This window comes from Mytilus trossulus, chromosome 3 (assembly GCF_036588685.1).
Source record: "Mytilus trossulus isolate FHL-02 chromosome 3, PNRI_Mtr1.1.1.hap1, whole genome shotgun sequence".
Taxonomy (NCBI): Eukaryota; Metazoa; Mollusca; class Bivalvia; order Mytilida; family Mytilidae; genus Mytilus; species Mytilus trossulus.
Window position 1 is genome coordinate 5,081,187 of NC_086375.1, and position 72,089 is coordinate 5,153,275.

A 72,089-nucleotide genomic window follows, 5' to 3' on the forward strand; every position below is an offset into this window, starting at 1 on the left:
ACAACGAAACAACAGAAACACCGAAGTGCAACAAAAAACAAACTACTATGCAATATACATAGAAACGAACTATTAGATTACAACTGCCATATTTCTGACTTGGTATAGGACATTTTAAGAACAAAATGGTAGGTTGAACCAGGTTTTGTGGCTAGCAAAATCTCACACTTTATGGCAATGGTAAATATACCGCTAAGATGACAACATTACATGACCAGAATACAGCACAAATAAATATAAGAACTCTCAGGACGAACAAAATAAATTAATAAATAATATGATAGTGCATTTTGACATGTTAACCAAAAAATAAAAACGTGTCACACGAATGTATTAACGCCTCAAAAGGTGACGTCACAGGTGTGATTAGGTTGGTACTTATGTTATTTGATACGTCTTATAGCAATGCGAATTCACACTCAGTTAAACAGTTATATTCTGGAAAAGTTTACGCTCGGTACTTTAAAGACCAGAAGACGTAAATGGTAAACCACAATCTAAGACGTGATAAAAAAATGTCTTTAGTTAGTTAAAACGCAGACACATCGTATGTAACACACTCATGTATATGAAGTCCGTATAGTGTGCACCTGCACGAGTATAACGTATCAATTGAGATATGTAAACACCATACGATAAGGCAGAGGGTATGTTACTGCTGAGAAATGGGAAATTGATAATTGGGACGATTTCAACGTTTGTTATAGATTTTAGTGTTAAGTGTTAACCGCACATCTATTCACATTCAGCAAAACCGTCATATTCGGGAAAAGGTCACGTTTGGTACTTCTCAATAACTTTGTTCGAGCAGGTTCTTCGTTGGAGCAACCCCGTATATGAAGTCCGTATAGTGTAAACATACACGAGTTTAACCTGGGAAATTGATAATTCGGTCGTTGAAATCGTTCCGTTTGTCATAGATTTTAGTGTTAAGCGGTAACCGCACATCTATGCACATATAAGATATATATATATATTGTGTGAATTACTGTATAATTTTTACGGAATCACTGAATCTATAAATGCTTCTTGTATCTGCAATATAACAAGAGAACAACAGTAAAAGTTTTGAAATAGTGGATATGTTTTGTTATTAAGGCTTCATGTTAAATCACAAAAATGCTTAAAAAATTTTGCTTAGAACTAAATGAAAATATCAATGTAGTTACTTCTTTCTTTGATCAGACACTTTTATCTAATTGTGCATACTTTCTTGTAGCCTTTTTTTGTTGATAATTATCTACTTTGGTAAACATACGAACGGTACTTTTCTCCTATCGATTAAATCGGTCCATTTCTTCGACAGAATAATTTGTGAAATAAAAGCATGCAATCAAATCGATTTATTGCTATTTCGCAAGTATACTAGTATTGAACGGTCTAATTATTTCTTAACTGTAATTTAATGAAGGACAATAAAAGAGGGCCGAAAGATACCAGAGGGACAGTCAAACTCATAGATCGAAATAAACTGACAACACCATGGCTAAAAATTAAAAAGACAAACAGAGAAAACTAAAGACTAAGCAACACAAACCCATACAAAAACTGGGATGATCTCAGGTGCTCCAGAATGATATTAAAAACAAAACATATCACTTTGTTAATCAAATTAATTTTTTTCCCTTATTTTTACATGCAATAATATTCTATATTTATTATATACATAAAATTGAATGTATGTTTCATAAGAATCCGTAATTTTTATTTGCGGACAATAAACGGAACACACATATATGTCATATTTTATCTCCGTAAAAAGAAAATAACAAAAAATACCGAACTTCAAGGAAACGGAAGGTCCGTAATAAAATGGCAAAATCAAAATTACCAAAAAATAAAGAAATCAGTTCTGATTCAAGGTTATCATAATGAAATTAATTTTATCCTTTATTAATGCTTGAATGTCTGTATCGGTGTTTCAAAGGAGTTCTGCTCTAAACCTGAACGGCAAAGGACCGATTTCTTCGGAGTTCGGTATTTTTTTCTTTTACAAGGTTATAAAAAAGATGATCGGGAACATATTTTAGTAGTTTTTAATTCTAAGCTTCCGTACCTCATGCAAAACGTTCTTCGTTCAACGCTCTATACACAAATAAAAATTAAAAATAGAATCATTTACACAAAATATAAGATTCAACTCAAATAATTCAAACCCTCTCTATAAGCCAGCTCTCTTAATGTACTAGTAGTTCTTGTTAATAACATGCAAATAAAAAAGTATTTGTATTGAACAACACTTGAATAAACGTAGTCTTTTCATGTACTGGCTGTGACAAAGTGTACCAAAGAATTGTTATTGTATTAGACCTAGTCAAACAATGTCTCTATGGTTAGTTTACACAAACACTGGGTTCTACTGTTGATTCAAGTGTTCAACTATACAATTTTTAAAACTGTTCAAAATTTTGAAAGATAGATTGTTTGATGTACCATATGATTTTTTAATGACATATGTAATTTTAGATGTATAAATTATAAACTGCCTATAAAACAAGGTCGTCTTTTGGTTATCAAACGTGATTGCATGCTTTCTTAAATTACTAAATTAAACAAAAACTTATCTTTATTATCAAACAACACAACTGTTAAACGTCCAACAAATTAGAAAATTAGATTTAATTGGGGAACATATTTTTCATTCCTATAAGATATTTACAAAGTTTAAAACATATATTGTTGAACTACTATATTATCTTTGCAGGACATATTGTAACTTAAGACATATAGATCATAAACTGCCAATAAAACAAAGTCGTCTTTGGGGTATTGAATGTGATTTATGGGTTTTTATAAGTACTTAATTAAACAACACAATTTTTAAAGGTCATACAAATAAGACCCTAAGAATTAATTGAACCTATTTGATATTTCTATAAGATACGTATTTACAAATTTGAAAATAATATATTGTTAGCTTAAACATATTTAGTTATTGTGGATGGGGTAACAATTTATTGCAACTTATATTAACTAACCCTTTTATACTTTGCAGGTGCGAGTACTGCCTTTTATCGGCATTAGCCTGCTCTTTTTTGAAATCTACAAATGTGTCATTTACGTGCAAGAGATATGGTTCTCTCTTAGCACGGGTCAGCCATTTATACTTTTCCAAAGGACTATCATCGTTTTTCAAGATTATAACCCACAATATATTGTTGATCTACCATATGATCTTCAAAAGACATTGTGGATGGCAATTAAGGAATTAGTTTTTCAATGTTCCATCTTTAATAGGTTTAACAAAAAACGTCGTTGTCGTCACTTTCGAAACAAACAAAGTTAAGTTTTTTGTTTATTTATCGCTACAATTAAGGGACATCATCATACATGTTGACTGTCCCTTTGGTATCTTTCGTCCCTCTTTTATTCAATGTAAAAATATTCACTACGCTTTTTAAAACAATCAAGATTTAAAACATTGTTTCTCGTTTCTCGTTTTGTTTATATAGATTAGACCGTTGGTTTTCCCGTTTGAATGGTTTTACACTAGTAATTTTGGGGCCCTTTATAGCTTGTTGATCGGTGTGAGCCAAGGCTCCGTGTTGAAGGCCGTTCTTTAACCTATAATGGTTAACTTTTTAAATTGTTATTTGGATGGAGAGTTGTCTCATTGGCACTCAACCCACATCTTCCTATATCTATGGTAAGATTTTTAAAACATCCTATTGATTATACCGAATAGGAAACCATACTGTAAACTACATGTATTTTTATTCTTTTTGTTGTGTTACATGTACATGTATCAAAATTTCGTGCTCTCTTCGTGTTAGTTCGATTCAGTGTATAAATAGTTATCAAAGGTACCATATCATTATTATAATTAAGTACGCCAGACGTGCGTTTCGTCTTCATAAGACTCATCAGTGACGCTCAGTATAAAACAAAATGTTTTTTATAAAGCGAAACAAATACAAAGTTGAAGAGCATCGAACACCCAAAATTCCCAAAAGTTGTGCCAAATACGGCAAATGTGATCTATTCCTTGGATAAGAAAATACTTAATTTTTTTCCCATAAAACTCAAAGTTTTGTAACATGAAATGTGTAAAAATGCTGACTACTGGGCTGGTGATACCCTCAGGGACAAAACGTCAACCAGCAGGGGCATTGACCCAGCGGTGTAAACAGTATATTGCTTAGACTTGAACTGTTATGACTTAATGTTTCTATAGTAAATTTAAGACATATGTTCATTTTCCCTTAAGAAAAGCAAGCAAGGCAGGCTGTATGTTTCTTCTTGAAACAATTGAAATAAAGATGTTCAATTTTTCTTTTACAAATATATATTTTGGGTGTACATCAACAACGGTTAAGATCGATTTACATTTAAAATTCATGTTTACACTTTTTCAATTGTTGAGAAGCTTTTGCAAGGTGTTATCCTGCTTCATAGTCAAAATATGCGGTTTTTTTTCAGGAGGCTGATAACTAACATTGGTTTCATTCTAAAAAAAATATCTTTTCATAACTGTTATCTAGTACGCGAGATTTGCAGTCTGTTTTATTTTTGAAGTTTGCACATGTTTACCTCGCATACATTTTATGACAAGAAAATAAAGCTGGAAAATTTGAAATATACGTCTTAAAAAGACAGCAGATATCTAGAACATAAAGAACAAAAAGATAGATGATGTTCCGCAAAAGTTTGATAAACAAAATTGAGTTACATGAGGCAAACCTCTGAAGCCCATGGGTTTCAAGCTGTTCCACCTTCTTCACATGTGCATCACTCGATCAGTTTTATTAGTGGAAACTGTATGTCTTTTTGTCAAATCTTCATTGTGTCTTTTTGTTCTGTCACACATTATTGTCAATTTAATTGAATCTTATGCAAATTTCATGCAAATGAGAGGTTTAGCTAGCTATAACACCACGTTTTGTCCACTTTTTTCTGCAAAACAATGCCTGATCCAAGTCATTTATATGATAGTTGTTATTCATTCGATTGGTATGATTAAGCTTTGGTATTTTGCCATTTGATTACGGAAAAGTAAAATAAAAAAAAACTGAACTCCGAGAAAAATTCAAAACAGAAAGTCCGCAATCAAATGTCAAAATCAAAAGCTGAAACACATCAAACGAATTGAAAATAACTTTCAAATTCCTGACTTGGTACAGACATTTTCTTATATAGAAAATAGACTTTCCGTTTATAATTTGTTCGTTTTTTTTTAAATTTTAGATCAGTGCATGACATTCTCTTTTTTTCTGTCATTTAATATTGTTGGAATTTTATAGATATCATTTTGTCTTCTTGACAAAAAAAAACATGTTTCGAGTATTATAAATGTTTATTTTTGTGTAAATCTCATACGGTATTTGAAGATAATTATTTCAAATAATTGATCATAAATATACTATTTCTGAAAAAAATATCACGAAATTCATTACATGAGGTCACAAAGAATATCGGTTTTTAGATATTTTAAAAATAACTGTGCAATATCAATTTTGACATCTATGTCCTTGTACATCCTGTAATTGTACTATTGTAAAACATTTTTATATTCTCGTCATTTATTTTTGCTAAAAGAGGGACAAAAGATGTCAGAGGTAGAATCAGACAAACAGATAAAAAAAAAGTGACAACGCCATGGCTAAAATTAAAGACAAACAGACAAATAACAGCAAAGAAGACACAACATAGAAAACCAAAGACTAAGCAACACGAACCCCACCTAAAACTGGGGATGATCGCAGGCGCTTCAGATGGGTAAGCAGATCCTGCGCCACATGTGGCATCCGTCGTATTGCTTATGTTATTACTAATCCTTTGAATAATCTAATTCGGTAGGTCACATTCGTGAAAAGGGAAGGGTATTGTAGTTACGACATATAAAGGAACATATCCGATATCATCTGTGAAACGGTTATTCCATAACTCGTGATGGCGTTCGTAAATAAAGGCAACACTAGTATACCGCTGTTCAAAACTCATAAATCCATGGACAAAAACAATAATCGGGGTAACAAACTAAAATCGAGGGAAACGCATTAAATATAAGAGGAGTACAACGACATAACACTAAAATGTAACACACATAAACAAATTCCCACGAGAATAACACATACATGAATTTGGGATAGACAAGTACCGTGACACGCCTTATCGCAATGTGAATTTACACTCAAAAATAAGAGAAAACAAACGACACAACGTTATAATGTAATACACACAGAAACGAACTACTAAGTATAATATAACAATGGCCATATTCCTGACTTGGTACAGGGCATTTTTATGGCCATGTGAAATATAACATCAAAATGACAACACAGGACTACAATATAAATAAATTGGAGAACACAATTGACAAAGAATCACACGAACAACAGCCAACAAAAGGCAAGCAGTTCAAAATTTTAATACGCCAGAAGTGCATTGTGTCCACCCAAGACCTACGTGTGACGCCCAGATACAAAAGTTTGAAAGCCGAAACAAGTACAAATTTGTACAGCATCGAGGACCAAAAGATAAAAAAAAGTTGTGCCAAAAACGGCAAGGGTTTTCTGTTAGTTACCAGATTATCCCTATTATTTAGAATAATGTATACTTTTGCAAACAGTAAATTTTATAAAATGACTATTCAAAAGATGTACATGATAAAACTGAAGTATTAACTAATTACAGGAAACAACTGAAATACATTTACATAACCAGACATTTGAAACACAAAAGTAGACACATCTGAATAAGTTTAAACCTCAACGCCAAGTGACGTCCTATTTGAAACTGTGAAACATGACGAAAAAATGATGTCATTTGAATTTGTAAAATTTACGGAGGGATGATTTCAACTTCACCATTTGGAACTCTTGGTTTTATCAATCCCACGTGAGTAGCAATCCTCTATCAAGGAAATCATGATAGGAAAAACAAGCACGGGAATATCGTATCAGTTGGGAGATAGATACTCCGTATGCAGGCGCTGCTGGCATGTTGCTACATATAAATGTAAAGTTCACATTTGGGAAGCTGAAATCATCTCTTTTGTAAAGTTTTGTTTTCAACCGACCCTCATTGTATATATTTTTTAGATGTTAGTCAAGATATAAGGCAGACTTAACTGTTTCTGTAGTATTGTTTATCTCTAGTTCGATGGGATAGATTCATTCAACATAGTCACCAGATTTTGTATCATTTAGTGAGAGAACATCATTTATATAGCGAAACGTAAAGTTAAAAGGACATTGCTAACTTTTTATTTTTCTTCCTAAGAAGTTCCTGTATGAAGTCATTCTCATAATAATAAAGAAACAAGTCGGAAAGAAGAGGGGCACAATTGGTTCCCATTGGAATTCCGACAATCTGTTGAAAAACACTTTCTCCAAACGTAACACATATGTTGTCAATCAAGAAATTAAGCATCTTGATAAAGTCAGTTTCAGAGAATTTATTGTTTGAATCAGAGTGATTCTTGACAAAGTAGGATTTATCCCTCCCCAAGACAAGATACTTGTATAGTGTAAGTGTAGAAAAGTCAAAAGGCGAACATTGTAATTTTTACTCATTTAGACGAGTGGATATCAGATTGTCAGGATCAAGGAATATTGGAGCCAAAATTTGAAGACTTCATCACAACTCTCGATAAAAACTCTATTCAACTGCTTAACAAATTCGATATGAGATATAAAACTTTCTCTAATTCTATGGAAATATATCCCTTTCTGAACCCATTGTATAAAAAAATTTAATCAACGTGTGGTTGCTGGTGATCTCAAAAGATCATTGGATGATTTTAAGGGTCATGACCTTTTTAGCTAACTGAATGAATCAAAATATGATAACAGATGTTAATGAAATTGACAACTTCGTGCAATGTGAAAGGCACACGAAGGGGATTTTCGGTTAACAAAAAAGAAAATGTTTTTTTAATCATTAGAGAAACAGATTCTTACATAGTTACTCGAGAATTATCGGATTTATCCAATCTCGATAGTTAAATTATCAATTTTAAAGTCCTCGCCGAGGCGGCTCGGACTTTAAAATTGATAATTTAACTATCTCGATTGGATAAATCCGATAATCCACTGGTATCAATGTAAGAATCTATATTTAAACAATAGAAAAAATGGGAATGATGAGATTGTTAAACAAATAATATGCATGGCGGAACAAATAACTCGTCCGCCATCTTTTTCAAGGGCAGTTACTCAACGTCAATGTGAACCGGAAGTGGAAAGTCAATCAATTTTATGTTGTAATTTTATGTAAAGATTTTGAAAAGTCAAAAGTGTATGATGGAAACAAACGATATAAAAAGCATCAGTAAACAGTAAAATCACAAAAATTCTGAACTCCGAGAAAATTCAAAATGGAAAGTCCCTTATCAAATGGCAAAATTAAAAGATCAAACTATCAAACTGACTTGCAATTGGTACAGGCATTCTCTTTAGTAAAAAAATGGTGGATTGGTAAATTTATTTCAGTGCATTTCAGGGTATCTGTTGCATTAAAGTATACTAAATGATACCCAATTTGTCACCGGATAAAAAGTTTCTCACCCCGTTGATAATTTACACAAATAAAGATGTATATTTAGATGCGGCACCAAACACCTTCACTAATACTGGCTCTTTAAAGTTAACTTTGATCCTTTGAAAAATTATATAAAGTTTAAAAAAAAATTGCACAACATACTTTATCTGAAAAATTTCATTCGATACATAGAAGTTTGACAAACACTTATTTCTATCTCAGGAATAGATTATACATAAATTTTATTTTGCAAAACTTTTAGAATTTTTTGATTCTCAATGCTCTTCAACTTCGTACTTTCTTTTGCCTTATTAACTTTTTTTTTATTCGAGCGTCACTGATGATTCTTTTGAAGACCAAACGCGCGTTTGGCGCAGAAACAAAATGTCAATTCTGGCGCTTATGATGATTTTGATGTTGTTATTCGTTCTTTTTTTCCTTATTTTTTAAACTTTCCTTCATATTTTTTTTTATCGAATAGAATTAAATGTTGTTCTAATCACGTTACTTTCAGTATGTTCATACATTATGTAATTTGTTGAACATGTAATAACTAAACAAAAACGATAAAATGTGTAAAATAATAAAATTATAATATGGACGAAAAATCGAAAATAAACTGAAAACGCTTTGTCTAAAAAAAAAAAAAAAGACAAACTGACAAACAAAATTACACAAAACACAACATGGAAAACTAAAGAAAGACTATGCAACACGAACCCAACTTAAAACTGGGGGTGGTCACAGGTGCTCCGGATGGGTAAGCAGACATGTGGCATTTTTTTGCCTTAAGATTCTACGAAACAAAACGTTTAAGTGTTAGTCGTCACTTTAGTTGTGTGTTGTTTTTATTTAAAATGCATTTCCTTGGTATAAATATGAACTCAATTTAAATACCAGAACTCGATTTGCATTCTTTGCAACGTCATTTTGATTCAATTATCTGCAATTACTTTAGTGTTGCTGGGTCGGTAAGGTCACTCTTTTTCCGAACTCTGCCGTTAGAACAAACATCATCTTAATATCGTCATACAAATGGCTGACAACTTCACAAGTCCTCACATAGGTGGCTAAATGAGAATAAGAAGAAATAATGTTTATGTGACAAAAATACTCAACTACGAAGAAAATTCAAAACGGAAAGTCCCTAATCGATTGTCAAATTAAAAAATAAAATACATCAAATGAATAGATAACAACTGTCATATTCCTCACTTGGTTCAGGCATTTTCTTATGTAGAAAATGGTGGATTGAACTTGGCTTCACAGCTAGATTAATCTCTCACTTGTATGATAGCCGCATCAAATTCCATTGTATTGACAACGTATCGTAAACAAAGCAAACAGACGTATTAGGTAAAAATGTCAAAAACAGAGGTGCAGTAGTCAAACGCAATTTTCCGCCTGTCCCAGGTCAAGAGCCTCTGGCCTTTGTTAGTCTTATAGGATTTTCAGTTTAGTTTCTTGTGTATAATTCGGAGTTTATTTCGACGTCCATTTTCACTGAACTAGTAGACATAGTTGCCACGGTTAAGGAGCTAAAGGACGCCTCCGGGTGCGAGAGTTTCTCGCTATATTGAAGACCCATTGGTGGCCTTGGCTGTTGTCTGCACTATGGTCGGGGTTGTTGTCGGTTTGAAACAAACAAATATGTCACAATGAAGCACACAATGGCACATATTAGCAAAAATTAAAGAAAAGAATACATATATTTACCATAGTACAATAACACAATGATGGGAAGTATAAGTACAGAGCCACGTCATATATGTATAAAAAACAAAATACTAAAAGGCATATTGACAAAGCACTTAAAAAAATTTAAGACAAGCAAAAACATGTTTATAATAGAACAATAACGGGATGTATGAGCACAGACCCACGCTATATGTAATACCAAAAGGTATATAGACAAAGCATATTAGCAAAAATAAAAGACAAGAATACGAGAATATCATAAACAATAACAAAATGACAGTATATACAAGTACAACATGTATCTCGAGCACAATAAAAACAAAAAGATATTTAACAAAAATGAATAAAAAGGCATATATCAAATTTAAAAACCTCATTCATTGCTTTCTTATTTTTAAATATTTATGTATGTTTAATCCACCCATAAACGATTGAAAGATTTAAAACAAAAAGATATTTAACAAAAATGAATAAAAAGGCATATATCAAATTTAAAAACCTCATTCATTGCTTTCTTAAAATACTGGGACGTATGGACAGATCAACATCTGCTCTGCGTGTTTGACGTAAACGTTACATAGGTAGAGATATAAAATAACTTTGTCGTTCAAAGTATAAAAGAATTAAGAATTTAGTTCTTTTATGCATACCTTCTGCAGAATGTAATTTATAATTCTACGTTTCCTTCTTACCGCTTGTCTGTATGATTATTATATTTTTCTTCCAACAAGAGAAACTTCATTATTGTATAAAAGAAACACAAAAGGTCACACGGACAAAGCAAAATATGAAAGACTAGAATACAACAATTCTAATAGAACAATAACATTATAGCGAGATGTTTTTAAAGTACAGATCCTCGTCATATGTATCAAAGAAACAAAAAATGTCACACAGACAAAGCAAACATGCAAGATAATACAAAAACACAATGCCGGATTGCATAAGAACAGAGCCACGTCAAATGGATATCACACAAAAAAAAACAGCTCCGTTTATCTGTTTCAAGCAAGAGTCCAATGTTAATAGGACACACTTGAAATGCGATGCTTTCAATTATTGAAGTGGATGTTTAAGACAGCCTTATTTGTATCACCATGTTTGTATTCTTTGTAATGCCAGCCATCCAATCATAGCCTGTACTTATAGTAAGACACATGAATTGTAGTACCTAATATAAATATCAACTGTAAAAAGCACGATTTAGCTCTGTAAGTATATGGTAAAATTACCAAGACAAATTATTTGCTTCAGAATTGTTTTTTGGTTTACGGATGGCTTCAAACATCACTTTACCCCTCAAATTAATTAAGTTAGTGAAATATTTAGCAGAATAAAATTCATGCCAAAACAAAATGTATTTATCTTTAAAATAAAGACAAACTGTAACTGTTGTTTATCACAATCAGCGAAATTGCCAAACACAAATTTTGATTTTTAACGAACAAATGTTTCTATAAATCCAGCGTCTAACTGACTTCTATAATTATTGGCAGCAAATGGTAAGTCATCAATTGAGAATATTCTTTTTTCAAACTTGAAATCTCGCATACTAGTATATACATATATATGTTAAATAAACTCATCATAGATACCAGGACTAAATTTTGTATATACGTCAGACTAGCGTTTCGTCTACAAAAGACTCGTCAGTGACGCTCTAATCTACAAAAATTGAAAAGGCCAAATAAAGTACGAAGTTGAAGAGCTTTCAGGACCAAAATTCCTAAAGTTTTGCCAAATCCAGCTAAAGTAATCTATGCCTGAGGTAGAAAAGCCTTGGTATTTCAAAAATTCTAAATTTTGTAAACATACAATTTATAAATATAACCATATCAATGATAATTCATGTCAGCACTAAAAGTACTGACTACTTGGCTTGAGAAACCGTCGGGGAAATAAATCCCCACCAGCAGTGGCATCGAACCAGTGATAGTAAATAAACTCATGATAGATACCAGGACTAAATTTTGAATATATGCCAGACACGTGTTTCGTCTACAAAAGACTCATCAGTGACGCTCGAATCTAAAAAAGTTGAAAAAGCCAAATAAAGTACGAAGTTGAAGAGCATTGAGGACCAACATTCCTAAAAGTTATAATAATAATATATAGAACAAAAAAAAACCGAAAAGCATGGTTTAACTTTATTTAGAGCAGACGCAAAATTATTAGAGAGAGAAGTATTTTGAAAAAACCCACTCTCCCTCCTCTATATATATTTAAACCATGGTTTTCATTTTTGGTACTTCTCTTTTGTTCTTTATATTATCGGGGTTAACTTATCTCAAAATTAAGAAGGAGGTAAACGTCAAATATTGACGTCGTACCTATACATTTTAGCCACTATATAAACTATAACAAAAAATGCAAGGTAACGGACGAGATACAAACATTTCACTAAAATAACCGAATTTATAAATAAAATATAAAGTCCATTATTTAGATTACTGGTTACTTTTTTACCATTCAATTCGAGTACAGGGTATTGCTTGTTTGTTAGATTTGTTTTTACATTCAATACTACTTGATATAAAAAAAAAATAACAATTAATAGGTCACCGTTCGGCATTCAACAATGAGCAAAGCCCATACCACATAGTCAGCTACGAAAGGCCCGAAATGACAAATGTAAAACAATTCAAACGAGAAAACTAACGGCCTAATTTATGTACAAAAATTAACGAAAAACAAATATACAACACATCAACAAACGACAACCATTGAATTATAAGCTCCTAACTTGGTACAGGCACATATCTAGGTACAGGCACATATGTAGAGAATCTGGCTGGACTAAACATGTTAGCGGGTTCCCAACCCCCTCTTACCTGGAACAGTGGTGTAACAGTAAAGCATAAGAACGAACTATAAAAATCCGTTGAGAAAGCCTGAACTCATCAGATGGATACAAATAGAAATACATGTGTATTATATAATAGTTACATTAAATGTTTGTTTCATTACAATCTGTTATTCTGATTGTTGGATAATAATCGGATAACACTATTTTATCATATTTTATTTTTTGTATACAAATAAATAGCAAAAATCCGAACGTCAAGGAAAATTCAAAACGGAAATTCCTTTATCAAATGGCAAAATTAAAAGCTTAAACACATCAAGCATTTATTAAAAAAAATCAGTACCGCCATTATCATGATAATTGTTTTGACTAGTATTGTGAAAACAATTTTATGAAGATTGTTTATTCGTTATAAAAATACGTCACTGTTTGTGATGTCCTGTGTTGTCTGTAGATAGTTAATGGATTGTTTATTGTGTGTTTCTATTTGTGATTGGTGTTTTTGCATTAGTTTGTGCTGTATTTTTGTTACATAGTGTTGTGATTTTAGCGATATATTTTTTAATTTTGTCATATCAACTGGAGATATGGCTATCCATAAAACCAGGTTCAGCCCACCATGTTTATGTTTTTTGTCTTGTGTCTTATTGTTCGTAGTTGTGATTCTATTTTTTATTTTCGTACTATATAAAGTAAAGAAAATTAATAACCCAGTTCATTTGTATGGTTTAGTTAACACATGATTTATTTATTAGTTTTACATAGTTTGATTTGAAAAAAAATCCGACATAGTTAGATAGTGCAATTATTTGCACAATTGATAACACAATTCTATATCAATATGTTTTAAAATTTCTATAAAAAACATCAAATAACATTATTAAAACCTAATCTTTATTTATATATATTCTGATTTAATTAACCTGTGACGTTACTCTTTGTGGCGTTGATACATTCATGAGACAGACACACAGTTCGTAATTCTATAATGCTGTTTACCGTCCTCAATTCATTTTAGTTATGCGTTGTTATTCATTGATTAACATGTCTAAATGTACTATTATACTATTATACTATATTTGTTTATGTATTTCTTTCTCGCAATTATTTGTACTGTATTCTCCTCATGAAATGTTGTAATTTTATCAGTATATTGAAACTTAAAAAGCGAGGTTTGACTAGAACAAAACCAAGTTCAACCCACCATTTTTCACCCTAAAGACACAAACATTGATATCCACTAAAATGAGTAAATCCACATCTTACATTTGCTAATTTAAGGCAAGAGAAACTTTGGGCTTCAAAAGACATTATGATTGATTTTTTACAACAGAATATTTGCCTTTTAAAACTTTAAATGGTATACAAATAATACATAGATATATAGTGAAATTATTTCCTAAAACACTTTAAATAATATATTCTGGCTTGCCATACTTGATGAAACGCGGACGTGATAGAAAGCACTCTTCATCAACGCGTCAATGGACATGTTATTTCGTCATTCAGCATGTGAAGAAGGTTGTACTAAATCAACAACATAACTGACAGGATTTTTAAAGAAATAATTATGATCTGGATATGTGGAAAACCGTGGTAAAATCATGAAAATCACGGCCATGAATCGGATGCATTCTTTACCGGAGACAATTCAGATCATTGACATTATTTCTGGATCTTTCTGAGTTTATAGAACAACCAATTGTTGCAAGATATTTCAAGTGAAATGCAAATTTTAATTATTACAAAATGTACCCATAACCATTTCATGGTAAACAGGGACAAACAAATTGGCTATGCCGCATATTCTCAGGGCATTACCTGACTTTTCACTGAAATTATTTTTCCATTTAAGAACATTTCATTGTGAACTGGAAACAAAACTAAAAGTGAATATGATTCCATGAAAAATATGAACATGTCATAAGATATTTATTAAATAATTATTGGTACCCAAAAACTGTTTAAAAGAAGAATGTTATAATTTAATGCAAACAGGGAAGTTATAGAGGCCCTGATTTACAATGCATTGTGGGAAACACTTGCTAACTACCCAAACTTAATCATATGATTAAAAATTAATCGCATGATTAGTAAATACAATGATTAAAATAAGTTGAACAACGAAATTTAATCATTGCATTTACTAATCATCCGATTAACTTTTAACGACTGATTAAAATTAATCATTTGATTAGTTTAATCACAAGTTGAACAACAGACCCCAGATTGATAGAAGGTTATTGTCATAAAGTGTATTGAAATGAACTGTGGTATAGCAAATATCGAATTCGTTAACAAAATGTTATCACACACTTATTATGAACATTGAAAGTGCTCTCAAAATAATTGCACTATCTAACTATGTCGGATGTTTCTTCAATTCAAACTATGCAAAATAATTTTTGTTCAATTTTATTGTTCATCCAAATAGTACTAGTAATTTTACTAAATGGTTTGAAGTAACCGAGAATTTTAAATATATTAAATAATTTTATAAATAATAAACCGCATTTTTTTTCTACACCAAAACTATTGTCAGACTTTGAAAATAGAACAGTTAAATATTGTAAGCCATGATCTCTTGATTATAATAAAACCAAATAGGTACTACAGTCAAGTTTAAAACAGTTACCGCAATAATGTGATAAATGGCAGCTCACAGTAAAACTGTACAAAAAATAAACAAAAACTACGAATTTAAGTACGAATAATAATAGGGAAACAACCTAATCATATAAGAATAAGCAGATGTGTAACGATTACCAATGAAACAACTCTCCACTAGAGACAAAATGAGGAAGACATTATCATCTATAGCTCCCTAAATGGCATTCAAACGTGAGAAAAGCCCATACTGCACAGCAAGCTGTAATTGGTCCCCAGATAAAGATGTTAAACAATTTAAACGAGAAATAGTTATTTTCTTGAAAACTGATGATATAAAAAAGAAGATGTGGTATGATTGCCAATGAGACAACTATCCACAAAAGACCAAATTGACACAAACATTAACAATTATAGGTCACCGTACGGCCTTCAACAATGAGCAAAGCCCATACGAGTTATTTTATATATCAAATAATAGTGTAATGCATTGCCAAACTACTGATTTAACTCATTAGAAATGCCAATAATTACCTTTTATAATGAACTATCGTATGTGAATATATGATCATCTTTTTTGAAAAAAACCCTGCCGTTTCTTTCTGTTTATCCCTCCCTTTGTGTCGTGAGAGACTTACTCCATATCCACTTACCATTTTTATTAAATAATTATCAAGAAAATCCCTTGAAGTACCATTGAGCATCATTTTGGTTTTATATGAATTGATCCCTCAGGCAAATAATGAATTGTTGCCATTTCTTTACGTGAGTAGGGAGGGGTATAGGGGTATAGTTGTGTATGATTTGCTTGCAATATCTATAGTAAAAGGTCCGTTCAGGTTTTGAGACGAGCAGCTTTGAAACATAGATTGAGACATTCCAGCAATAATTAAGGGTATATATTATTTCAAAATAATTACATTTCATAACAACTTATTGCTTCTTTTTATAATTTTACAAGGTTATAAAACAATGATCGGGCACATATTTTTAGTAGGTCTTGCTTTCGTTGAACGCTTTTAAACACCAATAAAATTTCAAAAAAAAAGCTTTAACTAAAATTAAATTTAACCGAAATACTTCAGACCTTCCAATTAAGCGAGCTCATTTACTGTAGCTATCGCATATATCATCGATATAAAAATAGAAACGCATTAATTGTATTGACAATAAACTCATCATATATACCATGATCGAAATTTTGTATATGCGACAGACGCGTGTATCGTCTACACAAGACTAACTAATGGCGCTCAATTCCTCCAAAACAAAAACAAAAGGTTAAATAAAGTACGAAGTTACAAATTTGAGGACCAACAATTCTTAATGCAAGTTTCGGCAAATACAGCTAAGGTGATCAATTCTTGAGGCAGAAAAGCCTTAGTATTTAAAAAAAATCAGACAGTTACTTTATAAATACGACCATATCAATGATAATTCATGTCAACACAAAAGTGCTGACTACCACTTGAATAATTGTGTTAGTTTAAAGTACTGACTGTGAAAAGGTGTACCAAAGAATGATATTGTATGGGAACTAGCTAATTAATTTCTCTGTGGTCAGGTTAAACACACAAAGGTTACTTCTGCTGATTCAATTAAGTGTTTAAACTATAGAATTTTCAAAACTGTTCAGAATTTTTTAAAGATATATTGTTGATTTACCATATGATTTTTTAATGACATATTATTATTTTAGATATATAAACATGATAAATTGATAATAGAACAAGGTCGGGTGTCAAACGTGCTTGTATGTTTTTTTTAAAGTAATAAATTAAACAGAAACTTATCTTTGTAATCAAACAACACAACATTTAAACGTCCAATAAATAAGTTCATAAGAATTAATTGGTGAACATGTTTTTCGTTTCTATATGATATTTACAGTTTGAAAAAAAAATAATGTTGATCTAACATATGATCTTCGAAGGGCATATTGTAATTTAATATGTATTCATAAATGCCAATAGAAACATGTTGTTTTTGGGTTTTGAACGAGTTTTTTTTCTTTCAAAAGCACTAAAATTAAAAACCAACTTATCATAAGTATATATTATAGACAGAAATTGTCTACCACATAGTCCCCCTGCTCCGAATATACGAACTTTACTCCTTAGATATAGTGTACAGTGCAAACAACGACCTCAGGAAGGATGTTGTCATTGTAATGTCTGGTAAAGGTCAATATTTTCCATTTGTTTGTACTTTTCTCTTATTGACAAAGATCTAGCGTGCTGCTTAATAACTGTGTGATCATGTATAATCTAAGCAAACTCTCCATTATAGTAGACCATTTGACATTGTACTTGTTTCAGCCTAGAACCAAAGATAAATTTTGTACTTTCAAAATTTGATAACTTCTAAACATATTCACACTTTTTAACGCAGATATATAGAGGAGAACCATCGTAATGTATCAAATACTTTGTCGAAAATTAAATTTAGCCAAATATTGTTAGATCAACAGGTTCTACAATTCTTTTTTGTTATTTCCTCATTGGGTTCTAACCCATACTTCTGTTACATCGGCGGTGGATACAGTGCAGGCGTGGTTAACTAAAGGCTTTGAAGAGCCTGTGTAGCTGACATAGGTCTATGTGGATCTTCAGCAATGGACACTCTCCAAGTGTAGATTAGGATAAGATACAAACAAAAATCGTTTTTTTTTCTAGATCATGTATTACTGATCCAAAATTCAAAAAGGGATAAACATCGCTCATACAAAGAGTTCAATGACTACTTCGGCAAAATTTGTCTTCCTGATAATGCTTGTTATAAAACGTTTTTATCTATCTTTTTATTTAAAAACAATGTTAAGTTAAATAGTTGGCGCCTGATAAAACGATTATGCACACTGCATTGATATGCACCTTTCATGGGCATGCTGTTCAATCGTTCTCGTTTTTTTTTTCGTTTCTCGATTTTTTCTTTATATATGATGTTTTCCTGTTGGATTTTTTTTTACAAAAGCTTGTAGTTTAGTGGAGCCTTGACACCGTATTAAGCCCTGGTCACAACGAACCTACGACACATCTATACAGCGCCACAACATGAAATTTGGTCTAATCGCAGGTCATCTGTGGTCGTCGTACGACGATCGCAAGATAGTCGCACGATATGTTGAGCAAAGTGGCGCTGTCGTGTGTCGTGGGACGATTTTTTTTTATCGTGTCACTGTCTTGTGGCTGTCGTGAAAGTGGCTTTCAATCGTCGTGCGACTGTCGTGTGATAAACGCATTGTCGGGGGTATTAATGTAATGCATTTAATCAAACAATCGTAGCACGGCTGTCGTACGACAATCTCTCGACTGTCGCAAGACACTCGTGATATAGTCGCACGATTGTCTCACGAATAACAAATTTCGTACGATGATCGCAGAGCATTGATTGTCTGTCGTACGGCAGGGGTACGTTCATCGTCCACCATATTTTTGTTGTATTTAGAAGAATATAATTCGGTGGGAATGAATATTTGGAAAAAGATACCGTCTACCGTTTAAACAGGATGGCTATTTCATCAGGACGATGATGATTGGTCCTATTGTATAGGCACCTTGGCGGACTACAACACGAGCAAAATATGGTCCTGTTAGCCTTGATTCGAGCCCGTGAACAGTATAGGAATAAGCAAAAAGCCTGAAGTTTGTAGGTTAGGCCATGGATCGAACGGCGCCTGATGTTTGGACAGTATGGTAGACTGATGTAAGAGTTGGAGCAAAAATCTGCTGGTGATTTCGTTAGCTTCATGCGGATTGAGCTTGGCATGTTTCAAGAGCTTTTGCTGAGAGTCTCATAATAGTGGCACGACAGTGGCATGACAGTGGCACGACAGTGACATGACAGTAACACGCGCATCCATTGACATGAAAACCTGAAAAAACAGCCCTAATCATTAAACGATTGTCGTACGATTATCGAACGACTGTCGCACTACCGACTTACGACAAACCCACGACAGTACAATTTCTTTTTTCTGTCTTGTACCCATCGTGGAATCATCGTGGACATGTTGTAGCTGATTTGACCACTAGATTTTTTTTACATTTTGCACGACAGCGCCACGACAACTATTCTAAAGATCTTTCACGACAAAAAAATCGTACGACCTGTTGTAGCCGAGGCTTTTAAAGCAGTACTTTACAGACCTACAATTGTTTACTTTTTACAAATGATGACTTGGATAGATATTTGTTTCTTTGGCACTCAAACCGCATCGTCTTATTTATAAAGATGCCCGAAAATGGTTAAAATCAAAATTAAAAAGCAAAAACTCAACTGTGGAGTCACCTGACGACATCAGTAATGTTACTATCTATCTGTTAAAGCTTTTAAGATCTTAGGCAAAACATTGGTAAAAAAAATTATCAAAGGTACCAGGCTTATAATTTGATACGCCAGACGGGCGTTTTGTCTACAAAAGACTCATTAGTGACGCTCTGATAAAAATATTATCTATGCCTGGGATAAGAAAATCTTTAGTATTTCGAATAATTCATGTTTTTGCAAACAGTGGATGTATCAAAATGACCATATAATTGATATTCATGTCAACACCAAAGTGCTGTTTACTGGGCTGTTGATACCATCGGGTACGAAACGTCCAACAGTGGTATCGATCCAGTGGTGTAAATAGTTAAAAAAGATACCAGGCTTATAATAATCAGTGACGCTCAGATCAAAATAGTTAAAAAGCCAAACAAGTATGAATGTGAAGAGCATTAACAAACATTATCTAAGGACAGTTACTCTAAAAAGATTTCTGCATCTGTCAGATTTTTAAAATAACAGAATAAACTTGCATTTTACCCCGATCTTCAATCGTAGCCATTTGGGGGCAGTAACATAATTTGTAAACTACATACCGCAATGGTGAGTGTGGCTTAGTAAGGCTAAATGTACATGTACTAGTAGCTCACAGTTACACAGAAGATTTGTAAAAGTTAGCGCTGACGATGACTGACGCCTATGTGAAGTGAAAATATCACTTGCACCTTTGGCAAAAAAAGATGTCTAAGATAGATTATGTTATTTTACTGCGTATAAGTATGAAAAGTATTATATCCGTTCAATTTTGATTAGATTTATTTATTTATTAAATTAGAATATTTTTTTTTTATTTTCAATTCGATTCTCTTGAAAATGTTACTGAATATATCTGTTTCTTTCAAAATATTCAGAAGATTATGTATTTGAACGGTTGATTCGCGTATTTCTTGTTTATTTACAATCACAAGGTTTATCTCTTTGTTGTTCCTCCGATATTCTTGTCGATTTAACAAATTAGTTTACCATGTTACTAGTACTTGATTCGCAGTGCGATATTTTGAAGGTATTCAATTATTTTACTTATAAGGTCGTGCACTGGGTACATTTTTTTTTCAGAATCCGAACTGTATGAAGCTTATGCAAGAATTAAAAAAAATGGTGTTCGGCGTTTACTGTGTATCATATATGCGACTGCTTGACCAATCTATTCAAATTTCTAGAGTTTTCCAAATTCAAGAACATATTTCGCAAAATGTCTAATAAGTTGTAATTTCTTGAATTATAAGCGATAACAAGGATACCTTGAATTTCAGTGATATTCTCGGTTCTTTCGGAAGTTAAAATTATTCATTCGAAAACAATTTCGTCCTCTTTTCCATGAATGTGAACTAACCATAAGGGTTGTACTTTCATGAGCAGACGGGCACCATTTTTTCTTGTTTTTAAGTCTTCGACTTATTTAATGTCATTCAACTACCACTGAGTCAATAATATAGTGTATTATGTTCTATTTTATTGCTTATTTTATTGCTTATTTTGTGGACGTTTCGTCCCCGAGGGTATCACCAGCCCAGTAGTCAACATTTGGGTGTTGACATGAATATTAATAATGTGGTCATTTTTATAAATTTCCTGTATACAAAACCTTGATATTTTCGAAAAACTAAGGATTTTCTTGTCCAAGGTATAGATTACCTTAACCGTACTTGGCACAACTTTTTGGAATTTTAGACCCTCAATGCTCTTCAACTTCGTACTTGTTTGGCTTTATAAATATTTTGATATGAGCGTCACTGATGAGTCTTATGTTCACGAAACGCGCGTCTGGCGTACTAAATTATAATCTCGGTACCTTTGATAACTAATTTCATCACTGGGTCGATGCCACTGCTGTAAGACGTTTCATCCCAGAGGGATATCACCAGCCCAGTAGTCAGCACTTCGCTGTTGACCTGAATATCAATTATGTGGTCATTTTCATAAATTTCCTTTATACAAAACTTTGAATTTATCGAAAAACAAAGGATTTTCTTATCCCAGGAATAAATTACTTTAGCCGTACTTGGCACAACTTTTTGGAACATCGTACTTGTTTGGATTTATAAATATTTTGATATGAGCGTCTCTGATGAGTTTTATGAAGAAGAAATGCGCGTCTGACGTACTAAATTATAATGATGGTACCTTTTACTTTGTACTTGTTTGGTTTTATAAATATTTTGATTTGAGCGTCACTGATAAGTCTTATGTAGACGAAACGCGCGTCTGGCGAACTTAATTATAAATCTGGTACCTTTGATAACTATTATAACTATTATGTTCTATTTTCTTGCTTATTTAGCTATTTATTTGTTTCGAATGTTCTTCCATTCATTTGTATTTTGTCATTTTAGTGTTATATCTAACATTACCATAAAAGCGCGAGATTTGACTAGCTACAAAACCAGTTTCAAGCCACCAGTTTTCTTGAATATGTTCTGTACCAAGTCCGGAAAATCGCAGTTGTTATATTATAGTTCGTTTATCTGTGTGTTGCATTGTAGTTTGGTTTTTTGTTGCACTTCAGTGTTTCTGTTGTTTCGTTTTTTTTCGTATTGTTTATGTGTTTTTCGTCAGTTTTAGTTTGTAACACGGATTTTTTTTCTCTTAATCGATTTATGACTTTTGAATAGTGGAATACCACTGTTACCTTTATTTATCACTCCAATGCACAATAACTCATGGACTTGCATGAAATACAAGTGATTCGGTGTATGGGAACACATATATCATTCCTTGCTTAACTGTTTAAGGTAAAGAAAAAAAAATAAAAGACGTCTGGATATTATTGTATATTTATATATTTCTAAAGACAAACATGAGTCATTTGCCGAAAGATAAGGGGAAGGGGTGTGTGTGGTTTATGGATTTATTTATTTAATTTATTTTTAATATGATTATACATTTCATGAACTCCAAAGAATTCTTAAACTGTATCATATACTATGTATTAACATTGTATACTTGTAAATTCTTACTATTTCTTACTCGCATAATAACAATGCTTTAAATGTCATTCACTTATGTCGAGTAACAATGTATGTATGTACTGTAGTTAATACACTAAAGAGATCAATAAAAAAAAATTCATTTATTGTTTTTCCTCCTCGGGAATGTCAAGTTTTTCCTCCTCGGGAATGTCAAAATCGGATTCTTTGAAAAGTGGGTGGTTTGGTGGTACTGGACGAGAATACAGCTTTAGCTTGTAATATAGGCATGTTATATATCCGCTATCATTTACTTTTTTCGTAAGTTCTCTTCTATCGGACACGAGTTTCAATAATTCTGCTGCCTGATCGTAACACTCATTTGTATAATATTTTTTGTCATTTTTTTCAATCATTTGGTCAATAACTACAAGTAGTTTTTCCACTTGTTCGTCGTCTCTTTTTTTATTGTTCAAAATCACGAACCTGTTATCACAGAATTCCAAAAACGTTTTCAGGTACTGGGGTAGCTGATCAAGGTATGCATCGATGCTCGGTACTTCCTTGCCTTGGTCTTCGAAATCACTTTCCCAAAGATCGAATTTTGAGAAAATAACAACAACATACTTCAAAATGTCAAAGCCAAAGTACTGAATATAATGCTTCAAGGTTTGTATGTCTTCTCCAGTAAAACGACCGGTAGGAACCACGAGTACTAAAGCGTGTGGTCCAGGAAATGTGTGTACAATGCACTTTTTAACTTCTTCTTGTGTCTTATGATTATTAAGGTTTGAATCAGTATCAAACACGCCTGGTGTGTCAATGATTCGTATTTTCCTGCCAAATCTAGTGTTTTCTTTTTCCGTACATTCTTTTGTTACAGATGACCCCTTACAGGCAAATTCAAACGGTTTAATTTCATCACCGTGTCTGAGCCCAAGTATCGTATTCCCAGTTCTGCTTTTACCTGCTCCGGTTTTACCCAGTAAAACTATTCGAAGTTCGTCTTCTTCACACTCCGCCATCTAAACGAAAGACAATGACTAAGATTAAGAATGGAATATGACCAGTTCTATTTAATAAAATCACAAAAATACTGAACCTCAAAAGAGAACGTTCATAAACAAATGACAACATCAAAAGCCCATGGCGTTGTCAATTTAATTTCGATTTATGCGCTTGACTGTCCCTCTACTCTCTTTCGTCCCTTTTTAGAGCGCGCAAACCTTTTTCCTCGCTGCATTTTTAGGTTGCATTTCTGTAATTATTGACAATGCAATTTCCCATAGGAACTCATTTTAACTAAAACTGCACCACTTTTACTATGAAGTTTTGAAAAAAATCTTATCCTAGAATTGAAAGTTCATTTGCACCACATTTTTTTTCAAAGGTCAAAATATAGGGCTGTGCGGCATATTTTCAACGTTTATATGCCCTGAACTTCTCAGAGTTTAAACTTACACTAATTTTCTTAACTACCCCTACCTCCGATGAAAGGTTACCACATATTTCAATGTAAACAATATGCACGTGTTTATTTACTGGTAACATTCCAAAGTTCTGTCTCTGCGATATTGAACACAGAGAGCATAACTGGGAACCAGTATGTAAACAAAATTCATTTTCTATCAATATTCAATTTCTCCCCAAAAGAGGAGGGTTTCCAGAACTAGCTGTATTTACTAAGTGCAACCTTTAAAGTAGTGCCTGTACTTGGTTGAAAGCAAAATAACGAACGAAAAACTAATATGTTACACAGCAAGGAAACCTCAGCCACTGAAACACGCTCCTGATTTGGGACGGGCACATACAGAATGTAGAGGGCTAACATAGGACAGTGGAACAACACATGAACAAGCTTTAAGCTTGCTAATAGCGGTGTACCTATCTCCGGGATTTGAAAACGCCTCTTTAATTTAAAATAACGCATATTGTGATATATCTCATTAACCATTTATAATTGAGACCTAGCAGTCGGAAACCAGGTTGAAATAGAACAAAAGAATCGAAGCTCTTTATTAGAGAAGGCGAAAAAAGACTACTGCATAGTTTACTATAGTGACAAAATTTTTAAAAGTTAATAGAAACAAACAAAATTGCAATTTTCTTCTCAATTACGAGGTGTTTTATTTTAAAAACACTATTTGCATAAGTTTTCAATTTATCTAGTACATAGTTAAACAGAACAATTAGATATCAAGTCGACGACATGGGTATCTTTCAAGTTGGATGATGAAAATGCATAACCTCCCATTTTTTTGAAAAAATTACCACGGACGGAAAACATATCAATCTATTAGTTCAGTAATTTTCGTGTCTGCCCTTCCATTATGTGACTGAAGAAAAAATTACAAAAAATGGGTAACAATTGTATCGAAAAGAGAAAATCGAGTGCACCTTTTTATGTTAGGGCGTGTTTGAGTTGAGTATTTTGTCTTAATATCGTACAAAGTAAGAAAATTTCATACATTGTCTCGCTTCAGATTCTATCATTTTTGTATATTAAAGCTACATGTTGACTTTATAACACCAAAAAATCACAGTACTGAAAGATGAAATATATGGGTCAAGTGAAATACCTATCTAATGAGTCACAAAAACAGAGAAGGTGTGTTCGAATAGCTATTTTTTTACTGAAAGTACTTGACGACAGTCTTTCAAGTTGGATGATGAAAATGCATATCTTCGAAAATTTCTAATTTTTTGTGTGTGATAACTAGGGTTTATAGTCATCATACACTATACAAATCTAGTCTGCCCTTCCACGAAATATTTAATTAGAATTTTTTTAAATGTTTATGAATTTTCGAAAATTCCACCTGACAACCGATCAGACAATAGTTTTAAGTTGAATCATTGCAGAAAAGATTATTAACTGATGCTCATTAGCTAGTTGATACATTTGTCTTTGAAAATACAACTGACATATAAGGATCGTAATGATGCAATGTGGATAAATTTATCAGTTTCCAAGAGCAAAATTGGTAGCGCGTCATCCCAACAATGGCTTCCATTTCTACGATTGTGAAAATGAACTGGCGTAATGGGGAGATAATTTTGACGAAGTAGACTTCTGACTGCTAGGGTCTTTTGATATGAGGTCCTTGATTTATGACCTTCATAAAGGTCATGATGAAGGTCATAGGTAAATTTGACGTTCAAGATTTTTCATCTTTTGTTTTACATCATATGTATATGTCGTGTACAAGTTGCGATTTTGTACAGTTTATAACATGTACAAACATTTTGTACATGTTATAATTTGTGCAATGCCAAAATACAAGTTATAACATATACAAAAGTACCGCAAACATGTTATAACAATTATAAAATATTGCTTAAAAAGGGTTTTTACGTGTACAAAATATGAAAATAAAATGTGTTTCTATCATTACAACACATGCCATTAACCTCATTAATATTTTTTTTTCATTTTTATATTATTGGCCATTCATGCTAGTGGGATAACTTTTTGATACAGTTAAGGAAGTTCGCTTGTCAAATTTTGAAATTTTTCTCAGATTTTCAGAATCCTCTGGTTTTATCCATTTAAAAGCCTTAAAGAATCTTGCCCATTTCCCCGCCACAATTTCAATGGATTATATTTCAAAAACAAGCACCTATATTTGTTTCCGCTCTATTGGTTCCCTTATTAATCCCCTATCAATATATACTACTGTTATGAAAAGCTAGTTATTTTGAAACTGAGTAGCGAACTTCCTTAATCACTGTCATGATTCAGCAGACAACAATGAACAAACAATTGAGTTTGAAACAGAAACAATGTTAAATGAATGATATGATGCGAACATGGTTGGTGAGGAAGTATCAGCATGACATCTACTTGTATACCACCTCGAAAGAGGTGATATCCCTGCTGTCAATACCAGAGAGGGTTTGTCTGAAATTTCAAATATTGACATTCAAGCGTTCACGAAAGAGGACCTTTCTGGTCAGCAGGTACAAGCTGATGTCTTGGCAAAAAATCAACAGCTAGATTAACTGCTCTCTCTGATGATGAATAAGAATAAGAATGAACATGACGGCTATAAAATTGGAACTAAAGACTTAGTTGGACAAATTAAGGGATACGTGAGTTTTGCTTGATATCGTTATTCCAAACCTTTTAAGTCGAAGAGTTTTGGTTAACCCTTATAGCAGTTTTTTTGAAATCAGTATTTCCACAACCATACAAGTGATTGACCTGGGGTCTTTTGATTATTGATTATTTGAGGTCAAGGTCAAAGGTCAATTTGACACCTTTGCTTAAACTTCTTTCTGGATCATTATAAAACAATTAAGTCTTTTGCATAAACCTGTAAGTCTTATCTTTTGTATATTAGTTTGATTTACCACATTACATTACATCAACACGGAGTGACATTTTCTAACATCGTTTTTTTTAAATTTCATTCTATTTATCGAGGTTGAAAGACCTTCAATTGTTCTCTGAAAGATTTGGTATTTAATTAGGTCTTTCCACTTTTCGTGGAAAGACCTTTTGTTTTTCTTCTGATTATTTTTTCTTTTTCTGTTGTGTGAGATGCTTTTTTGTTTAACAACATATCAAATGGATGTTCGGCCAATGATGGTGTACAGTAATGGGGGTTTCAAAACTCACCCTGTGTGACCAACACATATTTTTATAGGAGTTATCTCACTTTGTCCCCTTTTCATGTTATCGCTATATCTCTAAAAAGGGTAAAAGATTTTAACAAACTGTTTTCACCAAATTGTTCGTCTACTCTTAAGAATGATCTGGTTTATTTTGACTGGAGTGATTTGAAGACATCTTATGGGAGTTTGAAAATTTAAGATAGGCGATATGTTGATAAATTCATACGTTATAAGTCGTAGAGACCTACAGTCTTTTGATATGAAGTTCTTAGTCCATTTGAAGGAAATTGAGGTCAATGGGCCATTCCAGTTAATATCTGATAATGGGAGATGGATGGTCCTTTCTAAGGGGTGTAAAATTTATACATTTTAGGGGTGAAATTTTGGGTTTTTTCATCTGACAGGTACACTTTTACGCAACAATTTCTGAGGGTCTTGCGACAGTAAATAATTAAAAATAATTACATCATTATATCAAAGGTCATGCAATAACTTTTGAATTTTGCTTGTTATCGTTACTCCAAAGAAACTGTTACAGGAAATGTAGACCTTTGCTAAAAAAAATCTGGTTCATTATAAAACAATGAAGTCTTCTGCATAAGCCTATTAATCTTATTTTTTATATATCAGTTTGATTTACCTAATTACATCAACACGGGGTGACATTTCTCTAACATTCTTTTTTAAATTTCATTCTAATTATCGAGGAGGAAAGACCTTCAATTGTTCTCTGATGAATTGGTCTTAATCTGCTTTATTATTATTTTTAATTTTGTAAAGGTTAAAACCATTTTTTAGCAATAATTTGTACATATTATATTATGTACGAGGTACTTATGTATATGTTATAACTTGTATTTTGGCATTTTACAAATTATAACATGTACAAATTATAAAATGTACAATATTTTTGTACATATTATAACCTGTACAACTTGTACACGACATATATATGATACAGCCATGGGACTGTTTGTTTTAAGCTGCATGCCACTTGACCATAAACAAGCTAACCGGAAGTGACATTGTGAAGACCTGAAATAGTGGTTTTTGTACTATATAATGTTATTGAACCATATATTTTTGGAATCATTTTCAAGTTATTTATTAAAGAGTACATTATATGACATTTTGCAAACCGGAAGAAAAAAAATCTTTTGATAGATTTTTACTTGTGGAAAGACCTTCAATTGTTCTCTGAACAATTTGTTTTTAATTTTATATAAAATCCCAAAATTTGTGAGTTCAGATAACCTCTTCTTATATGAAAGAGATTGGTAATCCCTTTCAATATAAAGTTCAAGATTTAGCGAGTACTTGTCATGAAGAAAGATTTTTGTTTTTTTTACAAACTTAAAATATTGTAAAGTGCCAAAGGCTCAAATTGTTTAGCTTTATTCAAGAATTCGTTTCATTATCAGTGCAATGTTAAGTATGACTTCCTTTAAGGGATTGCATTATAGGTACCTCTAGGTAATGTAGGGGCTATCAAATTATACGGGAAAGTTAAAGAAATAATGGTGTAGACATCATATGACCCAACATGTCTTTTTGTTTATTTGCAGATCAAATAAATAAGTTCCATAATATGGTTACAACAAATATAAATAAGGACATTAGGTAGGAGAGTGCCGTCCCAGAAAAAAATTAAAATAGCCTTGCCAGACGTCATAATTATTTGGACCAGTAGGAGAGCAAATTACACAGCTGTCCATTCAATTCACAATTAATGAATAAAAAGTAAACAATTAAAGGTCAAAGTACGACCTTCAACAAAAATGTACCCATAGACAATGTTTGATTCCAACTCTTTACATCAAATAAGATCATTAACAAAATTAAAATACTAAAAGTAAATACCTTTCAAATAAAATTAAAAGGGTCAACTTAATTTAAATTCTCTATGTAAATACTATTCTTACTAACCCTGGATCCAGTATTCTGAAATGTTCTGTTAGTGTATTAGCTTAAGATCTACATTTTCAGTTTAAATGACTTATTACTTTTTTTTTTAATTGCTTTGATAATGTTTATTTTTTTACAGCAGTTTTATTTATTCAAGTCATAACTTTAACGGTACCAAGTAACTGCATAAGTATACTTCAATGTATTTTTGTTAGTTTAACTTTTTATAAGTTTTAATCATTTTGAATAATAAACTGTAATCCATACCAGCTGATATACTCATAAATCGAAACCTATAAAACGCTATAGGCTATATTTGACATGAAGTTGGGTTTTTGAAGCGGGTAAAATGCGATCAAGGTTAGAAAACGTATAATTTGGGAGGGGGGATTGATTGCATCAAATAATGTAGTGCACGGAAGGAACCGAACCATAATCTATTTCCACTCAACAGAAGCAGACAATTGCTCTGTATTCTAAAAAAACTCTCCCTTGACTAGTTTATCGTGTTGCAGATTTTGAGTCTGCAAACACAAGTTTCAGGATTAAAAACTACTTTTGATAATTTGTTCGTCATCTGATCTATATAAAAATGAAATCCTATTAAAAACTAGAATGTGTCCATAGTTCACGGATGCCCCACTCGAACTATCAATTTCTATGTTCAGTGGACCGTGAAAATGGGGTCAAAACTTTAATTTGGTATTAAAATTAGAAAGATCATATCATAGGGAACATGTGTACTAAGTTTCAAGTTGATGTAACTTTAACTTCATGAAAAACTACCTTGACCAAAAACTTAAACCTTAACTTTGTACTAACATTTTCTATGTTCAGTGGACCATGAAATTGGGGTCAAAACTATAATTTGGCATGCAAATTAGAAATATCATATCATGGGGAACATGTGTACTAAGTTTCAAGTTGATTTGACTTCAACTTCTTCAAAAACTACCTTGACCAAAAACTTTAACCTGCGAACGAACGGACGCACAGACGAACGAACGGAGGCACAGACCAGAAAACATAATGCCCCTCTACTATCGTAAGTGGGGCATAAAAATGAACCCAATACCATCTTCTTAGTCAAACTTTATTGGTTTAAAAGCTAATTTTTCATTTGAATGTAACGTGTCTTGCGGTGTGTAAGATTTTGCTCCTCGAGGGTTTGAGTTGTTGATTAAAACATGACCGTAATTCCGTCTGTATCTGATAGTTTGTAATTCAAACACACCTACTATGCTATGGTGACTCTTTATAATTCAAACACACCTACTAGCTTATGATGACTCTTTGTAATTCAAACACACCTACTATGTTATGATGACTCTTTGTAATTCAAACACACCTACTATGTTATGATGACTCTCTGTAATTCAAACTCACCTACAATGTTATGATGACTCTCTGTAATTCAAACTCACCTACAATGTTATGATGACTCTTTGTAATTCAAACACACCTACTAGCTTATGATGACTCTTTGTAATTCAAACACACCTACTATGTTATGATGACTCTTTGTAATTCAAACACACCTACTATGTAATGATGACTCTTTGTAATTCAAACACACCTACTATGTAATGATGACTCTTTGTAATTCAAACACACCTACTAGCTTATGATGACTCTTTGTAATTCAAACACACCTACTATGTTATGATGACTCTTTGTAATTCAAACACACCTACTATGTTATGATGACTCTCTGTAATTCAAACTCACCTACAATGTTATGATGACTCTTTGTAATTTAAACACACCTACTATGTTTGTAATTCAAACACACCTACTATGTTATGAGGACTCTGTAATTTGAACACACCTAATATGTTATGATGACTCTTTGTAATTCAAACACACTAACTATGTTATGATGACTCTTTGTATTTCAAACACACCTACTATGATATGATAACTCTTTGTAATTCAAACACACCTACTATGTTATGATGACTCTGTAATTTGAACACACCTACTATGTTATGATGACTCTTTGTAATTCAAACACACCTACTATGTTGTGATGATTATTTGTAATTTAAACACACCTACTATGTAATGATGAATCTTTGTAATTCAAAAACACCTACTATGTTATGATGACACTTTGTAATTCAAACACACCTACTATGTTATGATGACTCTTTGTAATTCAAACACACCTACTATGTTATGATGACTCTTTGTAATTCAAACACACCTACTATGTAATGATGAATCTTTGTAATTCAAACACACCTACTATGTAATGATGACTCTTTGTAATTCAAACACACCTACTATGTTATGATGACTCTTTGTTATTCAAACACACCTACTATGTTATGATGACTCTTTGTAATTCAAACACACCTACTATGTTATGATGACTCCTTGTAATTTAAACACACCTACTATGTAATGATGACTCATCACAAACTTAAAGTATTTCGTAAGGCCCATATTAACTGGTGTTGTCTTTTTTTTTTATTAATGTGCTTTAAATGTTAGAAATAGCCTGTGAAAAGCCTCGTATTATTTCATTTATACCTAAATATGATTTGTTTTCCATTTTCAGTTACTATCGTTGTCAAGAAAAGTCACGACTATGGCTTAATGCCTTAAGCAAACTCAAATGATGTGCAGAGAACTGTTTACGTTTTGTTCGCAGAACCAATACATACATTTCATAAAAACTTCTTTACCAGTGTTCTATATAAAGCACACGTGCTGGCCGCAAAATGAACAGCGGTATACTACTTCTGTCTTTAATCTTCTACCTAAACGAACAAGCCAATTCACTTCACAGAAATACTCATAAGTGTCTATATTTACAAATGACCATTACGTTATAAAAAGATCTGAGGAAAATCAAAATTCAATGGTGGGTCGCATTGTATTTGCGGGCATTTTGGTATTAATTAACGTTCGAGCACATTCATTACAGTCACCACAGGTTAAGGTGTAATACCACCATTGTTGTCGCCTATTTATTTTTGTGAAATTGCACTTTTTAAAAAATTGTGCAAAATTTATTTATGTTTCAAATAAAGATAGGCTAGAGTATTTTCGTGTCCAGTACGACTGACACAATGTCACGTAACATTGCAATGCCTATAAGATAGATAAGATAAGATAAGATAAATTTTATTTTCCAAATTAAGTCCCCAGGGGGGCATATACATAAACATATATAATTGATACATCATACAGTATTTTACATAACATTGTAAAATAAACTTGAAATAGTCATACAGGTATTATTTGTTAAATAAAAAAGTATTTCAGAGTTGCTACTCCAGAGATGTGGCAAACTTAATTTATATATTTACTTTTTTTTTCTCTTTTTCTCACTTGATTTTAAAATATTTGCTGAAAATGTATAAATATAAAATAAATGATTGTTTAGCTGCAACAGACACCAAGGGACGATGCTCTAGGATTGTGATCTCAAAAGCTCTAACAATCCTCCTCAAAACACAAATGGAAAAAGGATAAAGACAATCACTGGAAGTTAACCAATTAAATTTTATTTCTTTTGTTTTCGTGATTACAAGCTTCGGTAACAAATATACTAAATATTAAATTGTCTGTATAAACAAAAAACTTAAAAAAAAAATGATTTGAAAAACATAAGAAATATATTTATGACTCGTATAGGTTTTACTACAACTGTCAACTTTATTGGAATATTTTTTCGACCCTTTTTTAATGCAACCAGATGTTACTAATCAAATCAAATCAAATATCATATATATTTTATTGCTAATCAAAGCGCCCACAAGGAGCAGAACAATCAACATTAATTACATACAAAAGATTACAAGTGATTCAATATGATTAAGACACAATGTTATAAAAAACCAAACCAAAAAATATTTTTTAAGACAAGTATGATTTGGTGAAACTACACCTACAATTCGTAACAAATTTAATTGTATAAGTGATGTCAATTTTGAATACATCTGTACATTCAAATGATTAAGTTTTTCATATCGAATTCTAAATAATACAGGGATCATAAAAAAATTGTCAAAATATGCAGTGAAACATATAATAGTTATCAAAAGTACCAGGATTATAATTTTATACGCCGACGCGCGTTTCGTCTACATAAGACTCATCAGTGACGCTCAGATCAAAATAGTTAAAAAGCCAAATAAATACAAAGTTGAAGAGCATTGAGGATCCAAAATTCCAAAAAGTTGTGCCAAATATGGCTAAGGTAATCTACTCCTGGGGTAAGAAAATCCTTAGTTTTTCGAAAAATTCTAGTTTTGTAAACAGAAAATTTATAAAAATGACCATATAATTGATATTCATGTCAACACCGAAGTGCTGACTACTGGGCTGGTGATACCCTCGGGGACGAAACGTCCACCAGCAGTGGCATCGACCCAGTGGTGTAAATAGTTATCAAAAGTACCAGGATTATAATTTTATACGCCGACGCGCGTTTCGTCTACATAAGACTCATCAGTGACGCTCAGATAAAATTGTCATTACCATAACAATAGTGCACACACTGAATTGTCTCGACTTCTTTACAAATCATTAATTTAAGGTTGATAGTCCTAAATATAAAGCTTTATTACAAATGTTACGTAAACTTAACATTAACCAAGAAAACTTAACATTGACCAATGAACCATGAAAATAAGGAAAGGGCAGATGAACCATGCCATGCAGACATGTACAGCTAACAATTTATCAATACAACAAATATAGTTGACCTAATGCTTTGAAAAACAGACCAAAACACACAAAAACGTAACACTGAGCAATGATCCGTGAAAATTATGTCAAGTTCAAAAAAACAAGTTCAACTGACATATAGGTCATAAAATATTCCCATACACCAAATATAGTTGACCTGTTGCATATAGTATAAGAAAAAAAAAGACAAAAACTCAAAAACTTAACTTTGACTACTGAACTATGAAAATGAGGTCAAGGTCAGATGACACCTGCCAGCTACACGCAGACATGTACACCTTACAATCAGTCCATACACCAAATAAAGTAGACCTATTACATACAGTATAACAAAAACAGACAAGTACACAAAAACTTTATGAGCATTAACATTAATCAAGAAAACTAAACATTAACCAATAAAACTAAATATTCACCAATGGACCATGAGGAAAGGGTAGATGAACCATGCCGTCGAGACATGTACAATTCTTCAATACAACAAATATAGTTGACCTAATGCTTATAGTTTAAGAAAAACAGACCAAAACACAATAAAACGTAACAATGAGCAATGAACCGTGAACATGAGGTCAAGGTCAAATCAAACCTGCGCGACTGACATGTAGCTCATAAAAAAAAAAATCCTTACACCAAATATAGTTGACCTATTGCATATAGTATTAGAAAAAAAGTCCAAAATTCATAAACTTAACTATAACCAATGAACTATGAAAATGAAGTCAGGGTCAGATGACACATACCGGTTGGAAATGTTCACTTTTCAGTCCTTCCATACACCAAATTTACTAGACCTATTGCTTATATTATCCAAGATATGGACTTCACCACCAAAACTAACCTTGTGATCCATGAAATGAGGTCGAGGTCAAGTGAAAACTGTCTGACGGGCATGAGGACCTTGCAAGATACGCACATACCAAATATAGTTATCATATTTCTAAAAATAAGTGAACCATGAAAATGAGGTCAAGGACATTGGACATGTGACTGACGGAATCTTTGTGCATCTATATACAAACAATGAAGCAACCAGGTCTTCTACCTTCTAAAATATAAAGCTTTTAAGAAGTTAGCTGACGCCGCCGCCGCAGCCGTATCACTATCCCTATGTCCAGCATTCTGCGACAAAAGTCGCACGCTCGACAAAAACAGCAATGATATAATTTTCACAAAATGGTGGATACTAGTTGTAAAATAGGCTAGGCTTTTACTGAAAGTGACTATATTTCTATTCCCCAGTCACCCTTTTTTTTAAATTATTAGAACAAAAAAAGTGACCTGAAAGAATGGAAACGAAGAATATAATGGAGTAATTGTAGTCCAACTTGAAGACAATGAACAGACAATTTACAGACGCCATCACGAGTTGGTTGACTGTTATGGAATAACCGTTTAACATATGATATCAGATATGTTCCTTGTGTCGTAACTACAGTCCCCTTCCTTTTTCACGAATGTGACCTACCGAATAAGACTATTTTTCAGATTTGTAAACTGAAAATCTGATGTAATAAAACATGCAATTTCGGTATTGCAACAATTGAATCGAATATATGATCATAAATGAAATAGTAGCGGAATATCGTATCAGCGATTCCGGAAATTTGTGAGGGGCAGCGAAAACGGTGTAATTGCAAAATTTAAGAATCGCCACTATGGTACACTTTAAGTATCACCAGTTAAATCACATATACAAAGTCAATGGTATTTAAGCCTCGGTCACACCTTACTGGATAGCACGAACGGACGCCTAACGGATGAAAATAAAAGTTGTCCGTTTGCAAAAATGTTATCCGTTGGGAGTCCGTTGATGTACTGACCGATTAAAACGTACGTGTAAAGGATGCATAACGGACACCTTACCGGATAAGCAACGTACGAGAAACAGACACGTACCGGACAGAACGGATGTCGAACGTACATCCAACGGACGAGAACCGCATAAAACGGACACCTAACGGAAGCGTACCGGATAAAACGGATGAACAAGATATACGGAAAAATCGAAGGCGAAAATAATACATGTAAATAGCATAAATATTCAAAATGTTTCTGTGTAACTGGTTTTGGTTTTGTTCTTCAAAATTCCGCAAAAGGGCAGGGTCTGGCCTGAATAAGAACTGCTTGATTGTGAAGACGTGCTTATACTCTAAGATCGATTCTGAATAATAAGAATTCATGAACATTAGGAAATCTGACATACCAATAATTGGCATTTTTGACGCGAAATTTTCAATTGGCATTTATCCGTTTCAGATCCATTTTATCAGCTATACGTCTGGTAGAAGTCCGTTTCTCATCCGTTCAACATCCGTTTTATCCGTTAAACGTCCGGTAGAAGTCCGTTGGTGAATTTATCTTCCAGACCTCCAACGAATGTATAACGGACACGTAACGGATACAAAACGGAAACGAAACGGACGAGTACCGTACAAAACGGACACCTAACGGACGTTGGACGGACATTTTATCCGTTGGACGTCCGTTCAATGTTTTGAACATGCTCAAAATTTTCCACCGGACAGAACGGACGTCGACGGATAAAACGTACGCTTAATGAACATGCAACGGATATGGACGGACGTCTAACGGACATGGACGGATTGAAAAAAAGTTATCCGTTAGGCTTCCGTTCGAGCTATCCGGTAAGGTGTGACCGAAATTAGATATTGCTGTCGTTCCTGTTTTGCATTGAAACTGAAAACGTTACTACAGACACGGGCATGGCAGCTCGAAGTCAGAATAGTGTAGCATGGTAGGGTGGCTTGTCTTCCAAGTGGAATGTTATCTTGTGAATTAGCACGTTAAAAAGCCCGCTCAGCGTGTAAGCCTAGTACAATGCACCTGTCCAACCTTACCCTAAATCCACCTATGAACTCATTTTTTTTTATCTTATCAGACACGTACCGCTCCATCCAGTTAACTGAATTTTAAAGACATTGAATGAATTCCTTCTTTTTTTTCCAAACTTTTTATCAGTTACTGCTGAACAGAGGCCAGTATCAATAAAACTTACCTTTAATTGCGGTTTAAACTATCTATGATACCGAATTAAAAACTGACAGCTGTTAAAAAAGTCTTTAAAATGATTACACATTGACGAAAAGTATGAAATTTAAACATAAAAAATCGGAAATAATTTAATGCAACTATAATCTTACCTCATTCTCAAAATGGAAATAAAGTTTAAATTAATTCTAGCTATTTTCAACTTCACATGTGACTAACATTGATCTACACCATCTTTTATTCCGTCTTAATACCAGAAGACAAAAATATTCATATAGAAAAACCCGAAAAAGTATAAAGCTCCTCCCACTTAATATAGACAGGTTGATTGACATGGATGAATATCGGAACCTAAAGCGTTGTTTAATGAATAGGTGGCGGTGGGTAATTCGTTAAAAATACCTGAGTATTCGTTTCTTTATAAAATTATAGACACATTATTTTACTTATTTTACGGAATTGTCGGAAAATTACTATTTACTAGGTATCAACAATTTTGCTGCAAGTGTGCATTTCCCCCGTAAAAAGAATATTTGCCGGTTAAAAGTTTTAAAAATAATGTTTTTACTGGAAGCAATCATTTTCTTTTTCTTTCTGTGCCAACATTCAAAATGTAGATAAAAGAACATGTTCACATAGATTCTATTTGTATGAATGTGACCTACCACATTAGACTATTTATCGGGTTTGTAATAACATGAGCAACACGACGGGTGGAGCAGGATCTGCTTACCCTTCCGTTTGTCTTTTTCATTTTTAGCCATGGCGTTGTCAGTTTATTTTCGAGTAACAAGTTTGACTGTAACCCAGAGGAACACTGTTCCTCAGGTATCTTTCGCCCCTTTCTCTCATAACATATAAAAGATAAAATATCGCAATATTAACTGATATTTTGTGTATCCATTAAAATTTGATGCAATACATTGGAAACATTAAACCTGGCAATGTGTTCAGAATGCGGTTGCACATATACTATATAAAAAAAGAAGATGCGGTACGATTGCAAATGAGACAAATATCCACAAGGGAGCAAATGACACAGACATTAACAGATATAGGTCACTGTACGACTCTCAACAATGAGCAAAGCCCATATGTTTATTACAGGTTACTTTAATCCTAGTATGAAATCAATTTCATCCGAGCACACATATCTGTTTTCTTCTTTCTCATGCATGTGATCATTTTTTTATAATAAGGAATCTACTAAACAAAATTTCAAATGAAGATAGTTGTAAACTGCTTCCCAAAACATAATGAATTGACCAAAGTTACTAATGTCAAGCTATCGAGCTTAACATGGTCTGCTTAAAATTTTGAAGGCCTTCTCAGACATTTGAATACTCAATTCTCACTAAGAAGTTAAGTGCTGGCTCTTGTCATCATTTTCCGCAAAATAAATTTTACCCCTGTGTTTAATAACACGATATTTTTAACTTTCGAATTTGGTCAGATTTTTTTAATCATATGCAGCAAATGCACGTTTTTTATTTGATAATTTAACGGTTGTTCCAATTTATTATATTTCATGAGAAATCTGAGTTCAAACTTGTGTACCGTCGTTTTTTCTTGACTAGTATATTTGGAGAATTGGGTAGAAATGGAAAATTTACATACGCCTCCTCTTTTCGAAAACTACAAAAGTGTCACTCATTTGTTAAGGACCACATACAAGCTTATATATCGTATGGAAGGGATCGCTATCAGAGATGTGATTTGCTGCTCTTGTATAGAAAACATAGCGTTGTAAGAAGAGAGATATTAAATCGTCATGTTTTTATACCTCTGGTAATTGCGGTGTCCTCGGCTTTATTCGTGCCATATGTAAGTAATTCCCCTATATCCCCCAAACTATGTTTTATACATATACTTTGCTAAATATTAGTATTCTGCAAAGCGATTTTAAAATTATAAACGAAATATAATAGAAATAACATCTTTTGTTTAGCCAGCAAGAAGAAGTCCCTATACAATATATTAATCAGAAAGGAAGGGGTTTATACGTATATGTAAATATTTGGTTGAATAATTCAAAGAACTATCTTTTGGCAGTAATTTGTATTTCAAATATACCATTGAGGTGTTAATTTATTCCCGTAATTTATAAATTATCTGTGATGTGATTTGATTCAGAATTATCAATTTGAATTGATAAACATGTTGTCCTGGACTATTTAAATGAGAGGCGACATATACCAAAGGAACATTTAAAAGAAAGAACATCTTGATATCAGATTCAGGAAAATTACATGTAATTGCATTTAGCTAGATATGAGAAGAACTAGTATATGAGTGCCAATAGGACAACTCTCCATCAAAGTAATGATTTGTAAAAGTAAACCAATATCGGTCAAAGTACGGCCTTCAACATGGAAACTTGAAAGATTTAAGTGCCCTAAATTGACCATTTAAACAGGAAACCAACGGTATAATCAATATAACGAAAAAAGAAACACTTATGAACCACATCAACACCCGACAACCACTGAACATCAGATTCCTAACTTAGGACAGTTGCAAACCAATGCATAGGGTTTAAACGTTTTAATAGGTACCAACCTTCACCCTTACCTGAAACAAAAGTGTAACATCACAACATTAGAACTTCTAAATATGCTTTTAATGCAGATGTCGATATTTTTTGGCAATTACATGGGTTGTTATAATTTGCTGTATAATTAACAAAAAGCATAATTGCAGAAAGTAATATTTTATTCTAAAGAATGAAGTAGACTGAAGAAGTGCGCGTCTGGAAAATGAAGGAGGAAAACTTCTGAAAGTGACGAGCAAAAAACCGAAATATTTTTAAGAAGTGTAATAGTCGACGTGACTCATTATCTCTTAATTTTTAGTTACTAGTTTAAAAATTTTGGCTCTAAATGAAAGGCATACACAATTTTGCCCCTGGCTCCTACTAACTCGCTAGTGGGAAAACTTTACATATAGAAACTAGAGGCTCTAAAGAGCCTGTGTCGCTCACCTTGGTCTATGTGAATATTAAACAAAGGGATAGGGACTGTTAATATCGTTTAGTGGCTTCTTGTGGCTCATTTCCCAAAGACCTTTCACTACCTGTATTGGTAAGAAGCCATACCAATGAAAAACAATTTATGCTCATTATTAAATAAAAGAAAACAATAAGTTTTCCCTGTTTATTAAAAAGTCAGTTTTGAATAAAAAAAAGAACATATTCTTTCACACTTTATTAGTTCATATATAGACCGTCAACACTGACGGTTGCGTTTTTTTTTAATTCCAATATAAGTTGATAAGGACTGTCAATTTTCCTATCAAAGGTATGTGATTTTCTACGGGCACTCCGGCTGCCTCTACTAATAGAAACTGGGCGCCACGAAATATCCGAAATGTGGCGCTTAAAAATGACATTAAAACACTAACAATCAATCCATATTTGTTTTTCTTATTTTGAAACTACGATGTCTGTACAAAGTGTTTAATCAATCAACTTTTTTGTAACTTGAAGTCAGATGGCGGATTCGCTTTTAGTTTGTTTGGAAGTTGTTGATTTTTTTTTGGGGGGGGGGGGAGGGGGCATTGGTTGCAGGGGCGGATGCAGGATTTTTGAAAGAGGGGCGTAGTTTTAAAAGATCGCCGTGCGGAGCGAGGCGAAACAAATTTTGGGCCCTTTTATAGGACCAAAAACATAAAATAAGTGAAATATGGACTTTTTAGACGGTTCCTGGCGTGGGGCATGCATATTTTGTAGTTGCTGTTAAGGTGTAAGGGCTGGACATTTTCGATGCTGTATTCTCCCTATATAGCTGATAATAATTGTCTATCATAAAATGATAGTATGGATCCAAAGCTATGTACTTATACATTTAATGTGGGATTTGTCAGTAAAACATAGACATGAAACATTCTCGCACGTATGTTGTAAGTTAAGTTAGAATAACCTCATAGATTTCTTGTTACGCTGGGCTATTCGATTGAATTTGAAATACGACCGACACGAGTTAAAAAAGACAAACAAGCAATTTTTATCCCAAGGTTTGGTTGATCTGTTTCACCAAGAACATTAAGGGAAGTAAAGGGTTCCAAATCATTCAAGGCTAAGAATGAGTCTGAAATGACAACGAATTTATGAATGACAGCCGACAAATGGAGACATAAAGGCCACAACCAGCAGGCAGGTTGCAGTATGGTCTTGAAAAAAGTATTCCATATATATCAGTTCGGCGAAACAGACATTCCGGTCAGACATGAAAACCCCAGCCACAAAAAAAATATGCCCGCTTTTATTCATCATGTTCATTTAATGCTAAATAATTCTGTTGGAAATTACCTTTCTAATAGCAAAAAGTGGACAAGATTTTTGTTTTGCGTCCAGAATTTTTGTTTAAGTCAAAAATCAGAGTCAATTTTTTCTCTCTCAAATATCTAAGACTGTCTCCTCAAATCAAATGGTTTGTACTTACGATTTTAAATCTATATAGAGCTTATACTGACTGGGGATCATTATTCAGCTATATTATTTTTAAAAGGGCTGGGGCGTTTGGGGTTAAACATGTTTCCGTAGTTAGATAATATTGCTGTGGAACTCTTTTTTTTTATGAGAGTGTAATAGTCTATAGAGCATTACTTTCTGTTTGGTGGAATAGTGAAATAGAAGTCATTATGTTCTTGCTAAATCCTGTGTTGCTTTGAAGGTGTCATGATTGTCATCCTCAGCCTACGAAATGTGTTACTGTAATTTGAATTTCAAAATGACTGAGAGACGTTTTATTCGACGCACTGCAGGTCAACTCCATCATAGATAATCGCATAACTTTGATAATCAGTAAATTCCAGCGAAAAATATCTTTATAAGTCAAGAATTGTCGCATACAAATTAAATAGTAGTACACGGGAAATGGCAAAGTTCACGAAGTCTAGTCTGATTAATCATTTTACAAAAAACACCTTTCAGATTATATCACAGTAAGAACAAAGAGATTTTACCCATGTCATGTGTTAATTTTGGATAAAGCACATGTGATAAATATGACATTACGTAATCTTAGTTTGTAACATACATGACAAATAATGTAAATATATTTTTTCTCGGTGTATAAATTGAATTACATAATTTAATGACAAAAGTGTCATCTTTAGTTCAATCATATATATACCTTGACTACTAAACAACATAAATGAAAATCTTCAAAACCTTGACTCGAAATTTTCAAAATTTGATAAAAGATACATAAAATCTGTCTGTTATCTTAATTAATCAACTAGATTCTACCTTTGGTAAATAGAGTTAGAATAATAGGTTGGTGGTGGTTAGTATAACCTACACTAGCATGTCATGCATATTTATGACGAGAGAAAAATGACAATTATAACAGAAGATAGATCCTGTAATTTGCGAATCATTGGGAAGGCCTTTGTAAATATGAATATATATTAGGAAGGACCAAAATTTGGCATTGCATTGTAAACCTTTAAAGGTTCTTGGAAGGGTTTAGCGTGCAGAAATCGTGACATTCCCTCTACACGAATCATCGTATAAAGCATATGTATCCTTATTGAAGTTTTTGGTAAGAAATGCCGACATTATGACCCAAAAGAACTTACTTTAACTAAATCTAACATTAACAGCAGCAGTTGTCCTTTTCTAGATTCCGACATTTCAATTTCAAACGGGAAACTTCATACTAAAATTTAAAACTAAATAGACGATTTTTCATTTCCTATTGTTAATTTTCCCTTTTTAGACGGCGATGTGCCTTTGGCTCCATCATATGGTGTTTATGTATCCCAACTCGTCCGGTTTGCCCGTGTGTGTTCGGATGTCATAGATTTTAACAAACGTAATCAATGCATCAATGGGAAATCGCTTTCGATCTTTTATATCTGGACGTCACTGGTGAGTCTTGTGTGGACGAGGCACGTTTTTGGCGTATTAAATTTTAAACCTGATGCTTTTTGTTAATCATGTGTTTCTTTGTCTAATACGTTTTCTCATTTATTTGTATTATAGTCCTGTAATATTATGTTGTCATTTCTATGTTATATTTAACATTGCCATTAAAGTGCGAGGTTTGGCATGCCACAAAACCAGGTTCAACCCACCATTTTTTCCTTTAAAAATGTCCTGTACCAAGTCAGGAATATGGCCATTGTTATATTATAGTTCGTTTCTGTGTGTGTTACAATTTAACGTTGCGTCGTTTGTTTTCTCTTATTTTTGAGTGTAAATTGACATTGCGATAAGACGTACTTGTCTATCCCAAATTCATGTATTTGGTTTTGATGTTATATTTGTTATTCTCGTGGGATTTTGTCTGATGCTTGGTCCGTTTCTGTGTGTGTTAGTTACATTGTAGTGTTGTGTCGTTGTTCTCTTATATTAATGCGTTTCCCTCAGTTTTAGTTCGTTACCCCGATTTTGTTTTTTGTCCATGGATTTATGAGTTTGAACAGCGGTATACTACTGTTGCCTTTATTAATCCCACTGCTAATGTTTGCACCTGTCCTAAGACAGGAATCTGATGTACAGTAGTTGTCGTTTATTTATGTAATTCATACGTGTTTCTCGTTTCTCGTTTTTTTTTTAAATGTTATATAGATTAGACCGTTCGTTTTCCCGTTTGAATTTTTTTACACTAGTAATTTTGGGGCCCTTTATAGCTTGTTGTTCGGTGTGAGCCAAGGATCCGTGTTGAAGGCCGTACATTGACCTGTAATGGTTTACTTTTTTAAAATTGTTATTTGAATGGAGATTTGTCTCATTGGCACTCACGCCACATCTTCCTATATCTATTATGCACAACTGTACCAAGCCTGTTTATTTTTAAATAGTCTGGGTTGATTGCTGAAAATTATGATATTTTCCATTCTAAAGGATGGATGATGAATAAATATACAAACTGTAAATCTTACAAAATATTTAACAATCAGATACTCAGGTAAGCTATCTTATTTCTATGGATATTTTTTTTATTATAAAATTGATATCTATTTAGTATATTACTGGAAAGCAACTTAATTTCGCGAACAATTTATTTTCAATACTTATGCAAGCAGAAAAATAATGTGAATATCAATTGTCGTGAATATGTAAACCATTCTCTTCCCTCATATCAATACATCTAGATAATAAAAATCAGGCCAGATAGGGCTAAATACAAAATAAAGTATCAGAGAAAATATGATGGTTTCTTGGTAAATGATTCTTTTTTTCTGAAGTTGCATTATTAAGTAGAACAGTATAGAAAAGAGAAGGTTGGACGATCTTCTACTGTGTATTTTTTAATTTGACAAACACCTGGGATATAGACATTGTCAAATATACAAAGATCCAGAATTACCTTCAATTATTAGGTAGGTAAAATAGACAATAATGTTAGTTTACACTAGCAGATCTATAGTAGATTATTAGGTAGTTAAAATAGATACTAATGTTTGTTTACACTAGCAGATCTATAGGAGACTATAGATCCAGAATTACCTTCAATTATTAGATAGGTATAATAGATAATAATGTTAGTTTACACTAGCAGATTTATAGGAGACTATAAGATCCAAAATTACCTACAATTATTAGGTAGGTAAAATAGATAATAATGTTAGTTTACACTAGCAGATCTATAGAACACTATAAGATCCAGAATTACCTTCAATTATGAGGTAGGTAATTATATATAAAACAGATAATAATGTTTGTTTCCACTAGCAGATCTATAGGAGACTATAAGATCCAGAACTACCTTCAATTATTAGGTAAGTAAAATAGATAATAATGTTAGTTTCTTGGTAAATGATTCTTTTTTTCTTGCAGTTGCATAATAAAGTGGAACATTATAGAAAAGGAAGATGTTATACTATGTTTTAAAAATTTGATAAACATCAGGGATATAGACATTGTGAAATATACAAAGATCCATAATTACCTTCAATTTTTAGGTAGGAAAAATAGATACTAATGTTAGTTTACACTAGCAGATCTATAGGAGACTATAAGATCCAGAATTACCTACAATTATTAGGTAGGAAAAATAGATACTAATGTTAGTTTACACTAGCAGATCTATAGGAGACTATAAGATCCAGAATTACCTACAATTATTAGGTAGGTAAAATAGATACTAATGTTAGTTTACACTAGCAGATCTATAGGAGACTATAAGATATAAGTTTCATTAAATTTAAAGCATTTTGAAGTTTTTCATAATTTTGCTGTTCCCATGGTAACGGCGGCCATTTTGAATATTCCAAAGTCAAACCCCCGCTGCAATTTTTTCCCTCCATAATCATATATATCATTTAATGTCTCTAGAATACATTTAACGTTGATGTTCTGGAATCTTCCAATGTTGCTCATCGTTACTGTGAAGTTTCATGAAGTTTGGAGCATTTTGATATTTTTGAAATTTTTGGTTTAGTTTCCATGGCAACATAGTAGGTCCGATGAGTGCCAAAATCATCCAACACCTGTATATAGTGGGCACCTACATTGTATTAAAATATGATGATTCTGAGTTTAAGCATATTCAAACAGTTCACCAAAACAAAAAACAGAAATTTTTCACATTTGTTTCGTTTTCATGACAACGGCAGCCATCTTGATGATGCCATACCTCACTGCACTATTTAATGTGGTGGTCAACATTATGGTATAGTTCCATCAATAATGTTCAAGCCAATTCGGAGAAATAGTATGGACAAAAAAGTGTGGAAGAATAAATATAACTAGAATTGCCATTGCAAGCAATAGCGGATGTCACCCTTCCCCTAATTGCCACTAAGCGGCAGCCATTTCAAAATTGTTGAACAGTGAATGCGCATATATGCATAGCAATACACGTTTCTGTAAATTTTCAGTACATTCAGAGCATTTTGAATAATTTTAAATTCTGCTGTTTCCATGGCAACGGCAGCCATTTTGAAAATTCCAAAGTCAAAAGTCTCATCTTTACATGCCAGTCAACAATAATATTAAGTTTCATTTAGTTTGGAGCATTTTGAAAATATTTGACATTTCTGCAGTTTCCATGGCAACAGTAGCCATTTTGGAAATTCCAACTTCAAAAATCTCATGCAGACCTGACAGTCAACAGTCATATTAGGTTTCATCAATTTTGGAGCATTTTGAAATTTTGGAAATTTTTGACATTTTGGTTGGTTACTATGGTAACAAAGACTTTTCCAAAATTTTAGTGGCAGATACCACATTGGTTCATGGGAGGGAATATACCATCAGAGTTTCAATGGATTTGACCTACCATTTTAAGAGAGTAAATGCCACTTTTTAAGGTTTTTGAAGCATTTTTACCATTTTTGCATTGTTTCCATGGTAACGGTAGACATTTTGGAAATTCCAACGCCAAATTTCACATCTTCCCATGTTGCTCATCATTACTGTGAAGTTTCATAAAATTTGGAGCATTTTGATATTTTGGAAATTTTTGGTGTGGTTTCCATGGCAACATAGTAGTTCCAATGAGTGGCAAAAATCATCCAAAAGAAGTATATAGTGGGCACCTACAATGTATCAAAATATAATGATTCTAAGTATAAGCATCTCCAAATAATTAACCAAAACCAAAAAGTGGAATTTTTCACATTTGTTCCGTTTCCATGGTAACGGCAGCCATTTTTAATGTCTTCAGACCCACTGCAACCCGAAATTTTTTGTTCCTCATTATAGTTTACTATAATCAAGAGTCAGGTTTCATTGTCTCCAAAAAAGCTGCCGGACAAAAATCATTGGAAGAATAAGAATAATAACAAGTAATCCTGTGTTAGGATGCTAACACAAAAGTCACCAAAACGGCCCCAAATCATTGTTCTACGGTATCCATGATGCCGCATAACCTGTGTGTAAAGTTTCATTAAATTTAAAGAATTTTTATATTTTATTCATTTTTGCCGTTTCCATGGTTACGGCGGCCATTTTGAAAATTTTAAAGTCAAAAGTAATGTCTACATATGGTAGGCAACATTTGTTTTAAGTTTTATCAATTTTTAAGCATTTTGAAAATTTTTGACATTTTTGCTGTTTCCATGGCAACGGCGGCCATTTTGAAAATTTTAAACTCAAAATTCAAGTTAACATAAGCTATGCACCATTTGTTATAAGTTTCATTAAATTTGAAGCATTTTGAAGTTTTTCTTATTTTTGCTGTTTCCATGGTAACGGCGGCCATTTTGAATATTCCAAAGTCCAAACCCCACTGTAATTTGTTCCCTCCATAATTATATACAATCATATACCATTTAATGTCTCTAGAATAAATTTAACATTGATGTTCTGGAATGTTCTACGAAAATTCACCCCCCTAAAATTATGCCATGGAGACCCCCTACTGAAATAAAATTAGTGCCAAGTTGAGGCAGACATGTGTCTCTAAATATTCATAAGAGAATATATAATTCCATCTACTCTATATACAGTAGAAATTTTAGGAAATGTAAAAAAAAATTGACCCCACCCATTTTTGAGCCCCCCTAATTATGCCAAGATGACACCCTGGTATCATGGACATTGGGTTCTGCAACCCCCATGATGCAGACCCATACCCAGAAAAAATATAAAGTTTCCATCCTCCACTGCTTCCAAGAAAATGGTAGGACCGTTTAAGGGGTTAGAAAAAGAAAAATAAGAATAATAATAATAAGAAACCGAACAAAAACATAAAGTCCCCAAAACTCCGTTTTGGTGACTTAACTAGATTTGTAATTGCTAGCAATAACGGATGGCACCCTTCCCCTATTGCCAGGTGGGCGGTAGTCATTTTGGAAATTCTAAAGTCAAATAGTGCATTTAAAGATGTCTAGTAACATTTTTACAAAGTTTCATTAAGTTTGAAGCATTTTGAAATTTTGGATAATTTTGCTGTTTCCATGGTAACGGCGGCCATTTTGAAAATTCCAAAGTTAAAACCCCCGCTGCAATTTTCCCCTCCATATTTATATACCATCATACACCATTTAGTGTCTCTAGAATAAATTTAACATTGATGTTCTGGAATGTTCTGTGAAAATTCAAAGTGTTGACCTTTTTGCATTGTTTCCATGGTAACAAGAGCTATTTTAGAAATTCCAACGCCAAATGCCACATCTTTTAATGTTGCTCATCGTTACTGTGAAGTTTCCTGAAGTTTGGAGCATTTTGAGAATTTCGAAATTTTTGGAAATTTTTGGTGTAGTTTCCATGGCAACATAGTAGTTCCAATGAGAGCCAAAATCATCCAACACCTGTACATAGAACTCGCCTGGACAAAATTTGTTGCAAGAAAAATAATAATAAGAAAAAAAAGAAACGTAGAATAACAATATGCCACCCCAACTCCGTTGAGGGTGCCATAAAAAGAAACAGAGGAAAAGCAATATGTCACCCGACATTGTCGATCGGGTGACATATTAATGATAATAAGAAAAAAAGAAACGAACAATAACAATATGTCACCCCAACTCCGTTGAGGGTGCCATAATAAGACAAAAAGAAACGAACAATAACAATATGTCACACAAACTCCGTTGAGGGTGCCATAATAATATGAAAAAAAGAAACGAACAATAACAATATGTCACCCCAACTCCGTTGAGGGTGCCAAAAAAAAAGAATCGAACAATAATAATATGTCACCCCAACTCCGTTGAGGGCGCCATAACAATGCTATAAATGTCATTCACTTATGTCGAGTGACAATGTATGTATGCACTGCAGTTTGATCACCAAAGAGATTCCTCGGGAATGTCAAAATCGGATTCGTTGAATAGTGGGTGGTTTGGTGGTACTTTATGAGAATACAGCTTCATCTTGTAATATAGGCTCGTTACATATCCGCTGTCATTTACTTTCTTCTCAAGTTCTCTTCTATCAGATACTAATTTCAATATTTCTGCTGCCTGATCGTAACTCTCATTTGTATAACATTTTTTGTCATTTTTTTCAATCATTTGGTCAATAACTACAAGTAGTTTTTCCACTTGTTTGTCGTCTCTAGTTTCATTGTTTAAAGTCACAAACCTGTTATCACAGAATTCCAAAAAAGATTTCAGATATTGTGGAAGCGTGTTAATGTATTCATCGATGCTCGGCACTTCTTCGCCTCTATCTTCAAAATCACTTTCCCAAAGATCGTATTTTGTGAAAATAACAACAACATACTTCAAAATGTCAAAGCCAAAGTACTGAACATAATGCTTCAATGTTTGTATATCTTCAGTAGTAAAACGACCAACAGGAACCGTGAGTACAAAAGCGTGCGGTCCAGGAAATGTATATGTAATGCACTTTTTAACTTCGTCTTGCGTCTTATGATTATCGAGTTTCGAATCAGTATCAAACACTCCTGGTGTGTCAATGATTCGTATTTTCCTACCAAATCTGGTGTTTTCTTTTTGCGTGCATTCTTTTTTTACAGATGACCCCTTACAGGCAAATTCAAACGGTTTAATTTCATCACCGTGTCTGAGCCCAAGTATCGTATTACCAGTTCTACTTTTACCTGCTCCAGTTTTACCCAGTAACACTATTCGAAGTTCGTCTTCTTCACACTCTGCCATCTAAATGAAATGCAATGATTAAGATTAAGATTTGAACATGACCAGTTCTATTTAATAAAAGGTAAAATCACAAAAATACTGAACTTCAAACCAGAAAGTTCCTACACAAATGAAAACACCAAAAGCCCAAATACACCAAACGAATGGATAACTACACTCATATTCCTGACTTGGTACAGATGTTTTTAACGAAATGCAATGATTTAGATTCAAAATTGAACAGGACCAGTTCTATTCAATACTTATTTGTTAAACTGAATTTTCATTTTTTTTCTATTGTTGTTGTGTAATATTTTCTTAAATAAGGAGAATGTTGCGTCACGACTGTGACACATATAATTATTACTGGGTTGTACATACATGAGTAACACGAAGGATGTCACGTGTGGAGTAGAATTGACGTACCCTTCCATAATACCTGAGATCACCCCCAGTTTTTGGTGGGGTTCGTGTTGCTTAGTCTTTATTTTTTTTATGTTGTATCTTGAGTACTATTGTTGTATGTCTTTTTCCTTTTTTAGACATGGCATTGTCAGTTTATTTCGATTTATGTATTTTACTGTCACTCTGGTCTCTTTCGTCCCTCTTTTGAGCACGCAAATCTTTTTACCCCGCTACATTTTTAAAGTGGTGTCTGTCCCAGGTTGAAAGCAAAATAACGAACGAAAAACAAATATATATTACACAACAAAGAAACCACAACCACTGACACATTCTCCTAACTTTGGACGGGAACATATATAATGTAGAGGGGTTAAACTCGTTTGAAGGCACCAACACTCCATCCAACCTAGGACAGTGTTGTAATTGAACAACACACGAACAAACTATATGCATGCTTATAGCGGTGTATCTATCTCCGGACGGTGAAACACCTTAAATTTGAAATAACGCATGTTGTGATATAACTCATTTACTATTTATAATTAAGACCTAGGGTCTTTTGATTTGAGGTCCTTAATTTATGACCTTGAAGAAAGTAAAAAATCACAAAAATACTGAACTTAGAGAAAAATCGATTCGGAAAGTCCATAATCACATGGCAAAATCAAATAACAAAACGCATCAAAAACGAATAGACAAGAACTGTCATATTCCTGACTTGGTAAAGACATTTTCAAATGTAGAAATGTGGATTAAACCTGGTTTTATAGCGCTAACCCTCTCACTTTGATGACAGTCTCATCAACTTCCGATATATTTACAATGATGCGTTAACTAAACAGACACAATCAATAAAATAGTCAAAATATGTGTAAAGCAGTCATCATCGTGTAACAATTTTAAAAGGAACAATTTAACAGAACACAAAAACATCTATCTACAAAAACATTCATTGATTTGCATGTCTGACGTCAGAAAATTTTACACGTCACATATATTTGTCGTTGAATGAACATATAAACAATTTTAAAATTTCATATAGGCAATGTTAGCATACAGGGTTAAAAAATCAAAAGTATGTAAGAATAAATTTTAGAAATAGACCGACATTTAAAATAGACTGAAAAAGGTGATAGGTAAATTTGACGTTCTAGATTTTTGATCTTTGCTTTTACATCATATGTATATCTTATATAGCCATGGAAATGTTTGAATTAGGCTGCATGCGACTTGACCATTAATAAGCTAACCAGAAGTGACATTGTGTAGACCGGAAATAGCGATTTTTGTACTTATTTAATGTTATTGAACCATATATTTTTGGAATCAGTGTCTATCAAATAGTACCGGAAGTGACATTTTTCAAACCGGAAGAAAAAAAATCTTTTGATAGATTTTGATTGGTGGAAAGACCTTCAAAAGAGGGACGAAAGATACCAAAGGGAAAGTCAAACTCATAAATCGAAAATAAACTGACAACGCCATTGCTAAAAACGAAAAAGACAAACAGACAAACAATAGTACACATGACACAACATAGAAAACTAAAGAATAAACAACACGAACCCCACCAAAAACTAGGGGTGATCTCAGGTACTCCAGTAGGGTATGCAGATCCTGCTCCACATGTGGCACCCGTCGTGTTGCTTATGTGATAACAAATCCGGTAAATAGTCTAATTCGGTAGGTCACATTCATAAAAGGGAAGGAGATTGTAGTTACGACGTAAGGAACATGTCCTATATCATTTGTGAAACGGTTATTCCATAACGGTCAACCAACTGGTAAAATTTACGAAGAGATGAATTCAACTTCACCATTTGGAACTCTTGGTTTAATAGGTTCCTTGTATGCCGCAACCCTATATCAAGAAAATCATGATAGAAAATGCAAGCACGGGAATATCGTATCAATTGGGAGATATATACCCCGTATGCAGGTGCTGCTGGAATGTTGTTACTTAAGCCTCGGTCACACCTTACCGGAAAGCACGAACGGTCGTCTAACGGATGAAAATAAAAGTTGTCCGTTGACAAAATTGTTATCCCAAGGGAGTCCGTTGATGATCTGAACGAATAAAACGGACGTGTAACGGATGCATAACGGACACACACCGGATATGCAGTGTACGAGAAACGGACACGTACCGGACAGAACGGACGACGGACGTACATCCAACGGACGAGTACCGCATAAAGCGGACACCTAACGGAAGCGTACCGGATAAAACGGATGGACACGATATACGGAAAACTAAAAAGCGACAATAATAATACATGCAAATCGCATAAATATTCAAAATGTTTCTGTGTAAGTTGTTTTAGTTTGTTCTTCAAAATTCCACCAAAGGGCAGTGTCTGGCCTGAATAAGAACTGTTTGATTGTGAAGACGTGCCTATACCATAAGATTGATTATGAATAATAAGAATTCATGAACCTTAAGAAATCTGACATACCAATAATTGGCATTTCTGACGCGAAATTTTCAATTGGCATTTATCCGTTTCAGATCCGTTCATCATCCGTTTTATCCGTTATACATCCGGTAGAAGTCCGTTTTCATCCGTTCAACATCCGTTTTATCCGTTAAACGTCCGGTAGAAGTCCGTTGGTGAATTTATCTTCCAGACCTCCAACGGATGTATAACGGGCACGTTACGGATACAAAACGGAAACGAAACGGACGAGTGCCGTACAAAACGGACGCCTAACGGACGTTCAACGGACATTTTATCCGTTGGACGTCCGTTCAAAGTTTTGAATATTCTCAAAATTTTCCACCGGACAGAACGGACGTCGACGGATAAAACGTACGCTTAACGGACATGCAACGGATATGGACGGACGACTAACGGATAAGAACGGACGTCTAACGGATATGAACAGATTGAAAAAAAGTTATCCGTTAGGGATCCGTTCGAGCTATCCGGTAAGGTGTGACCGAGGCTTTAGAAATTAAAAGTTCACAATTAGAAAGCTGTATCTCTTTTGTCGTAAAGTTTTGTTTTCAACCGACTCTCATTGTCATTTTTTACATGTAAGTCAAGATATGTGGCCGACTTAACTGTATCTGTAGTATCCTTTATCTCTAGTTCGATGGGATAGATGCGTTCCACAAAATATCCAAATTTTGAATTATTTAGTGGAAGAACATCATCTATATAGCGGAAAGTAGAGTTAAAGGATATCGCTAACTTCTTATCTTTTTCTTAAGAAGGTCTTGAATGAAGTCAGCCTCATAATAATGAAGAAAAAAGTCGGCAAGTAAAGGAGCACACTTTGTTCCCATTAGAATGCCGACAGTCTGTTGAAAAACACGTCCTCCGAACGTAACAAATATGTTGTCAATCAACAAATCAAGCATCTTGATAATATATAATAGAAGAAAGAAATTTTGATTTTTTTTACAAAATTAAAATATTGTAAAGTGCCCAAGGCTCAAATTGTTTAGCTTTAATCAAGAATTCGTTTCATTATCGGTGCAATTTTTTAGTATGACTTCCTTTAAGGGATTGCATTATGGATACATTTAGGTAATGTAGGGACTATCAAATTATACTGGAAAGTTAAAGAAATAATGGTGTAGATATCATATGACCCAACATGTCGTTTTGTTTATTTACAGTTCAAATAAATAAGCTCTATAGTATGGTTACAACAAATATAAATAAGGACATTAGGTAGGAGAGCAAATTACACAGCTCTCCATTCAAGTCACAATTAATGAATAAAACGTAAACAATTATAGGTCAAAGTACGACCTTCAACAAAAATTATTCCATAGACACTGTTTGAATCCAACTATTAACATCAAATACGATTTCATTAAATAAGATCATTAACAAAATTAAAATACTAAAAATAAATGCCTTTAAAATAAAATTGAAAGGGTCAACTTGATTTAATTCTCTATGTAAATAATATTCTTACCAATGGTGGATCCAGTAATCTGAAATGTTCTGTTAGTGTATTAGCTTTAAGATCTACATTTTTAGTTTAAAGGACTTATTTCTTTCATTCCGTTTTGAATTACTTTGGTAATGTTTATTTTTTACAGCAGTTTTATTTATTCAAATCATAACTTTAACAGTACCAAGTAACTACATAAGTACACTTCAATGTATTTTGATAGTTTAACTTTTTATAAGTTTTAATCATTTTCAATAATAATCTGTAATCCATACTAGCTGATATACTCATAAATCGAAACCTAAGAAACGCCATAGGCTATATTTGACATGGAGTTTGGTTTTTGAAGCGGATAAAAGACGATCAAGGTTAGACAAAGTATGATTTGTTTTTTGAGAATTGATTGCATCAAATAATGTATTGCACGGAAGGAACCGAACCATAATCTATTTACACCAAACAGAAGCGGACTAGTTTTCCGTGTTGCCAATTTTGAGACTTCAAATACAAGTGTCAGGATTGAACAGCTCAATACTATTCTCTTTTTTTTTATATAAATTATACCGTTTGTTTTCCCGTTTGAAAGGTGACTGGGATGGAAAGTTGTCTCATTGGCACTCATACCACATCTTCCTTTACCTTTGAAGAATCATAAAAGATAATACAAGTATCAAACGATGCATCTATATTTCACTTTAAATGACCAAATATAAAAAAAAACTAAAGTCTCTAAGGAGCCTGTGTCGCTCACCTTGGTGTTTGTCCATATTAAACAAAAGACACAGATGGATTCATGACAAAATTGTGTTTTGGTGTCAGATGGTGATGTGTTTGAAGTTCTTACTTTACTGAACGTTCTTGCTACTTACAATTATCTCTATCTACAATGAACTTGGCCCATTAGTAACAGAGGAAAATATTTTGTAAATTGACTATAAAGGGCAATAACTCCTTAAGGAGTCAACTGACAATTTTGGTCATGTTGACCTATTTGTAGATCTGACTTTGCTGAACTTTATTGATGTTTACAGTTTATCTCTATCTATAAAAATATTCAAGATAATAACCAAAAACGGTAAAATTTCTTTAAAAATTACCAATTCAGGGGCAGCAATCCAACAACCCGTTGTCTGATTCGTCTGAATATTTCAGGGCAGATAGATCTTGACTTGATTAACAATTTAACGCCTATGTTCTATTTTTAGTCATAGCCACCATCTTGGTTGGTTGGCCTGGGCATCCCACACATTTTTAAAACTAAATACTCCAATGATAATTGTGGCCAAGTTTGGTTAAACTTGGTCCAGTAGTTTCAGAGAAGATTTTTGTAAAAGATTACAAAATACTACGAAAAATTGGTAAAAAATGACTATGAAGGACAATAACTCCTTATGGGGTCAACTGACCATTTTGGTCATGTTGACTTATTTGTAAATCTTACTTTGCTGAACATTATCGCTGTTTACAGTTTATCTCTATCTATAATAATATTCAAGATAATAAGCAAAAACTGCAAAATTTCCTTAAAATTACTAATTCAGGGGCAGCAACTAAACAACGGGTTGTCCGATTTGTCTGAAAATTTCTGGGCAGATAGGTTTTGACCTGATTAACAATTTTACACCATGTCAGATTTGCTCTAAATGCTTTGGTTTTGGAGTAATAAGTCAAAAACTGCATTTTATCCCTATGTTCTATTTTTAGCCATGGCGGCCATTTTGCTTGGTTGGCCGGGTCACCGGACACATTTTTAAATTAGATACCCCAATGATGATTGTGGCCAAGTTTGATAAAATTTGGCCCAGTAGTTTCAGAGGAGAAGATTTTTGTAAAAGTTAACGACGACGGACGGTTGATTGTTGGTTGCTTAATGTCCAGCGTCAAATATTTCATGCATATTCAGCACGAGAACAAATTAACAATGAATATAATAAGAAAGTCCGCTAATAGAAGTCAACTGAGTTGCAGGTTGGTAAATTTTGACTGCTATTGGAAAATGAGGGTATAATAGGAGAAGACTGAAATCTAGACTTGCTACAGGCCATTTCGGACCCTCAAAGAGTTATTACAAGGGTTCTTAACATCAATAGGTGTGACACTCTCTCTACACGAGGCATAGGATTTAACGTCCCCATTCTGACCGGACGTGGCTGCGTACTCGATACATCCCGCACAGCCAAACGGACCCCCTTTTTAGCAAGGATTTTACTGAATGTTAACGTAACCTTTTTCATACCGGACGTAGCTGCGAACTTGATACATCCCGCTGCGTGCGTGTGTGTGCGGGATGTACCAAGTATGCAGCCACGTCCGATATGGTAAAGGTTACGTGGACATTCAGTAAAAAATCAGGCAAAAATTCAGTAAAAATTCAGTAAAAAATAACGTTCAGTTTGTTCATTCAAACAATGTGTATCTAAGGTTTGCGGTCTAGAACTTACGACTAAGATGAGTCGTACGTAAAATTGAGAATGGAAATGGGGAATGTGTCAAAGAGACAACAAGCCGACCATAGAACAGATATCAGCAGAAGGTCACCGATAGGTCTTCAATGCAGCGAGAAATTCTCGCACCCGGAGGCGTCCTTCAGCTGGCCTCTGAACAAATATATATACTAGTTCAGTGATTATGGACGTCATACTAAACCCCAAATTATACACGAGAAATTAAAATTAAAAATAATACAAGTGTCTAACAAAGGCCAGAGGTTTCTGACTTGAGGCAGGCGCAAAAATGCGGCGGGCTTAAACATGTTTATGAGATCTCAACCCTCCCCCTATACCTCTAGCAAATGTAGATTAGTAAACGCATAACAAAACGCACATTTACATTCAGTTGAAGAGAAGTAGACTGTTTGTAATTGACTTGACTTGGCTTGGTGGTAAGTTATTTTGTAAAACTGACTAAGTCACTTAGAGTTAAAAAGTTCGTATAACTTGACATTTTTTTATACAAGAAAATTTCATAGATTTCTAACGGTATCACGTAACTTGTGTGTAAACTGAAAATCGGACGCAGTAAAACAGGCTATTTCGGAAATGTAACAGTATAATCAGATATACTAGTATAGGTGCAAGATATTTGGGATAACGCACGCATCTTTGATTCCTGATAATTTTGGAGGGCATATTTTAAGAATAGCCACCACGATACAAACAAATCAGTTTCATCAGCTATATCGATTGATTGATTGATTGTTGGTTGCTTAACGTCCAGTGGCAACTATTTCATGCATGTTCAGATGCATGCATAAATCAATTACCCCAATAAGTACCAAAGGGAATGTCTACAAATGTACAGCTGTTACAATAACCTTCGGGAGTTTAGATTAACATTTGTTACTCTATCATTGTTGTGTATAACTACATCACTTTGACAACAACCAAACAACATGATTAAAAAGAAAGAAAACTTAGGAAATAAACAGAACTAGTTGCAGTAAAAAATTGAATGCTTCTTTTTGTAACTTCAGTGGGGTGTAAAAGCGTTGACCGAAGTACATTTTGTATGAAACGCGCTTTATTCTAAAATTGTATGCACGGTCAACGCTTTTACAACCCTATGAAGTTACAAAAAGAAGAATTCAATACTTATAATTAAAAACCAATTCTTCAGAGAACAATTGAAGGTCTTTCCACCTCGATAATAAGAATGAAATTTAAAAAAACGATGTTAGAAAATGTCACTCCTGGTTGATGTAATTTGGTTCTTCAAATTGATATAAAAAATAAGATTAATAGGTATATGTAGAAGACTTAATTGTTTTATTATGAACAGAAAGCAACAAAATCTAGAACGTCAAATTGACCTTTGACCTTGACCTCAATTTCAAGGTCATAGGTCAGTGATCTCAAATGAAAAGACTCTAGGTCAATCATTTATATGGTTGTAGAGAAATACTGATTTACTGATTTCAAATACATAAGGAGAGAACAGTCCTATAAGGGTTAACCAAAATACTTCGACTGAAACAGGTTGAAGTTGCGCCTTTTTGTAAACAGTAATTTGGCAAACAAATCATATCATTAACTGTAACAGTTTCTTTTGAATAACGATAACAAGCAAAATTCAAAATTTATAACATGACTGTTGAGATTATCGCTGGAACATAACGTTCCAACTATTGAACATGTCTATTGTCGACGTCGTATTGTCAGTGACGTCGCCTTGGGCGGAAATACGTACTTGTATATTAAATGTAATGGCTGAACAGTTGTTGTAATATCGTTGACTGAACTATCATCTATATTTATGGTGCCTTGACCAGGATCTCGTAAAATTGAAATCAGTCCGATCGGGGAACAGAAGCGCTGTTACCAGATTATTCCGAAGATTAGATGAAGCCAAGGAAAATTCGAATTTCGACGAAGAAGAAGTTATTGCAACACTCGGAAAACTAGTGCAAAAACAAACATTGTTTGAGGACTTAAACGAACAAATTCTAAAGTTAACAGAACCGGAAAATTTGGAAAATGAGATAATAGATTCAGATGAATATTCAGTGGATATGGAAACAACGATTCGCCACATACGTAAGTTCATACAAAATGTCCAAACACCGCAGTCCCGTCATATTGATTCACATACAACAACCCACACATTAAATCCAGAAACTATACCGTTTGTTCCAACGCACATCATAGCCAACCCACACAACGCACAGTCGTTTGAGAACCCGTCTGTACAAGCCAGTCATACGTTCAACACACAGCAAAGTACATTTTTGTCAGCTAGTAGTCACCGCCTACCAAAACTTTCGCTTCCAATATTCTCAGGCAACATTTTAGAATGGCAAACTTTCTGGGACTCATATGAGTCGGCCGTACACCTTAACTTGTCACTTACAAATGTACAAAAATTCAATTACTTGAAAGCACAGCTAGAACATGAAGCACTAGATCCTTTTGCAGGGTTCGCACTAACATGACCTTGACCTTTGACCATGATCTCAATTTCAAGGTCATAGGTCAGTGAACTCAAAATAGAAGACCGGCGGTCAATCACTTGTATGGTTGTGGAGAAATGCTGATTTGAAATACATAAGGGGAGAATTAAAACTCCTATAAGGGTTAACTAAAACACTTTGACTGAAATAGGTTGAAGTTGCGCCTTATTGTAAACAGTTATTTGGCAAACACATCATATCATTTACTGTCACAGTTTCAGTGGAATAACGATAACAAGCAAAATTCAAAATTTAGAACATGACTTTGACCTTTGACCTTGACATCAATTTCCTTCTAATGGACCAAGGACTTCATATCAAAAGACTATTGACCTCTACGACTTATAACGTAGAAACAAATTGCCTATCTTCAATTTTCAAAGGGCAATAACTCCTATAAGATGTCTTCCGATCACTCAAGTCAAATAAACTAAATCATTCGCAAGAGTAGACAAACAATTTGGTGAAAACTGTTCGTTAAAATCTTTTACGGTTTTAGATATATAGCGATAACAAGAAAAAGGGGACGCGGGGAGATAACTCTTATAAGAAAAAGTGTTCGGTCACACAGGGTGAGTTTTGAAACCCCCATTACTGTACAACATCATTGGCCAAAAAATCCATTCGATATGTTGTAAGACAAAAAAGCATCTCAGACGGCAGAAGAAAAAAAAAATAATCAGAAGAAAAACAAAAGGTCTTTCCACGAAAAGTGGAAAGACCTAATTACATGTTTTAGCTAGGATCATGAAAACACAATTTTATCAAGTTCGATCAAATTTTAATAATGATAAAATTGAGAATGGAAATGGGGAATGTGTCAATGTGAAAACAACCTGACCATAGAATAGACAACAGCCGAAGGCCACTAATGAATGATAATATTTTATTTATGGTTAATTTCATTTAAAATGCACGTGTTCGTCCTAAACACACACCTGTTCGTTATTCAAAGTATCGGAAAATAGGAATTATGTGTCCAACAGTTCAGCAAAAATGCACACACGTTACAACTCATCACTGTTGGGTTGCTGACCAAATATAAAGTCATTCTGTAATGCTCAACAAATGTGTGATGACAAATTTTAAGATCGCGCATCTAATTTATTGAAATATTCAAAATATCGGCAAACAGGATTGACACGCAAGATGGTTAAAATAGTTTGGGTATACTATTAAAAAATGTAAATGATAAATAGGTACTATATAGTATACCCTCACTCCTACAACTTGAGGAATGGGAACTATATTGTAATTTACTTGTCCGTTCATTCTTTAATCAAATATTCCCATCACGCTTTTGTCAGGTACCATGAAACAGAATGACTAAATAAACCGCTTCGGCGGTCTCTTGGTAGCGTGTTCGTCTGGAGTGTGGGAAATTAAATATTTACTAGAACACACCCGCGAAATCGCGGGCATATACAGCTTATGAACTGCTGTAGGATGATTGTTTGGTAAAAGATATTATGTATTGAGAATTACATAAAAGGTATCTCCCTTTTTCCAAAGTCCGATATTTGTTTCCTTTCTGCTAAATTCAATTATATTCGTGTATCTGGCCTACGACCACAATTATTCTGCTCCTTTGCTACAGTGCTTCTTTTAGTAAAAGTCAAATCAAATTAAAAATTTGAACCATTTCAAACATGAAATTAATGTAACTTCTTATATATTGACCATTATTAGTCTAAAAAATATGCTTCTATGACAATCCATCAGTGCTTTTTTTTGAGAGCCTTATTAACATGCCAATGGTAGGATTTGAATCAAGTATAAATGACAAATACCGACTAAGGCTAATTTGAGAGGTTGTCGATCGGAGGGGTCCTGATCCCGAAATCCCGGGCTTTAAACCATGAAATCCCGAGATGCAGATTTTAAAGAAATTCATAACCCGAAATCGAAAAATATATTTCCGGATCCCGTAAAGATCAATCCCCAAATCCCGAGCTTAAAAACACTTGATCCCGACGCCCCGAAAAAGGTCCTGCCTCCCTGTAATCTCTACCTTACTTTAATTTTTGCCAAATAACTATTTTCCATTTTAACAATAGATTATATATAGAAATCAATCAATCAATCAATCATGTAGATAAACGTGAAAAATATTTATCCTCTCTAAGGGATATAATTTATAGTTGTGATTTTTGCGATCTAAACACCATGATATGGAGAATGCTCTACGATTGGTTGTACTTGTGTCACATGTTTTACTTATTTTAGTATAAATGCAACTGGTATGACCCCTTAAATAGTATAATGTTATAACATTTAAAAAAAAAACCAGTAGACAGAATACAGAGATTCTCTATATATTAAATGATGAAATAATTGTCCTCTCTAAGGAGGTATAAAAGTTGTGGTTCTTGCGATCTTAACACCATGACATGGAGAACGCTCTGATTGGCTTATCTATTTTTCTTTTTTTTGTTATCTATCATACGATTGGTTGTATTTGATCATGTTTCAAACAGGAAGTCTTATCTATGACTAAAAGTCAGTCTGATGACGGAATCATTTCCGGTCTCCTTTTTTGTCATTTTTCTCCCAAAATAACTCAATCTGAATAATCATAAGAATAGATGACAAATGCGGCTATGCATGTTACCTATAGGACACAGAGGCATGATGATTGATTTATTGTGGAAGGAAGAGAAGCGACACCCACAATGAGGTCTTCTCGTTTAATAGTATAGATAGCTTTCTTCGCTATAGCACGCATTAGTAATGAGTAATACCAAAGAATGGTCGACTCGGAGTCAGAATAATGTGTTGTCATAGGGTGACACGCTTTCCATTTGTTAATTTGTGTGTAAGCACAATGAAAGTCCGGCCTAGCGTGTCGGACTAATATGCAGCATGATTAATATTCATAATTTACATTCACATGATCTCGTCCTGAATATGCATACGCAATTTGCCGATGGACGTTAAGCATCCATCATCATCATACATTTGGTAAGGAGCTTGACAGTGAAGAACTGTAACATGTGAACTCTAGGTGAGAATCCAGGACTTTGAAAAGACCACAAGGTGAAACTAGTAAAAAGTCTATGCATTTAGCACGCATGACGCTCCATAAGGAGGACCAGAACCCCTGTCCATACCACACCTTAAATTCGCCCTCAACTATTTTTGGATCTGTTAGACACCGCTACATCCAGTTAACTGATTTTTTTAGGCATTGAATGAACTCTTCCATATTTTTGTCAAACTTTTTTAATTACTACTGAACAGCGTGATCAGAAAAACTTGCCTTAAATTGAGGTTCGGATTACCTAGGATATCGAATTAAAAAAACAACTGAAAGCTGTTTTAAATATGAGTCCTTTTAATAAATGATTACACATTGACAAAAAGTATATAATTAGAATATAAGAAATCGGAAATAATTTACTGAACTTTAATCTTACCTCGTTCACATGTAAATACAATCAAATTGTCAATTAATTCTAGCTATTTTCAACTTCACATGTGGCTAACATTGATCTACACCATCTTTTATTCCTTCTTAATACTAGAAGAAAAAAATATTCATATAGAAAAACCCGAAAAAGTATAAAGCTCCTCCCACTTAATATAGACAGGTTGATTGACATGGATGAATATCGGAACCTAAAGCGTTGTTTAATGAATAGGTGGCGGTGGGTAATTCGTTAAAAATACCTGAGTATTCGTTTCTTTATAAAATTATATTACTTATTTTACGGAATTGTCGGAAAATTACTATTAACTAGGTATTAACTATTTTACTGCAAGTGTGCATTTCCCCCGTAAAAAGAATATTTGCCGGTTAAAAGTTTTAAAAATAATGTTTTTACTGGAAGCAATCATTTTCTTTTTCTTTCTGTGCCAACATTCAAAATGTAGATAAAGGAACATGTTCACATAGCTTCTATTTGTATGAATGTGACCTACCACATTAGACTATTAATCGGGTTTGAAATAACATGAGCAACACGACGGGTGGAGCAGGATCTGCTTACCCTTCCGGAGCACCTGAGATCACCAGTTTTTGGTTGGGTTCGTGTTGCTCAGTCTTTAGCTGTCTATGTTGTTTCTTGTGTACTATTATTTGTCCGTTTGTCTTTTTCATTTTTAGCCATGGCGTTGTCAGTTTATTTTCGAGTAATGAGTTTGACTGTAACCCAGAGGAACACTGTTCCTCAGGTATCTTTCGCCCCTTTCTCTCATAACATATAAAAGATAAAATATCGCAATATTAACTGATATTTTGTGTATCCATTAAAATTTGATGCAATACATTGGAAACATTAAACCTGGCAATTTGTTCAGAATGCGGTTGCACATATACTATATAAAAAAAGAAGATGCGGTACGATTGCAAATGAGACAAATATCCACAAGGGAGCAAATGACACAGACATTAACAGATATAGGTCACTGTACGACTCTCAACAATGAGCAAAGCCCATATGTTTATTACAGGTTACTTTAATCCTAGTATGAAATCAATTTCATCCGAGCACACATATCTGTTTTCTTCTTTCTCATGCATGTGATCATTTTTTTATAATAAGGAATCTACTAAACAAAATTTCAAATGAAGATAGTTGTAAACTGCTTCCCAAAACATAATGAATTGACCAAAGTTACTAATGTCAAGCTATCGAGCTTAACATGGTCTGCTTAAAATTTTAAAGGCCTTCTCAGACATTTGAATACTAAATTCTCACTAAGAAGTTAAGTGCTGACTCTTGTCATCATTTTCCGCAAAATAAATTTTACCCCTGTGTTTAATAACACGATATTTTTAACTTTCGAATTTGGTCAGATTGTTTTAATCATATGCAGCAAATGCACGTTTTTTATTTGATAATTTAACAGTTGTTCCAATTTATTATATTTCATGAAAAATCTGAGTTCAAACTTGTGTACCGTCGTTTTTTCTTGACTAGTATATTTGGAGAATTGGGTAGAAATGGAAAATTTACATACGCCTACTCTTTTCGAAAACTACAAAAGTTTCACTCATTTGTTAAGGACCACATACAAGCTTATCGTATACGAGGGATCGCTATCAGAGATGTGATTTGCTGCTCTTGTATAGAAAACATAGCGTTGTAAGAAGAGAGATATTAAATCGTAATGTTTTTATACCTCTGGTAATTGCGACTTTTAATAAAAGAGGAATAACTCAATATTCTAAATTATACTTTCATAGAGACTGTTTTTATTCAAAATATTTCTAAATGTCGGATGCAGTTAAACTTACCATTATTGTGAAACGAAGAAGTATATACCAATTATCAATGTTGTATAATTCTATATCGTTAAGAGAAAACGGGGGGGGGGGGGGGGGGGGGGGGGGGGGGGGGGGAGGGGTAAATATTAGTATTCTGCATAGCGATTGTTCAATTATAAACGAAATATAATAGAAATAACATCTTTTTTTTAGCCAGCAAGAAGATAGCTGCGGAACCGTAGCTCTTGGGTCCTTATGTTATTTTTTGACTATTTGCGGACCATATAGCTCTTAGGTCCTTATGTTATTTTTTGACTACTTGCGGACCATATAGCTCTTAGGTCCTTATGTTATTTTTTGACTATTTGCGGACCATATAGCTCTTAGGTCCTTATGTTATTTTTTGACTATTTGCGGACCATAGATATGCCCACAAATAGTCAAAAATAAACATTAGGACCTAAAAGCTACGGTTCCGCAGCTAGCAAGAAGATGTCCCTAGACAATATATTAACCAGAAAGGGGGTTTATACGTATATGTAAATATTTGGTTGAATAATTCAAAGAAATATCTTTTGGCAGTAATTTGTATTTCAAATATACCAATGAGGTGTTAATTTTTTCCCGTAATTTATAAATTATCTGTGATGTGATTCATTCTTAACTATTGATTCAGAATTATCAATTTGAATTGATAAACATGTTATCATGGACTATTTAAATGAGAGGCGACATATACCAAAGGAACATTTAAAAGAAAGAACATCTTGATATCAGGTTCAAGAAAATTACATGTTATTGCATTTAACCAGATATGAGAAGAACTGGTATATGAGTGCCAATAGGAGAATTCTCCATCAACGTAATGATTTGTAAAAGTAAACCAATATCGGTCAAAGTACGGCCTTCAACATGGAAACTTAAAAGCTTTAAGTGCCCTAAAATGGCAATTTAAATAGGAAAACCAACGGTATAATCAATATAACGAAAAAAGAAACACTTATGAACCACATCAACACCCGACAACCACGGAACATCAGATTCCTAACTTAGGACAGTTGCAAACCAATGCATAGGGTTTAAACGTTTTAATAGGTACCAACCTTCACCCTTACCTGAAACAATAGTGTAACATCACAACATAGAACTATAAAAAATCAATTTAAATGGCTTCACTAAATCTTTTGCAAGATGAAAGAGAATTAGATTGTATGTACTCTAAAAGATATTTTGACTTTTTTAGTATATGATTCACGCCGTCCCTAGAAAAGGTAGTTTCACAAAAAATGTGAAGCCCGGCGGTATTAGCTGATGAAGTTGATGTTAAAAATATAGAAAGATGTTTAGTTGAGCACATGGAAGATCTCCGTGGACTTCAACTAATTACAAATAATCTCTGCAAAATACTTGAAAAGCAAATAGTGCTGAAAACGTGCAACATCCACAATGAATCAATCATCTTTATATAACAATGTACTGTTACATGTATGTAAACTATGCAGGAAGTGTAAGTATTGTTATTGAGAATAAAATTTAAAAAAAATAATGTAAGTATATATACTGAGTTGCAACATGTCTCAATTTATTTACAGAAATCATGTACAGTAGTTTGAAAGGATTAAATATATGCGGACAGGAACGAAGAACATTTTAAATGACAATCTCATTACAGCTTTCACGTCTGTCAATGCAACATTTAGTATATCTGAGAAACCGAGAAAACATAAAAATATCGAAATATCAAAGTTTCGTTCTAAACTTTTCCGTTAAATTTTCCTGTGTATAATATCCTTTAACATTTTTGCACTTTTAAGATTTGTGTTTTTTTTTTCGCCAGCTAGAACTTCTAAATATGCTTTTAATGCAGATGTCGATATTTTTTGGCAATTACTTAGGTTGTTATAATTTGCTAAATAATTATCAAAAAGCGTAATTGCAGAAAGTAATATTCTATTCTAAAGAATGAAGTAGACTGAAGAAGTGCGCGTCTGGAAAATGAAGAAGGAAAACTTCTGAAAATGTCGAGCAAAAAAAAATATAACCCAACTATTATAAATAGTCGACGTGAATCATTTAAAAGATAACTGTCAATTGGGGATTTGATGGTCGCAAATTAAGTTTACTGGCGAAGTGTTAGCAAGCAAGTCGGTATATTGGATTTAATCTGCACGGGTTGGGTGACCCTGAGTAACCCGAAAAACGTGCAGATTAAATCCAATATATCGATTTGATTGGCCAATAACTGTTTTAACACATGACGCCATCAATTTACGTGAAGGTTTTAGAAATATGCAAACGATATCCCACAATCCACGGCTCCTAGGAATTTTCTTGTGGAGTTAAGAAAGGGGGAAATGAGCCTTTATGTAGTATGAGGTTAGTTCGTTTTTAAAATTATCTTTTTTATATGTAGGCTTCCTCCTTACTTGTTACATTATTTGCGATTTAATTGTAATTTTTTTCTATCGTTTCTGTTAAATTTATTGTACTTTCAAATCGGTATTATTGACAAAGCCCCAAATAACATCGTTTTTGTCTGTAAAAGTCACTACATTAATTGCTTGATAAACGAATTAGGTATAGACAATTCACTTGGAAACTCAACATATACCCGCACGACACTTACCAAAGAGGAAATCCTGGATTATCATAGGTCTTTTCTTTGTTCCTTTGGTATTTAAACCAAAGATGAAGAACTGGATCTTCCATCACTGTATTGGATACCTAAACTACATAAGTGTCCTTACAAACAACGGTATATTGCTGGGTCTTCCAAGTGCTCCACGAAACCTCTTTCTAAATTATTAACATCTATTTTATCAGCAATCAAAGACGGGCTTCAAAGTTATTGTGAAACTGCCTATTCTAGAGGTGGCGTGAATCAGATGCGGATACTTAAAAATTCCAAAGATCTTTTGGAGTACATACAATCTAACTCTCTTTAATCTTGTAACAGTATTAAAACATTTGACTTTTCTACTCTTTACACAAGTACTCCACATTCCAAACTAAAAGACAAATTGAAAGAGTTGGTATTACTTTGCTTCATAAAAAAGAATGGCCGACGTAGATACAAGTATCTTGTCTTAGAGAGGGATAAATCATACTTTGTAAAGAATCACTCTGATTCAAACAAAAAATTCTCTGAAACCGATATTATCAAGATGCTTGATTTCTTGATTGACAACATATTTGTAACGTTCGGAGGACGTGTTTTTCAACAGACTGTCGGCATCCCAATGGGAACAAACTGTGCCCCTCTACTTGCCGACTTGTTTCTTTATTATTATGAGGCTGACTTCATGCAGGAACTTTTTAGGACGAAAGATAAGAAGTTAGCAATATCCTTTAACTCTACTTTCCAGTATATAGATGACGTTCTTTCACTAAACAATTCAAAATTTGGTGACTATGTGGAACGCATCTATCCCATCGAATTGGAGATAAAGGATACTACAGATACAGTTGAGTCGGCTTCATATCTTGACTTACATCTAGAAATTGACAATGAGGGTCGGTTGAAAACAAAACTTTACAACAAAAGAGATGATTTCTGCTTTCCAATTGTGAACTTTCCATTTCTAAGTAGCAACATTCCAGCAGCACCTGCATACGGGGTATATATCTCCCAATTGATACGATATTCCCGTGCTTGCATTTCCTATCATGATTTTCTTGATAGAGGGTTACTGCCAACAAGGAAGCTATTAACCCAAGAGTTCCAAATGGTGAAGTTGAAATCATCCCTTCGTAAATTTTACGGACGCCATCACGAGTTAGTTTACCGTTATGGAATAACCGTTTCACAAATGATATCGGATATGTTCCTTACGTCGTAACTACAATCCCCTTCCCTTTCATGAATGTGACCTACCGAATTAGACTATTTACCGGATTTGTAATCACATAAGCAACACGACGGGTGCCACATGTGGAGCAGGATCTGCTTACCCTTCCGGAGCACATGAGATCACCCCTAGTTTTTGGTTGGGTTTGTGTTGTTTATTCTTTAGTTTTCTATGTTGTGTCATGTGTACTATTGTTTTTCTGTTTGTCTTTTTCATTTTTAGCCATGGCGTTGTCAGTTTGATTTAGATTTATGAGTTTGACTGTCCCTTTGGTATCTTTCGTCCCTCTTTGAGTAATTGTAATTGCTTTTCTCTCCTTAATGATATGCTTAGAGAAAGGTGAACCGAGGAAGATGTTAGTACATACATTTAAAATGTTCAATTAACAGAAACAACGTTTCTCTTTCCAATCTTTACCCCCTCCCCCTCCCCCAAATTTAAATTCGATTCCCAAAGAGTCCCTTTATAGGAATAAATACGCCAAAAAGAAAACGTAATGAATTTCATTGAGTCTAACACTTATTCAAAAAAGATTTCATTACCTGAATATTCTTAAATTTATGATTTCTTTTTGACAGAAACTACAAAAAATCGTTATTATCTGTTCTGACTTTAAAACACTGAATCTAGATTTTCAGTGTACACAAAATAAAATAACATATGTCCCAGTTTAGAAAATAAAAAAGGAAGGAGAAACCTTTCTTTTTTCATCAGGGGCCTCTTTTCCAAAAAAGTGTAAATAGTTTTTCTACTATAATTACTAGAATGTAGGAAAAAAAGTCACGGAAAAAAATCACGGGAAAAAAGTCACAATATATAATTTGTATGAAGAATTCACAAAGTTTTCCTTTTATTCGAGTCAAAATAAGAAAAAAGTCACAATTATTAAAAAAAATATGTTATATATTTTGTCACATGTTATTTTGATTTTTTAAGATGAGAATCCTTAGATTGAGTGTTAAACAAACGAATCATTGCCATTAGTAATAGTTTGGTATTTACAACAATTATTGAAAGGGACTGTTGATATCGTTTAGTGGCTTCTTGTGGCTCATTTCCCAAAGACTTTTCACTACCTGTATTGGTAGGAAGCCATTCCAATGAAAAACAATTTATGCTCATTATTAAATAAAAGGAAACAATAAGTTTTCCCTGTTTATTAAAAAGTCAGTTTTGAATAAAAAAGAACATATTCTTTTACACTTTATTAGTTCATATATAGACCGTCAACACTGAGGATTGCGTTTTTTTACTCCAATATAAGTTGATAAGGACTGTCAATTTTCCTATCACAGGTATGTGATTTTCTCCGGGCACTCCGGCTACCTCTACAAATAGAAACTGGGCGCCACGAAATAGCCGAAATGTGGCGCTTAAAAGTAACGTTGAAACACCAACAATCAATCCATATTTTTTTTCTTATTTTGAATAAAATCAACGGTAACAATTTTGTTGCACCAGATGCGCATTTCGACAATACATGTCTCTTCAGTGATGCTCGTGGCCAAAATATTTGAAATCCAAAGCTTATATAAAAGATGAAGAGCTATAATCCAAAAGGTCCAAAAAGTATAGCCAAATTCGTGAAAGGAATCAGAGCTTTGCATGAGGGAGATACATTCCTTAATTTATAATAATTTTAATATTTTGTAACAGCAAATTTTAATAACACAAAAAAATCCGTATTTTCATGCCAGTACCGAAGTACTGGCTACTGGGCTGGTGATACCCTCGGGGACTAATAGTCCACCAGCAGAGGCATCGACCCAGTGGTAGTAATAAAATCAACGGTACCAATTTTGTTGCACCAGATGCGCATTTCGACAATACATGTCTCTTCAGTGATGCTCGTGGCCAAATATTTGAAATCCAAAGCTTATATAAAAGATGAAGAGCTATAATCCAAAAGGTCCAAAAAGTATAGCCAAATTCGTGAAAGGAATCAGAGCTTTGCATGAGGGAGATACATTCCTTAATTTATAATAATTTTTAATATTTTGTTACAGCAAATTTTAATAACACAAAAAAATCCGTATTTTCATGCCAGTATCGAAGTACTGGCTACTGGGCTGGTGATACTCTCGGGGACTAATAGTCCACCAGCAGAGGCATCGACCCAGTGGTAGTTATAAAATCAACGGTACCAATTTGGTTGCACCAGATGCGCATTTCGACAATACATGTCTCTTCAGTGATGCTCGTGGCCAAAATATTTAAATCCAAAGCTTATATAAAAGATAAAGAGCTATAATCCAAAAGGTCCAAAAAGTATAGCCAAATTCGTGAAAGGAATCAGAGCTTTGCATGAGGGAGATAAATTCCTTAATTTATAATAATTTTTAATATTTTGTAACAGCAAATTTTAATAACACAAAAAAATCCGTATTTTCATGCCAGTACCGAAGTACTGGCTACTGGGCTGGTGATACCCTCGGGGACTAATAGTCCACCAGCAGAGGCATTGAAACTGCCATGTCTGTAAAAAGTGTTTAATCAATCAACTGTTTTTGTAACTTGAAGTCAGATGGCGGATTCGTTTTTAGTTTGTTTGATGGTTGTTGGTTTTTTTTTGGGGGGGGGGGGATTGGTTGTTCGCCACTGAATTGGACAACGTAAAATTTTGGTCACGCTACAATCGTAAATATTTTTTAATTTTATAGAATACATGTCACACCCCTTTCAGAACCCAGGAAACGCCCCTAAAGGTAAAAATAGATTTGAACTGTGCATTATATATCTGAGGTAGTTAATTCACACTTTAGCTGGGCATTATTCAGATTATAGCACGGTAAGAACAAAGAGATTTTACCCATGTCATGTGTTAATTTTGGATAAAGCACATGTGATAAATATGACATTACGTAATCTTAGTTTGCAAAATGCATGACATATACAACATGACAAATAATGTAAATATATTTTTTCTCCGTGTATAAATTGAATTACATAATTTAATGACAAAAGTGTCATCTTTGGTTCAATCACATGCCAGAAAGAAAGTGAATATTTATTACAGCACATTTATATGAATGATTGTTTAATAGATAAATTCAATTTAAGATATATGAAGTATATATTAGGTGTAAACAAAAAGTCTTCTAACCTAGCTGTGCTAGGAGAGCTTGGTAGATTCCCTTTATATTTTTCAGTTGTATTATCAATGCTAAAATATTGGTTTAGAATAAAGAATATAGATGGTTTACTGTATTATACCTATATGTGTAACAAAAACATGTTTAATAATAATATTGAATGCTGGTATTCATCCATACATTTCATTTTTATAAAGCTGAATATTCATAATTGGAGGTGAAGCTCAACTTTTTTATCAAGTCAGTTAAGCAAAAACTTTGCAATAGTTTTGTTAAATTTTGAAACACAAAAAGAACAGATACACAGAGTAGTAAATTAGATACTTATTTCAAACTTAAAACTTGTTTTTCGAAAGAAATGTATCTATCTTTAAACAATTTTCAATTGAGAAGTGCCATATGTAAAATTAGAATCAGTGCACATGATCTCAAAATAGAAAGAGACAGGTATAAAACATTATATATAGAAAGAGATCAAAGGCTTTGTAAGAAATGTACTCTAAATCTAGTTGAAGATGAACAACATTTTATAACTAGTTGTCCAGCATACAAAAATGATAGGGATATATTTTTCAAGGAGATAAACTGTATTTGTCCTAATTTTATACATCTTTCAAATGAGGCAAAATTTGTTTGGTTATTTTCTAATGAAAATTTGTCTGTACTTAAATATTTAGGGAGCTATATTATTACATGTCTAGATGTCAGACGAAATGTTAATTAATGTATGTAATAACAATGATAATTGTAATGATTTTATGGTTCTGATCCTGCCTGCAATTAAATGTATATGATTTTTATAGAATGAAGATAATAACATCTGTCTGAACTTTTTTTAATGTCTCATTTTATTATATAAAGATGTTTTTCTGTTACAAATCATGATGTATTGTTTTATGTATACATGTTATGCTGCCCATCAAGGGCCCTTGATTGGAATAATAAATATTCTTACTCTTATATATATACCTTAACTCCTAAACAACATAAATGAAAATCTTCCAAACCTTAACTCGACATTTTCAAAATTTGATAAAAGATACATAAAATCTGTCTGTTATCTTAATTAATCAACTAGATTCTTCCTTTGGAAAATAGAGTTAGAATAATAGGTTGGTGGT

The 72,089-nt window shown here is 33.4% G+C and overlaps 2 protein-coding genes across 2 annotated transcripts; both read right to left on the reverse strand.

The window, feature by feature from the left end:
* Positions 1 to 22,748: 22,748 nt before the first annotated feature.
* LOC134710034 (GTPase IMAP family member 7-like) lies at positions 22,749 to 37,330 on the reverse strand. The gene is made up of 2 exons (XM_063570185.1): positions 37,215 to 37,330; positions 22,749 to 23,852 (listed from the first exon to the last, which is right to left on the reverse strand). Exon 2 carries the CDS (start codon positions 23,850 to 23,852, stop codon positions 22,992 to 22,994), a length of 861 nt encoding a protein of 286 aa, XP_063426255.1. The 5' UTR covers positions 37,215 to 37,330; the 3' UTR covers positions 22,749 to 22,991.
* An 11,111-nt stretch (positions 37,331 to 48,441) lies between these two features.
* On the reverse strand, positions 48,442 to 62,343 carry LOC134710035 (GTPase IMAP family member 4-like). Its single transcript, XM_063570186.1, has 2 exons — positions 62,236 to 62,343; positions 48,442 to 49,581 (listed from the first exon to the last, which is right to left on the reverse strand). The coding sequence occupies exon 2, from the start codon at positions 49,579 to 49,581 to the stop codon at positions 48,745 to 48,747; it is 837 nt and encodes a 278-aa protein (XP_063426256.1). The 5' UTR covers positions 62,236 to 62,343; the 3' UTR covers positions 48,442 to 48,744.
* Between the last annotated feature and the right edge of the window lie 9,746 nt (positions 62,344 to 72,089).

What these genes read in the sequence shown, in the direction of transcription:
- LOC134710035 (XM_063570186.1), bottom strand. Translation starts at nt 49,581, where the DNA reads ATGGCAGAGTGTGAAGAAGACGAACTTCGAATAGTGTTACTGGGTAAA.
- LOC134710034 (XM_063570185.1), bottom strand. Translation starts at nt 23,852, where the DNA reads ATGGCGGAGTGTGAAGAAGACGAACTTCGAATAGTTTTACTGGGTAAA.